This window comes from Enhydra lutris, unplaced genomic scaffold, assembly GCF_002288905.1.
Source record: "Enhydra lutris kenyoni isolate GAN:26980312 unplaced genomic scaffold, ASM228890v2 scaffoldscaffold20, whole genome shotgun sequence".
Taxonomy (NCBI): Eukaryota; Metazoa; Chordata; class Mammalia; order Carnivora; family Mustelidae; genus Enhydra; species Enhydra lutris.
The window spans coordinates 17,254,723-17,316,680 of NW_019154104.1; the positions used below are offsets into that span (position 1 = coordinate 17,254,723).

Consider the following 61,958-nt stretch of genomic DNA (forward strand, 5'->3'; position numbering starts at 1 on the left):
CCAGCTGAGAATGTTAATCAGAATTAAAAGCCAGTCAGTACTATTAAAGCATCAAACACCAAGACTTAGAGGAGGGGGAATATGGGGGGGCGGGGGTGGGACTCCTTCTATATATATAATTCAGTCCTCTGTAACTGACTTACTAAAAGAAAGCAGGGGAAAGGTAGCACCAATTTGATCAGCTTGTCAAATGTCAAAATTATTGGTCTTTTCTTTTAACTACCCCCCCCCACCAAACACAGTCAAGTTTTGTGCCTTTCCCAAGTGTGATTAATCTCTGGCAGAGGCCAGAAACAGAAGTAGGTTTCTTGGCTGCCCGTTCTGATAAACAATCTGTTCCTGGGAAGAGTAGGTGAAGGGGGCGTAAATTGAGGGGTAATCTTGGGGCGTGGTGGCCCGCGGGTGGGGGAAGGTGGGAGTGAGGGAGGCGTGGAGGAGAGGAGGGGATGTGGAGGCCAGTTTAGCGAACTCTTGCAGGGAGGCCCGCCCTCCGGGAAAACGCAAGTGCCCTTCCTTTGGAGCGCGTGGTTTTGGGGTGGGTCAGGTTTCCTGCCCTTAAGAATGCGAGCAGACAGTGAATCCATTCTTGCTGCCAGTTCACAACGTCCAGGAAATGTCGGAGGGACACCGAGGCCTTGGGGAGCAGGAGGAGAGGGGAGGGCGGCCGTGGGGTGGGGGTGAGGTGGGGTTACAGACCATGGGCTCCTGTGCGGCTTGCCGCCGGGGAAACTGAGGCAGCCACGGGGCGGGGTGGGGGGGAGGCTGGGTGGGGCCCGTGGTGTATTGCAAAGCTGAACAGGGAAAGCCAGAAGATGTTCAAAACAAAAGGACGGACCATTTCCCTGCGTCGGAGGTCGCTGGGACGGAAACTGTAGGCAAGAAGGCTGGCTGTGGATTTGGCAGTGGGCTTACTGTGTGGGCGCGCAGGCAGAAAGCAGCAATATGAAAGAGTGGGGAGGAGGAGCGGCTCCAGTCGAAGAGAAATCAGTGCCGAGAAGGCTGTGCGTGGCTGGGAAATGTCACTAAGGAGAGTGCAGAGGGACCCAATACAAGGTGAATAATGGGCTGCCTTTTGGAAAGACGTGTAAAAATATTGATAAAGGCGAGAAACCCGCTTCTTTTCAGCTTGAATAGCAAATCTACCTCTCACCTCCTGCCTGTCCTCCCCACCCCAACACATAGGCGCAGGCACACACACACACACACACACACACACACACACACACACACACCCTCTTGTCCACCCTGAATCTAAGAAGCCTGGGCCCGGCTAGCTTTCCTTTGGATTTAATTGCACAAAAATGCTGAACAAAACCCTGTAATTACACCCTTAGTCCCTGCCACTCAGGCCCAGCACACTTCCTGCCTAGTTTTGTTTTTTAAAGAAGAGGTCATTGCCTCTTTTCTTTCCAAATTGACCAAAACAAAAAAGTAAAAACCCCAAATAAATCCAACCGCTCCAAGCTTCAGCACACCAGGGATTTGGGATGGGAAATCCGTGTCCCTCTAGGAAAGAGGAGCGAAGACAGCCTGACCTTCTGCTTTCTCACTTTGGCTCTTAGGTAGAGAGGAGCAGTTTGTGTTTATGCATTTGCCGGCGCAGAAGATCAGAAGTGCCAGGCTGGTCACCCCAGAAGGAGACCTCTCAGGGGCAGGGTGAGGAGGGCGGGCAGGCCTCGATTTCCAGCCATTTTACTGAGATGGGCTTAGAGATGGAAAAGAGATTGGGGACAATGGCTCATCTTTCTGTAGCCCTAGGCCTTAACACGCAGAATTTCACGGTAAGCCCCTGAAGCAGGGAGAACACATTTTAACATCCACACTCACACTCAGTGGGTGAGGAAACTGAGGCCCAGAGAGAAGAAATAGATTGGCTAAGTCAGTCATGTGGCTGGGAGGAGCAGTGAAGAAGCACTGTCACCATCTCTGAGAACTTTTTTTTTTTTAAGATTTTATTTATTTATTTGACAGACAGAGATCACAAGTAGGCAGAGAGGCAGGCAGAGAGAGGAGGAAACAGGCTTTCTGCCAAGCAGAGAGCCCTATGTGGGGCTTGATCCCAGGACCCTGGGATCATGACCTGAGCCAAAGTCAGAGGCTTTAACCCACTAAGCCACCCAGGTGCCCCTCTCTGAGAAGTCTTATGCCCTTACCTCAGGAAACCAGGACATCTTGGAGGAAATGGAGGCTTCTAGATTTGGGGCTGAAGCCAGTCAGACTTGGTTCATCATGAGATCCCCGGGACTGATAGAGAAAGCGCTCTAAACGAATAGTTGAGAAACGGAACCAATGGCAAATGGCAGGACACAGTCAAGGAGCTGGGGAATGGGAACCCACCAGGCCATCTGGTGGCCCAGTTTCAGCTTTGAAACAAAAGAAAGTAATGAGAATAGTTTCACACCCAGTAGGGACATATCAGGCTGGGATCCTCTGGGTCTGGCTGGAGAGGGAAAGTCAAGTGTGAAAGCACGGTGGTCCTCTAGATGGGTCAGGGTTCGGGGTAGCCCTTGTTCCCTCACTTTCTGTCTCTTGTATGTCTAGGCCAGGCTTGGTTGTTAAAGGGTGTAGACCTCTCCTGGGCTAGAAGTGGTTTTTTGTTTGTTTGTTTTGTTTTTTAAGATTTACGGGGGTGGGGGCTAGGAAGAGAGAGGGAATCTTGAGCAGAATCCTCACCGAGTGCAGAGCCCCCTCCCCCAGGGGCTTGATCCCACATGATCCCGAGCTCATGACCCCAGGATCATGACCCAAGGGGAACTCAAGAGTAGGACGCTTAACTGACTGAGCCATTCCGGCGCCCCTGGGCTACAAGTGTTTTGAGGGCAACAGCCAGAGTTATCCAAGGGCCTCTAGCCCAAAGATAGGACAGGAAAGATTGGGTGCGTGTGCACAGCCCGTGTTGCCTGAATTAGGTGAGAACAAAGGGTGGTTTCTCATAGGAGATGGCTTGTGGGTCTGGACGGAGGTTCTTTCCACCATAAAATGCCCCCTCTCCACATTCCTCCTTCCCAAACTTCAGCCCGGGGTCCTCCTCGGGGGTGGATGTTTTAAATGCAACTGTTCTTGTAAAGGTAGGTAGGGTAATTCAGTGAGTTTCCTAATACTTCGCTGTATTCTAGAGCTTCAGATTTTCCTCCATCACCCCTACCTAAGGCCAGGGTATTGAAAACCCAGAGAGAGAGAGAGACAGAAGGAAAAGTCTCAGGGGATACCAGAGAAGCATGGTTATAACATTTTGCTCAAAGCTGATGAGTGACTCATTTTACCTCCGGAATAACTGGCGTTAATTTGTGCATAATTTTGCATCTGTTGGGACAGCAGTGACATTCTTCACCTGCAAAGTCCTGTGGGGAGAGGCATTTTACTTTCTTCCCGCTTCTTAGAGGCATCTGGGAACTCTCCCCATGCCCGCCCCCCAAACAGCTAGCAACTGGTGGGAGAGAGTAAGGAATGCTGGGTTTAAAGCCAAGAGAACCTGGTTTCCAGCAACTCTGAACTAGCTCTGGACATGCTTTCCTCACCTATATGGGACGGTGATGAAAGTCACACCTACCTCACAGGACTGGTGTGGGGATCGGTGAGATAATGTCTGGGAATGCACTTCAGGGCCCTAGACAAATGTCGGTCATTTTATTGTTCATAATCTCCTGCATTTTATTAAGCACATTATAATACTGTATTTTCCACTCAGACCAATGAGGCAGACAAAGGAGTCCGTGCAATTACTCCCATTTTACAGACTAAGAAACCAAAGTAAGAAACCAAAGTTCAAGTGATTTGCTCGAGGTCAGATAGCTATTTAGGGTCACCCAAGTCCAAGTTGAACAATATAATGTGAATATGTGCAATGTAAGCGCCTTCTTTTCCTCCCTCTCCCGAATTAGGGTTTGACTGCCCAGCTCAGGCAAGTCAACGTATTTGCAGATAGTGGCCATCCACCCCAACCCGTGACAGCAGTGATGGCTGCCTGTCAGTAGCGGACTTGACCTTGACCGTGGGACCCAGAGGCCTCAGGGAGGGCTTCCAGCTCTGAGGCCCCGCCTTCTGGCGGCCCCCAGCAGGAAAGCCAGGGCGGCGACGGGTTTCCAAAGCCGGGCGGTGGAAATCCCCAGCCCTGGTGCGGGGAGGGTGGAAACCCACTGGCTCTCCGGCTCCCTGGGGAGGCCCACGAGCACACGTGGCAGGGTGGAGGGTCCAGGGTCTGCGCACCTGTGACCTTGACAACTCCCCTCCCTACTTCCCGCTCCAAGCCCTCCTTCTCCGCTACTCCCCTTCTTGGGGTTCGGGTGTTTGTTTTGACTCAACCTGGTCAGTGAATAGCACCCTTGTCTAGCGCTCCCCCTCTTTTCCCCTCTAGGCCAGGTCCCTAGGAGGCTCATTCCAGGGCTTCTTTATTTTTGGACCTAAAAAAACCACACCAGCTTTTGCTGAGGACAGCGTTAGGCTCCCCCAGTGCCCTGGCACACTGGCAAAGAGGAAGCAGGGAGGAGGCAGGAACCAGACGCGACTGCCTCTGCCTTTCTTCCCTTCCCTGCTCCCCGCCCCTTCAGGAAGAAAGCAGTCAGAGATCTGATCGCTCACTGTGGCCGCCGTGCCAGCACCAACCACTACGTCCTCCTTTTCCTTCCACCCAGTTTTGCTCAGAGCGCCCGGTGGCCCGCGAGCCGCAGTCTGTGCAGGTCCTGGCGGGCGGCGCAGTCTCCCCTCCCCAGGGGTTCTCAGCGAATCACGCTGTGCCTGAGCTTTCACGCTCTAGTGGCTCTTGCGTAACCCTACGCCCTGGCCTAAGTTAATACTTTTTTTTTTTTCTTTAAATACCAGAATTAATACTTTAGGAAAAGGCCAATACTTCCACCACAGAGCCCGTCCAGGAGTAAATGTGTAAATTACCTTGCGGATCGCAGATCGATTCTCCCACCCCTAGAGCTCCGGGGTCGGGTGGGGGGGGGGTGGTTCCTGGCTCGCGGGGATGGGGGCCCTTGGAGAGGCCGGAGGAGGGCCCAGCCCAGACGTTTGTTTTCACCGGGTCCTGCTTAACCGCCGGGCTCAGCGTTACCAAAAAAGGCCTTTCTCCTGCCAGAGCACTTGGCCCTGCCGCTTTGCAAGCGGGGGTGACGCGAGGTTCAGCCTGGGCCTCTTCGAAGGCCGAGCCAGTTGGCTGCGGGGATGCCAGGCCGAAGAGTCCCCAGCCCGACCCATCTCTGCCAAAAACCTGCTTGGGGATCAGAAGGGAGACTGCACGGAGCTAAGAAGTGCGTGGACACGCCGCGTGTGGCTTTCTCATCCTTAAGGTTGGGCTGTGGCCTCTGGAAAGGCCAAGTGGAGAGCTGACCTTTTGGTCCAGTTTGGGGGTGGGGGTCGGGTTCTCTGAGGGTGCCAGCTCAGATGGCAAGCTGAGGGGAGACACAAACTTAGGAAGGACATTTAGGGAGGACTGCAGGCGTTTCCCCTGGAGCCTGGTTGAACCTCTGGTTTTGCTTGTCTCCCAGACCCCACTGCAAAGAAGAGTCTCTCCACCAGATGCCTTTGGCTGAGTAGGCTGAGCACTCGCCACTTCCTTCCTTCCCATACTGTGGACACAGCACTGTCACATGGGATTCGCCTCCAGGGGAAAATCCACCTCCAAAACATTGGTTCTTGCCTCTCATGGTCCTTGACATCCCCAAACACGGGCCATCTCAGACAAGCAGTGAGGACAAAACTGATCACCATAAACGATGGTGATTCTTGGACGGGGGTAGGGAATCAAGAGAGCTATGCTTTTTAAATTAAAGTATTATGAGACTGTAATGGAAGTTTGTTTAAATGCATGTTTATTTCTAACTCACTGTGTCTGAAGACACCCGGCATGTATGTGTGTATATATATATCCCTCCTTTAGTAACAGCGAAGACAGAGACAGACAGGGAGATGGAGACATATGTGCGCGCATACCAAACATAACACTGTGACATAGACTCCCAACGTGCTTTCTCTAGCAGCCTGGCTAGAGGGTTGGGAATAGGCTGCTGTTCCTCAGTATTTTTGGTTTAATAAAGGGATAGAATGAATAAATATTAATGTAAAGATATGGGTGAAGCAGCCTAGCCGAACCTAATGAGCCTGGAGCCATGGGCTGGTAGGGATGTCACTACATTTTCCAGCCCTGTGTTTTGACTCACTCTAGGGTGGCTGGGGTGTGGGGAGGGCTGAAGTTTGGAAGGGTGAGGCAATGCTGCAGAGCAGCTCTTTACAGAACGATCACTGCTGGGAGCTAGTCAGCCAGAGAAAGCTCATTATTGTTGGGGGGTGCATAGTGAGCTCACTTTTTTTGCAGGAACAGAAATCCGGCTGCTCTGAGATGAAAGAGGGGCTCCCCAGGGCTCTTCCTTCTCCCTTTCTCCCTATCCTTAAAACTCCCCTTCCCCTGCACCTAGGACCCCAGAATGAGTGGGAGAACCTTGTGCTGAGGAGTTGCTGGATGCTCCGGAGAACAGGCTCTGAAGGTCAAGGGTCAAAATAAAAAAGACTTCTTGTTTCTTCAACTGAACTTTATTACAATGAGTAGTTAACAGTAGTGATGAGAATAATGATCCTTATATTTTATACAATTTACAAAGGGCTGTCACATGTTAACTATCAATAGTACCCACGTTAATAGCAATACTAATAATAACCAACACTTACTGCTGGATTCCTGGGGGGCTGACACAGTGCTCCAAACACGCCCGCCCGCTGTATTTGTTTTAGTCCGTGGTAGTGGAGGATCCAAAACTTCTGCATGTGTAAGAACTCACTGGCACAACCTGTTTGGAAAGGGAAGGATAAGGGTTGGTTCTGAACGTGTATTTGCATAGCACTTTACATGAGAGGGTATGTAACAGAAGAATGGGGGGACTGATGGAAATTTCGAGCACTACAAACCACCTTTGAGAACCTGAGCTAGTCACAGCTACTTCTCAAACCAGATTTACTGGATTCAGATCCCAGCTCCATCTCTAATGGCCGTGTGACCTTGGGCAAGTTATTTAACCTCTTAGAGTTCACGACAGAATCTACCTTGTAGATAATATTGAGAGTTTAATCATGATGCAAGAAAATTACCTAGCAGTGTCTGGCTCACAGCAACCTCAGTGAGTTACCTCCTATTATGACAAGAAACAAAATGAAATCTCAAACCATTCTAGTAAGTTGGGAGCTATGATCCCATTTCACGGATGGAAAAGAGAGAGAGTCCGTGAAAGAAAGTAACTACATCAACGTCACAAAGCCAGTAAGTGATAGAGAAGAAATTCCAACCTGGTCCGCCAAACTCCAGAACCTGAAATGCCATTCTATTGCTTCTCCTCCTCCAGCCTTGCCCAGGATTCTCTCAATTTTCAGGGTGGTTGGGGAAGCAGACCCAGTACATAGAAGAATCAGTTGAACTGCCGTCACTACAGCTATGACCAACATATCTGTTCCACAATAAGCAATAATGATGAGCAGTGGTTCCCTAACGTTAGAGAAAGTATGGCCTTGCTCAGCCTTCTGGGGCACTGTGGAATGAAATCACAGCACGTGAGAATTTTTGAAAGCTGCCATCGTGCTTTACAAAGAGATAGCAATGTCATTAAATGCTGCCCCACCTTCTTTTATCAAACCCGGAAAAACCAGTCACCTGTTCGGCCTCTCCAGGACCTTCCTCCTCCCTACCCCCAACTGCAGCTGTGCGCAGCCCGTAGACTGTTTTCCTTAAAGGCCTCTGGGTGCTCATAGCTTCTTTAGACATTCAGCCAAAAATTTTAGAGTGCGACTGGGGGGAGGAGTAGCTCACCCTGAATTCATTTAGCTCTGTCGTTGAAACTCAGGTTCCTACACCAGAGCACAAAAACAAATCGAAAAGGCAGTTTCTGGGCAATGGGAAATAGCTCATTTTGCAGGTGCTTTGGCATCAGTGGTAGCAATGAATGCAACATCCATATCGGGGGTGGGTGGGGGAGGTTTGATTACAGATGAAATGAGTAACACCCTATACGAAATTCGCAACGAAAATCTTGAAAGTGGACATTTAAATGCACTGCTCGGGGTGGAGTGGGGAGCGGGATCGGAAATGACGCTTGTGGTTTTTAAATGCGTTTTTACTTGGGAAAGCCGGGCGGGGAAAGGAAAGGTCATCGTCTGTTTAATTTCCACCCTCCCCTCCCCCCGCCCGGGCCAGGACGTCCAGCATTAGCTCGCCAGGCTTCAGCTGTTGTACACACTCGGCGAGGGGGGAGGGGAAGGCGGAGGCGCGGAGGCGGGGCCTACTGGGAGGAATCTGGGCGTCCTGCCGCGCATGCGCCTCTCCCGAGCAACAAGTGGGCTCCACAGACAGAGGAAGTGTAAAGGGGAGGGAGGGGGGAGAACTGGTGCAGAGCATGGCGGTGACGTCAGCGCTCCGCCCGGGCGGCATCCCGCGCGGCCAAGCCGGGGACAGCGCGAGCCGCAGCGCGAGCTGGAGCGCCGAGACGCGCCTCCGGAACGTAGAGTAACAATCACAACCCCACATTCCGGGCGAGTGCGAGCGGGAAGGGATGCGACCCGGGCCGAGGCGCCGCGCGAGCGCCCTGCAGCCAACGTGAGCGCCGCCAGCCGCGGCGGCCCGGGCGCCGGCCAGGCCTGGGGGCGGCGGGAGCCTGCGTGCGTGCGCTCCTCTCCTCTGCTCTCGTGCGTCCTGGAAGCAGTGGCCGCGGCGGCTCCCTCCGGCCGTGCAAACCCAGCCGCCGCCAGCGGAACGGCCGACGCTGCGGAGGGGAGAAGCTCCTCTCGGCTGCCACCCCCTCCCAACCCCCCGGCCCTCCGGGGAAGCGGCGACTTCAGCAAGATTGGACCCGGGCACCGGGTGGCACTGAACCCTCTAGCCTTCGCCCCAGGGAGCCTGGCGGGGAGAGGACGCAGCTCGTAGGGGGGCCCCAGGGGAGAGGAAGAGACAGCCCCTTTCGAGCTTCCAAGCACCAGCCACTCCGGGGAGGGGGCCAAGAGCCAACGGCGGCCAGCACCCGGCACCCTCGCCCCCTCCCCTCGGGCCCGGAGCTTCCAGCCCGGGTCCGCGGCACCAGGAAGAAGGCGCCTGAGCTCCCCTCCCGACGACACAGCCGCAGTAGGAGGTGGGGGCGAGGAGCGGGCTGAACTCGTCCGCCGCCCCGGCAGTGGAGCCCCCGCGGAGAGGCGCTGCGCCGGCAGTGGAGACTCGCGCTCCCTCCAGCCCCTGGGGCAGAACTTTCTCGCCCCCCCTTCCTCCACCGCAGCCGGACTCCCTCCCCAGCCTGCCAGTCCTCCCGGAGGAGAAGGCGCCGCGGAGACAGCCTGGGCGGGGGCCTACCTTCCCCAGGGCCGGCATCATGTCGGCGGCGCAGGTGTCCTCGTCCCGGAGACAGTCTTGCTACCTGTGCGACCTGCCCCGCATGCCCTGGGCCATGATCTGGGACTTCTCGGAACCCGTATGCCGCGGTTGCGTCAACTACGAGGGCGCCGATCGCATCGAGTTCGTGATCGAGACCGCGCGCCAGCTGAAGCGGGCGCACGGCTGTTTTCAGGACGGCCGCTCCCCCGGGCCGCCGCCGCCCGTCGGGGTCAAGACGGTGGCCCTGTCGGCTAAGGAGGCGGCGGCTGCAGCAGCGGCGGCAGCCGCCGCCGCACAGCAGCAGCAGCAGCAACAGCAGCAGCAGCAGCAACAGCAGCAGCAGCAACAACAGCAGCAGCAACAACAGCAGCAACAGCAGCTCAACCACGTCGATGGTTCCAGCAAGCCTGCTGTGCTGGCGGCCCCGTCCGGCCTGGAGCGCTATGGCCTGAGCGCTGCCGCCGCCGCCGCCGCCGCCGCGGCCGCCGCGGTGGAGCAGCGCAGCCGCTTCGAGTACCCGCCACCGCCGGTGAGCTTGGGAAGCAGCAGCCACGCCGCGCGGCTGCCCAACGGCCTGGGGGGCCCCAATGGCTTCCCCAAGCCGACACCGGAGGAGGGACCCCCGGAGCTGAACCGGCAGAGCCCCAACTCCTCTTCAGCCGCGGCGTCGGTGGCATCTCGGCGCGGGACGCATGGTGGGCTAGTGACGGGGCTGCCCAACCCGGGGGGTGGTGGAGGCCCCCAGCTCACGGTGCCCCCCAACCTGCTGCCGCAGACTCTACTTAACGGCCCGGCCAGTGCCGCCGTGCTGCCCCCACCGCCGCCCCACGGCCTGGGCAGTCGTGGGCCCCCGACGCCCGCGCCCCCAGGGGCGCCCGGGGGCCCCGCTTGTCTTGGGGGCGCTCCGGGCGTATCAGCTGCGTCGTCCTCGGCGTCGTCTTCGACCTCGTCGTCGGTGGCGGAGGTGGCTGTGGGTGCTGGTGGCAAAAGGCCCGGCTCGGTCTCGAGCACAGACCAGGAGCGCGAGCTGAAGGAGAAGCAGCGGAACGCCGAGGCCCTGGCCGAGCTGAGCGAGAGCCTGCGCAACCGCGCGGAGGAGTGGGCCAACAAGCCCAAGATGGTCCGCGACACGCTGCTCACGCTGGCTGGCTGCACGCCCTACGAGGTGCGCTTCAAGAAGGACCACTCGCTGCTGGGCCGCGTCTTTGCCTTCGACGCTGTCTCCAAGCCCGGCATGGACTACGAGTTGAAGCTGTTCATTGAGTACCCCACGGGCTCAGGCAACGTGTACTCCAGCGCATCTGGTGTGGCCAAGCAGATGTACCAGGACTGTATGAAGGACTTCGGCCGGGGTCTCTCCTCCGGCTTCAAGTATCTGGAGTACGAGAAGAAGCACGGCTCTGGGGACTGGCGCCTGCTTGGAGACCTGCTGCCTGAGGCCGTGCGCTTCTTCAAGGAGGGCGTGCCCGGCGCCGACATGCTGCCCCAGCCCTACCTGGACGCCAGCTGCCCCATGCTGCCCACGGCGCTGGTGAGTCTAAGCCGCGCCCCCAGCGCGCCCCCGGGCACTGGGACCCTGCCGCCTGCCACCCCTTCGGGCAGAGGCACAGCCGCCAGTCTTCGCAAGAGGAAGGCGTCCCCCGAGCCCCCGGACTCCGCCGAGGGCGCCCTAAAACTGGGCGAGGAGCAGCAGAGGCAGCAGTGGATGGCGAACCAGAGCGAGGCCCTAAAGCTCACCATGTCGGCCGGGGGCTTTGCGGCTCCGGGGCATGCCGCGGGGGGTCCGCCCCCACCGCCTCCGCCCCTGGGACCCCACTCCAACCGGACCACCCCGCCCGAGTCAGCCCCTCAGAACGGGCCGTCCCCCATGGCCGCCCTCATGTCGGTGGCAGACACTCTGGGCACGGCGCACTCGCCCAAGGACGGCAGTTCCGTGCACTCCACCACTGCGTCCGCGAGGCGCAACAGCAGCAGCCCGGTGTCACCGGCCTCCGTGCCCGGGCAGCGCCGCTTGGCATCGCGGAACGGGGACCTGAATTTACAGGTGGCGCCCCCGCCGCCTAGCACCCACCCGGGCATGGACCAAGTGCACCCCCAAAACATTCCGGATTCCCCTATGGCCAACAGCGGGCCCCTCTGCTGTACCATTTGCCACGAACGTTTGGAGGACACGCATTTCGTTCAGTGCCCATCCGTCCCCAGCCACAAATTCTGTTTCCCTTGCTCTAGAGAGAGTATCAAGGCCCAGGGGGCCACCGGCGAGGTGTACTGCCCCAGCGGAGAGAAATGCCCTCTGGTTGGGTCGAATGTACCTTGGGCCTTCATGCAGGGCGAAATCGCGACGATCTTAGCTGGAGATGTTAAAGTGAAAAAGGAGAGAGACCCTTGAACCACAAGACCGCCACCTCCTCTGCCCCTGACCAGCTTCTCTCCGATCCAGAGGGCCCCTCCCCCACCCCCAGCGACCCTCCCTCCCCTCACCCCCAAGATGTAGAATTGTGAATATAACAAACTGCAAAAAGTTAGTCTTATGTATAGACATTATTTTCGTCGTATGTTTCTATATTTTGAAACAAAAGGTATGTAACTTCTTCATTTGAAGGATAAGCTGGTTTGTGTTAAGCAGTATAATATTGGTTGGGTCATTTGCATCATTTCGTTAGCATTTATTTGGTGGCAGAGTGTTTGCCTAGGTACAGAATTAATAGCCCTTAGCAACGACTGCTGCTGGTGTGTATTTTTGTAAATGTTATGCACTCTCTGAAAGGAAAAAAAAACACAAAAGAAAATGACTTTTTTTTTTTTTTTTTTGCCAAGGCCAGTGTTGCTGCCTAAAAAAAAAAAAGATGCTATAAAATGGTGAAAGCTTCTTTCTAAACAGCCCCAAGAGTTGAAGTCTTCACTTTATTTTGTTCCATTTTGTTCTGTTTTGTTTTTTGTTTTTCTGTTTTGTTTGCAAAATGGTAAAGGGGGGGTGTTGGGGGGGCGGGGTGTTTTCTGTTGCAAGTTTGTGAGGGAAAATGTTTTGGTTTGTTTCTACTGACCTGAATGTGTTGGATCTTCATGTGTTGTTTTGTTTTTGCTTTATTGATGCACGGATGCTTTTGAACAGTAGAGCGAAATGCTAGACATGGGGAATCTGCTCTGTTTGTCCTTTATACATTTCTGTAGTTAACAGAACACTGTAATGTGCCTTGGAGCTTAGTAACTTGTAATAAATTCAATTGATATTAATTCTGCCCCGAGTCAGCAAGTGTGTTTTTCTAGAGCTAAGGCCACATAGTTCCAACATAGGGGACACCCTCCCTACCGACATAGAACACAAATGCTGGTGCCTCCACAAACCTTCTTCCTAGGAGGTGGCATCTGGGGGAGGCCCCATGCTGGGGGACTGCCCCTACCCACCCCCCCAGTACCAGACTATTTACATTCACCTCTTGTGGGGGGGGTGGGTGGGACAGTTGCTGACTAAGCAATTTCTGTTTACTCTTCTGCATCTCTATTTTCCCAGTGAGCACCCCAGCTGCAAATGGCATTGTCGGGAACTTGCCCTGTGGCCTCAAGTGTGTGCTGATCCCCAGTGCAGCTGTGACTTGTGCAAGTGGGGGAAAAAAAAAATAGGATGCTTCGTCTCTTAGATGTGGCAGAAATCACACTTAACACATATAAAGCAAAAATGCCACAGAGCTGGGAGCTGTCAGTGGAGGCAGGCGGGGTGTGGGCACCAGGGAAACAAATGCATGTACTGAGCCAGGAGAGTTGCCAGCAGCTTCCAGCTGATGCATTGGAAAAGCAGTGCCACCTCATTCATCACTCGTTTTTCTACCCTCCCTCCTTCATGATAAGTATTTCTAAAGGCAGAACGCTTCACTGGTTGGAAGATCATTGTGGGGAATGGGGCAAGAGAGAAAAAAGCCAAGTCCAGTTCCTGAGGCAAAGGTCACTTATGACACCAAGTAAAACCATTCCCACTGGTGAAAAAATTCAAGTATTCATCTAATCAATCTTTCTGGCGGTGTTTGTACAGAAGGTACAGAGGTACAGAAGGGTAGGGGACCAGGACAGGAATGTCCTTTAGAGCTCTGAGCTCCCTTGGCTGAGACCAGACTGGAATTCTCCCAGAGCTAGGGCAAGGCAAACAAACCTGGTATGGACCTTGTACTTTGTGGGAGGTGAATGGAACAGTAGAAAACAGGAGGGAGGTAGCAAAACAAAACACGTCTGAAATTCATTCCTGGTCACACCTGGACTCCCAGGAGGGGGGCATGCTGGGCCAGGTCAGCCCCCATCAAGGTGAGGAATAAGCGAGTAAGGGGAGAGACTTGGTGCCTCACCCTACTCCAATCAAAGAGGGTGCAGGAGCAGGAGGGTAGGGAGGTGGGTATGGGTGCAGGCATGTTTGGGGAAAAGCAAATCACTGGTTAGCCGAGAACACCGGTGTGGAGGTTGGGTAGGTGTTGGGACTCGCTGTTAATAACACCCTTTTAGTTTCTGTTCCTGATTAGCCACCACCATCACTGAAATAGTGGAAACCATGATTGTGTGTGTGTGTGTGTGTGTGTGTGTGTGTGTGTGTGTGTGTGTTAGGGAGTGGATAACTGGCAATTGATGGATCTGCAGCCTCTTAATCCTGGTACATGGGAGGTGGCTGTCTCACCTCTTTAAGAATCTCCCCACATATAAATAGATATGCGTGTCAGCTTCCTGCAAATGTGTCCGTGCATTTTCATCTGCCGCCAAGTGTTGTCTTGGTGCTTATGAGTCATGAAACCTATTTTCATCCTCAGGGGTAATTAACTGGGGGGTGATAATGCATAGCAGACTGTAGGAAGAGTTAATTCTAAAACCCATCCTTGCCTGGCTACCAATCACGCATTTCACTTAAAGGTCTGAGTTGGCTTTTCTCATAAGCTCATTAATAAAAACCAAGCATGTTTCGCCTGGAAGATCCTGTAAGGTGCCCCCAACCCCCACTCCCAGCACACACACTCTTCAAATGGGTAAAGCTCAGCAGCCTGAGAATACGGCGAGTGTCACGGTGTAATTTAACCACCATTGAATGAAGGAGCCGTGGGTGCCGCCACAGCACTGAACTGCGCATGTGCACTTCGATGTGTGGATTACCTGGCGGGATGCGGACCCTGCGAGTCCAGTTCAGTGGCTGCAAGTGGGAGTCGGTCGTTACCTCTCTCTGTGGGCACCGCCACTGCTGGGGGCCTGCCACTGTGTCTTCATTGCTGGGGTGTTATGCTCAGGAACTTTCAGGATTACAAGACCCTTGCTTTAGTGCACTTAGGTAGGGAAGAGCCTGTCATTAGGAGCTGAGAACAGCGTAGTTGCTCCCCCTTCTTGTTGCTGGGTGCATTATTATCAGGAGCGGCAGTAGCTGTAATAATGAGGCATCCAGCAAAGGCGGCCAGTTTGGTTTCACGAAGGAAGGCTGCCTTGATGAGGCCTGGGGGAGAGGCAGGAGGGAGTGGGAGGGAGAGTGAGGGTTGGGTGGAACTCAGGCTGGAAGTGAATTATAATGGCACAGTTAATTAAAGTTTACCCTAGCCAGGGGCCATTTCTTAAATGGCGGCTCTCCCTTCTCTTTTTTTGGAACCATGTGACCTTTCTCTTTGACCCATTCAGCCGGGAGTCTGGCCGTCTTAACCGGTCTTGCTCTAATCCCGCAGCTAGGTTCCCCCTTCCCCAAAGCTTTCCACATTGCATGCCTAGGAAACGTTTTCTTCTCTGGCACGTGAGGATTCTTAGGGATTCAGATATTCAGTCAGAGATCCTGAGTGAGCCTAGGCTCCTTTATCACCCCTGGTTGGAGCTCCCCAGTTCCCCCACTTCCCATCCATCTCCCTCCCTTCCCCTACAGAGCCAAGGTGGCCAACATTTAACAATCCATATTGTATTTACTTATATGTATTATTTATAAGACTAATCCAAGCTGGATATTTCTTTTAACGGGCATGGAGGTCAGGCAAGGAGAGTTTTGGGGGAAGGGGCTGATGGGGGTCATTTTTTGACGTTGACCTCTAAAGACTGCACTATAGGAGAGGGCCACTGTGTCCTGCATCGACATATGAACCCACTCAGCTCATGTGGGCATGCATGCCTACGTTATCGAATGGAAGATTCGCGGGTGCACTTTCACGTGCATCCAGCCCAGACTGTTAATGTAATGACTACTGAAATTCACTTTTGTTTTCTCTCATACTTTATCAAATCAAGGAAACGAGAACTGGGAATGACCTTACTACGGTCATCTAGTGAAGTGCTTTCTAAACCGTTTTGAGTTCAGAGACACCACAGAAAAATCTGATAAAGATACGGATCCTTTCCCAGAAAGTACAGGTACCCTCGTTTACATGGATTTGAAAATATTTTTTCCTTTTAGTATCAATTTTATGTATTTATTTTTAAATAGGTAAAACATTTCTTTGCTACGAAATTCAGAAGGTATAAAGGGGGGATACAGCCCTATAAGGGCTTTTTGGTGTCATTGGCCCCTTTGCCCCCCAGTTCCCTTCTGGAATGCCACCAGTACTACTCGATTTTTTAAAGGAGTCTATGCACATCTAAAGTTCAGCCACAGAACCTGAGATTAGAACTTAGGTTTAGTCCATCCACCTTGTAAAGATAAGGCTGCCAAGGCATAGAGAGGGGGAATAAATTCCTGTGGTCACCTGGTAGCAGAACCTGGACTAGGTCCCTGTTAAGGACCAGCTCTAACGGATATTTTCTTTAAAAAAATAAAATAAGTAAATAATAAAATAAGGACACCTGGCTTAACTAGAACAGTGTATGAGAAAAGGTGACAATGAGGTAGAAGGAGTATGAGTGCCTGGGCGGGGAGGGCTCAGTGTTTGCACTAACTCTCGAGGGACTAGGAACAAGCATTTGTCCCTTGGTCTCTTGTAGCCATTCCACTTGGGGATGGGATGTTCAGAGAAGTTTCTAGGTTTCTGACTGTAAATGTGAGGGGAATCAGAACCAATGGAGTCTTAACCTTCAAGCTGTGGATCTTCATGCTACCTCCCCCTTTACTGATAAGAAACTTCTGATGCTTTAAACAGATAAGCAACCATCTGGGCACAGACGTAAATAGGGAGAGAGAAAGATCAACCAGGACTCCCCCTGCCTTCTCTTGAGCTAATTTGGGACTTCTCTCCTCTCTCCCCATCACCCTCCTCTACCTGGCCCTCTCTCCCTGCTGACAAAGAGGGAACTGAAGGAGACAAGAGCTCCCTCCCTCCCCGCCTTGGCATCATGTGCTGGGTAGATGCCCACGAGGCCATCCAAGCCTTAGGCCAGCCTTGGAGGAGGGCTTGATGACTCCCATTTTACAGATGTGTCAGCTGAGCTCAGAGAGGTTAAATACACAAGGGCAGCCCTGTTATGTGATTCAAGTCCAGGGCACCCTGGAGCCTGGACTCTATCCCGGGATTCCAAGGTTGTTCCATGCAAAAGGTCTCGACTTCTGATCCTGAGGGCCCAAGAAGTCCAGGCTCCGAGCTTACATCTCAACCGTCAGCCCTCTTTCATCTTCCAGAGCCTCTGTGTGAACCTGGCCAGTGCCAGTGAGCAAGGTTGCACACAGGAGGGGCAATTGGGAACCTCCTAGGAGAGGGGGCTCTGTGCTGAGCTCAGGGAATTTCTCTCTCTCCCTCTGACCCTCCCCCTGCTTGGACTCTCTCTAAATAAATAAATTCATTAAATCTTTAAAAAAAAAAAATGAGCCCACCTCTGTCTCAGCTTTGACTGAACAGAGAGGTAGGCAGGAAGCAAAGAAAGGTTCTCATTTCTAAGGCACCTTGCTCCTCTGGAGAGCATCAGCCTCACAAGCCACCATCTTCTCCGGCATTCTTGCTTGTTTTAGGGGAACAGAAGTGGCAATGATCTCTTGAGCCTGGCCTGGTTGTCCTGTCTCATTGGGGCCACAGATGTGCATCCACCCTGTATAAGAGACCGTGTGTAGTGTATATGCAGTCTGTGTTTAGTCTTGGGGTTTGATCCAGGAAAACTTACCTCTCTGTGAGCGCCACAATGTGGGCCCCCAATTTGATGGGTCCCCTGTCCAGGTTAGACTCCAGAGAAGTACCCCAGCCTCCCAGCAGGTGTCCAACAGGAGTGAGCAGCCTCTGCTCACTCCAGGCCATGGCTCTGTAGTAGTCAATTCTTCTGCACATCTGAGCATGTCCCATCCTTGCTTGGAAACCTTCCTTGGCCCCTTGTTGCCCTACAGGATAAAGCCCAACTCCTTGGCTCCACCATTTCCCTCTGCCAGGGGTAGGGTATTTTAATTATTAAAAAGACACTACGGGGGCGCCTGGGTGGCTCAGTGAGTTAAGCATCTGCCTTCAGATCAGGTCACTGTCCTGCAGTCTTGGGATGGAGCCCCAGGTCAGGCTCCCTGCTCGGCGGGGAATCTGCTTCTCCCTCTGCCTCTGCCCGCTCCCGCCTTGTGCTTGCTCTCTCTCTCTAGGGCTCTCCCTCTCAGATAAATAAAATGAAATCTTAAAAAAAAAAAAAAAGATATTCCATATACAGGATTAAAACAAAAAGAAAATCAAACAGCATGAAAAGATCCTCAGTGAAAAGTTGGTCATTCTCCTTCCACTTTCAGGTCTTCAGTCCCCCTCTCCCGAGGGAAGAACTTCTGGTAGTTATTTCTGGTACAGTTTTAGTATTAGAAGCACAAAGAAGCTTAGGTTTATAATATATATCTCCTGGGGATAGATCCTGGGACAAGCCAAAGATAAGAAGGAAGGTCCAAGACAAGCAACTGACTTGGGTCAGAGCCCCAGTCTGGGTCTGGAGTGTCTCCTGACCCCCTAGCTAGGGATTAGCTGTAATTCCTCATAGACTCCTGGACAAAGGGCACGCACGCAACGTGTGTCCTTGGCCCACACATGGTGCACCTGCTTTGCTGTGGTGTGTTGGGCTCCTTGAGTGAGCTCCTGTGTGGTTCAGAGGGTTCTTTGGAGGGAATGGGGGTGGGGAGAAGTGCGGCAGTGGCTGCAGAGGCCAGGTATCCCCAGCAACCTAGCATCCAGAGCCTTTCTCCTCAATAGCTGTGTCCCTTCCTCTCCCCGCACCCACGACGGACAGCTCGGTGAAGCCGGCAGAACTGCTTCCCCAGGTGACAGACCAGAAACCTGTGACTAACAGAACGAGCAAGGGAGGAACATTATTGAGTGTAACCTTTGGAGCTGACAGTGGGTCAGGCATTGTCATATCCTATTTCTCTTTCATTACGGCTGCTTGTTGCTCTCACTCTCCCGTGACAGGAAAATACCCCCAGGAGGTGCTGTTATTGCCCCCATTTCCCAGACAAGATAACCAAAGCAGGGAGCCGTAAATACCTCGCCCCTGCCCGACCTCACTGCTGCAGGTGATTCACAAGCTCCCCTCGCCCGGGCTCCCTGACTTCCCTCCGCAGGAGCGCAGACCCTTCCAGGGACACCTGGGTTTTGTTGCGAGGAGTGAGGAGCGGGCGTCTGAAATCCCCCGGGTTAGTGGCTCAGCAGCCGCAGCGCCGGGGGTCCGGCCGCCTGGGAGAACAGGTATTTGGGTCGCCGGGGGGCGCCGGGGCGACGCTGGCCGCCAGCACCCCGGGAGAGGCAGCTGTGGAATGCCGGCCACGTGAACGCGGAGGAATGAACTCTGCGCCCCTGGGTCTTGGCCCAGACGGTCACGTGACCACCTCCTACACCACCCCCACCACCCCTACCACCCTCACCCCTCCCGCCGCAGCCCCCGCCCCTCCTCGTCTGCTCGAAGCTGTAGGCCCGCAGTGCTCTGTCTGGCTAGAGCCGGGCAACCGGTTCCTGACTCATGGAGTTGCCAGCATGGCCAATTAGCTGGGGGGCCAGGGAGCCCTCCGGAATTAGGATCGCCTTAGGGGAGGGGGAGAGAGAGGCGGCTGGGAGCTTCTCCGGTAGGGCGGAGGGAGAAAACTGGGGACCCCAGAGAAAGAGCTGCTGCGGGGTGCCCCCCCCCTTACCTGGGGTTAAGCTGCCTGGCCCTGCCGGCTGCCCAGAGGCAGCTTCTCAGGCTCCAGCCTGGTCCTGCCCCAGAAGGGTCTTCGTGCCATTTGGGTGAGTGGGACAACTCAACTGGGGCTGGGGCAGGCAGGCAGTCGGTCATCAGCCTCAGGCACACCCCATGCCTTGTAACTGACTCCTACCTGGACTCAGCCTTGCCCCTCCCCTGCAGAGGCAGAAGGGGTCAGCAGGTACCTGCCAGCCACAGCCGCTGCCTCCAGAGCCCTGGGGAAAGGGAGGGCCTCTGACAGCCTGCACCAACTTTTCTTAATCCCACATTGTTCAGGTCAAGCCCTTCTCCCTGGCAAGCAGCTGAGTCAGAGCCTGCATCCTCCTTACCCAACTTCATCCTCTGTCCCACCTGCCAGTGGCTTCCTCCCAGGGCTCGCTCTCCTCCCCACTGAGGCCAAGCGCCTGCGGCAGGGTTCTTGTTCCCTCAGGACTGTAGAGGCGACTGGAGATGCCTAGAGCCCAGGCTGTCGCTTGTCCGAAAGGTTGCAGCCTCTCCTTTTGGCCCCCCCAGCCCCTCTGCTAAAACACATAAGCAAGTCGGCAAGGCTGTCAGTGAGTGTGGGCATTGTTGCCACCATTATTCTTGCTTGGTTCAGGTGCCGCCTCCCCTCCATGCCTCCACCCCCTCTGCTGGCAGGGGGGAAGGGATGGATAAGTGCTCTGACCACGAGGCCACAGGAGCACAGATGGGGTCTGTCCCATCTGGGGCACTGGCAAAGAGCCCTTCCAGAAGGTTGGAGAGAAAGGGGAGAAAGGGGCTAGGAGGCAGGAGATCATGGTTCCACCAGAAAAGGGCAAGGAGTTGGTTTGGTTTCACTGGTATGTGGGGAGAGGTGAGGTGGGACCAGCAAGCAAGGCCTCCTGAGCTAAGCTGAGGAGCTTGAAATTAATCTTAAAGGGCCTTTGAAAAACGTGAGCAGAGGGACGCCGTCTGGTGTGCCGTTTGAAAAGATCTTTCTGGCAGTAGCATGAGGACTAGATTAGCTCAGAAAGAGAACCAAGGCTGGGAAACCAGGTAGACGGCCATTGCAGGGGCGCCTGGGTGGCTCATTCGTTAAGCTTCTGCCTTTGCAGCAGCCTGGGCTTCCTGCTCAGCGGGGAGTCTGCTTCTCAGTCTCCCTCTACCCCTGCTTGTGTTCCCTCTCTCACTGTCTCTCTCTCTGTCAAATAAATAAATGAAATCTTAAAAAAAAAAAAAAAAAAGGCAATTGCAGGATTCAGGCAGGAGGTGATGAAGCCAAAGTAAGGAGGGACCGTGGCATTGGGGGAGGGGGCACAGAGGTCTTAGGTGGAGAGAAGGCAGGCTCTGGTGCTAAGATGCGCTCTGGTGCATGAGGGACAGGCAGAGGGAGGAAGGAGGCAGGTGTCGCCCTCAGCTCGGGTGCCCTGGGAATGCAGCACGAGAGCAGGTTTAGGGGAAGAAGTCTGGTCCCTTTTGGACACTGGCCTGAGGTGCCATGGGCCAGCTGGGGGGAGAAGCCAGGTAAGTAGGTGGATGTGCCTGCCTGAACCCTGCAGACGGGTGTGGGCAGGAGCCGAGAGGGGTTGTCTTCCTTGTGAGTGGTGGCAGAGGCATGCGTTTGGATGAGGTCCCAGGTGGGCAGAATGACAAGGCTGTGAATACTATGGACACTCACCTTCCAGGGCTGGGGGAGGAGGTGAGTAGCCGGAGAGGTGGGGAGGACAGTCACAGGAAGTCGCATCCTGCCTGCCAAAGAAGATGCTGCCGGATGGTGTCACGGATAGGGCTGGGAGTTGGCTGAGAAGGGGGAAGATAAGGCAGCAGGGAGGTCCCTGGAGACCCTGGCCCTCGCAGTATGTGCAGGATGGAGATGGAGGGCAGTGCAGGGGCAGCAGAAGACCCAGCTTGTTCCAGAGTCTTGGCTCTGAAGGGAAACAGAGAACTTGGCAGCCAGGAGGCAGGTGGGAGGAGTTTCTCTGATGCTCGAGGAGTCAGAGCATGTCCACAGGGGAGGGCTAGTGGAGAAGGAGAGGTTGAGTATACCAGAAGGGGGATGTAATTAATGAGTGATAGCCCCCATGGGAGGAGACATCCAGGAGAGGCAGTATGGGACTTGGAAAAGTCAAACTGGGAGTCTCCGTGCACATAGCGCTTACTACGGGCCAGGCGCCGTTCTAAGTGCTTTACATCCCCTAACCTGCTTAGTCCGCATGATAACCCTACAAAGCGGGTGTTGTTATTGCCCACATTTTACAGAAGAAGGATCCAGACATAGAAAGGTTAAGTAGCTTGTCCAAGATTACAAACCTACCATGCGATGCGGCTGGTGCGCCGGGACTTGAACCCAGGCACAGTACCTCCGGAGGTGTGGCGAGGTCAAGGGCATGCACTCTGGAGCCAGACAGCCTGGATTTGTATCCCAGCTTCTCCACTTACTTACTTCAGCTCTCTGTCCCTCAGTTTCCCCTCCAGGAAAATGAGCATGAGAATTCTACCAAAATCACAGCGCTGTTGGGTGGATTTAAGGTATAAATGCCCATAAAACACTCAGAGCAAGGCTTGGGGCATAGAAAGCACAGGGGGAGGGACTCGCCTGGGATGGAACTGGGTGTCTGCTAATTAGGTTGCCTGTCCTGGTTCTCAGGCCTGGGGTGCTTGGCTCTAATGAATATCGGGGGGCCTACTTCTGGACGTGGCAGAAGCTGAGAGCAGCATGGCCAGGCCAGAGTGAGTGGGGGTGGCAGCTTGCGGCTTTGGCCCTCCAGAGGCCCAGAGCTAGGCTGAGACCTGTAGTATTGAGTAAAGCCTGCTGGACGACTGGGTTTGTGGCCTCCCTCTGCCACCAGCCAGCTGTGTGCTCTGAAGCCGGTAATGAACATCTCAGGCTGTTTCCTCACTGGAGGATGGGGATGGAGTGACCACATCACAGGGCGATACGAGGGTTCAATCGGCTGCTGTATGGAGAGTACTGGTTCAGAGTTCGCGCTTAGCAAGTGTTTGCTGTCACGCGTGTGGTTGGGGTAGAAAGGTATTTGGCACGTGAGTAACATGAAGTCTGTGAGAGAAGAGGCCCCAAGGCCCCTCCCTGCCATCCTGGGAACCACCTTCCAAGGAGTGGGTGGCCAGCTCCCCTTCCACCATCTTTGGCCACTTTTGGCCAAGAGCTTTGCCATTTCCAGAGTGAGCGGAGGGAGAACAAATCCCACCTCTGGTCCAGCGGTTGGAATTTCAAGCTGCCAGATCTAGTTCTGGGGCCATGTGGGACCCCACTCCTTGCTCCCTCTACCATTCCACACCCTAGTTTCCCAAGACCTTGTCCACTCTCACACAGGCCTCGCTCTGCCTGAAGGTGGGGCTAGCCCAGCTTTCGCTTCTCTCCAGAGAGCCTCCCCCTCTAGGGGACAGAGAGCTGGGCTGCAGTCCTGTGCTGCCTCCTTTTCAACCCCCTCTTGTCCCCACCCCTTTCCTGATCCTTGATTTACCCTGAGCTGGATTAAGACCTTTAAGCAGCGCTGAGAGCTGAGAGGTTGGGATGTAACCCCCCTCCCTTGCCCACAACCCATCTACGTACAAACTCAAAATAAAAACCTCTCTAAACCTTAAAATCAGTGTGCGGAAGTCCAACAGACTTCTGATATTTTTTTCCCCCCGGATGACTACTTCCTTGCTATTTTTGAAATACTAGGAGCCAGCCCTTTAAAAAACCAAAGCAAACCAGAGCGCTGTTGATGCCCTTTTACTGCCTGTGCCCTAAGCACATGCTTAATCTGTCTGTTGGGCCACCTGGCCTCGCCTGCCCCCTCCCCTGTGCCAGAGCTGGACAGAGGACTGGGGCATTGGGTCACTCTGCCCAGAGACTTCCCCCACCCCAACCCCGCCCCAGGGAGAGGGAAGCCCTGGGCCAATCAGTTGCTGCAGGGGAGGTGACGTCAGGAAAGCCCAGAAGGTTCCACTTCCACCCCCGCCACGGGTGCACCCTCTCCTCCCCACTAGAGAAGCCAGGGCCAGCCCGGGCCCCCGGCCAGTCCTCCAGCTGGCCAAGGACGGCTGGGCTGCGTTAGTCCCCAGGCCTGCTGCCCCGCGCTCCACACCTGTCAGGCAGGTCTTCTGGTCCCAAGCCACTTGCCTCCCTGTTGGGGTGGGAGCCAGCAAGTGCCGGGACTACTGCAGACCGGCTCTTCCAGATCCTGCTTGTAAACTCCGGTGAAAAATGAACCTCACGTGTCTGATAAGGAGGGTGCAGTGGTGGGAGGTGGAGAAGGCAGGCAGAAAGCTATGCACCGGCAGGAAGATCAGGCCTCCTTAAGCACAATCAGGGAACACCCCAGAGAGAGAGGCTGATTGAGCATCCTAGAAAATTCTAAGTGGGCGGGACCTTTTAGAGCGGTTCATTCTGCAGAGAGAAAACAGGCCTAGAATGAGAAGGGCAGGGAGTTTCCACAAGGTGACCAAAGACAAATGGCAGTTGTCTCAATCCTCCCTTGTCCCTGAGTGAGGCAGGAGGAGGATAGTCCTCTATCTCCTGTCTGCTCCTTCCCTGAGCACTCCCTGACAAAGTCAGGAGGCGCCCCGTATCCCCTGCCTGCTCCCCCGACCGCTTTCTTGCTCAGCTGTCCCCCAGCCAGCCAGTGCCCTGCACCCATCCAGCTTGTCGCCCCCTCATCTCACCAAGGGAAGAGACATTCATCGAGGGTCCAGCCCGTATGAAGCCATATAGTCTTCTTGATAATAAACCGAAGCCAGAGGTTAGAAGGTTTCTGCAGTAAGTTTCACATTCCAGGGGAGAGAAGGAAAGGAATGAGTGGATTTGGAGCACTTTACAAGGGCAGGGCCTTCCTCTACTGGATTCTGAGCCTTGGAACAGCACTTTGTGACTCTGTCCCCGAGACCAGCCCCAGAGCCAGAGTGTCAAGGCACGGGCTCAAGTCTCAAGGTCTCCTTGAGGCCACACTGGGCGCCGGAGCCTGTCTCCCCACCTGTGTGTGCCCTTTGCATCTGCAGCACTGCACCCTTACAGCCCCACTCAAGGCCATGGCCTGCACTGAGCAGGCTGCACAATCTCACTTCCTCCACACGGCGCCCACGACCGAGCTATGATTATCCCGCCTTTTCACAGAGGGAGAAACTGAGGCACAGGGACTCCCCACTAGGAAGATGTGGACCTGGAATTTGAACCCAGGGCGGCAGACGCTGAGCCCCGCCCCACACTTTCAGCCCCTCAGTCCCCTGTCCTGCTGTTGTAGGCTGGGGGTTTCAAGCCAGCCGTTCAGAGTCTCCCCGGGGAGGGCAGGGGCTGTGGGTCCTCATTCCGAAGCTGGTGTTGACAGATGGCCACTCTGGCGAAAGGCTTGGCAAGGAGGAATTGCAGATAGGGGCTAAGGGTGCAGCTCCACATGTGTGTCTTTTGCTCTCTTGCCCTTTTTTGGGGTTCTAGCTTTGTTCTCCTTGCTCCGGGGGACCGTCCGATTGTATGTTTCCTTCCTCCCTCAGGGCTCCCCCAAGAAAAGGCCATAAAGGACAGAGATGGGGTGTTTGGGAAGAATTCATTCAGCCTTGGGGATTAGACAGAAGGGGGTTCAAAGTTCTTCTGTACTAGTGATCTTGGCGAAGTCACTCAGAGCTTCGAACTTCTGTTCTGTGAGGCAGAAAGAATTGCGCTTCCTTCCAAGCTTGATGAAGGGAATCGAATGAGATAGCAAATGATTGTGAACTAAGCATGAAGTCCTCTCTACTTGTGGATCCTGATATGTGGGTGTTATTATCATCCTAAAGGAAGAAATCAGGGTGGGGTTAGGGAAGGTTGTTGGGGGAGAGACAGGCTGTTGATAAAGTGTATTGTGTGTCCCAGAGCCCTGAGACACCGGGGACAGGAAAGAAAGATGCAGATGGGCTTTGCCTTACCTGGGAGCTGTCCTCTGGGCCCTTGGGGGTAGCAAGAAACTCACTCTGCCTGGGGGCAAAGTGGCAGCTTTGCAGGGGGAGGAAGGGAGCGGCATTTGCTCACACCGCCCCAGGCTGAATGCACCAACAATGGACCCTTCCAGAGTGCAGGGCCCCAGGGCCTATTGCCAGACAGAAGCAGTGACATTCCCTTCCCTACTGATACCACCCAGAGAGTCCCCCCATAGAGGGGCTCTCTGACCTGTCTGGAAAGCTGACTGGCTGCACCTGTCAGGGGCTTTTGTTTCCAATGAGCCTGGTAGCTGTGGGGCCATTGGGGGGATATAAGAAAAGCGCCTACAGGGAGCCAGGGGTCTGTGGCAAGAGGAGGAGGACGCACTCTTCCTGGATTATGTAACCATTTACCCCAGCCCCCTGCAGAGACGCACAAACGATAACTGATAACTCCAAAGAAATACCGATCTGGTTGAGGCAGGTCATTGAAACCAGGAACAGTCCCTGCCAAACAGGAATGTCCTGCCTCCCTCCGCGGAGCAGATGCTTGGGTTATTTGGGAGGAGTGAGAGGTGTAATCACATTCTCAGAGTCAGAAAGCATGGCCTGTCCTTGCTTTACTGGGTCTTCTGGTCAGTTACCATTTATTCGGCTTTTGGAATGTGGTCATAAATAAGCCAAAATCCTCGCTGATAGGCTCAGCCTAGTGGGGAAGAATTCCAGAAACACAGATTGATAGTGCAGGAGCCCCTGTTTTAGGTTGGGCACTTTGGCTTGGGTTTTGACAAGTGAGTAGGAGTTCAATGAGCAGCAAGGGGGAAATTCCAGGTCTTAGTTGTTCAACACTAAATTTAAAAAGACACCCTTGTGCAGAATACCTGAATGCTGGGAGGTGCTCCGGGTTTGCAGGAAAGCATGACTCAGGAATGAAGCCATTCTGGGTCTGTTGGGGAATCTCTCCGATACTGTAATTTTGGCCTCTGCCCCCCTGGTCAGGCCTCTAGCTCTTCTCTGGGTTCAGCTGGAAGAAAATTTGCCCAAACCAAATTTTTCTCTCTGAGGAAGCCATCCTATGCCTCCATGGCTGGAGCACAGAGGTCAAGGGAGGCCGTCTTTGTGGTGCTGAAGACAGTGAATATACAGATGGAAGGCGATTGGCCCTGCCCTGACTGCCCTTGCCAGCTACCTTCATCCTTTTTAACCTGCTCTTGCCTGGTTGCAAAACAGCCCAGCTGAAGCCCGACCTGCCTTTCCAGTTCTCTCGCTGGGCTCACTGGTTCAGAACCCAGGCTCCTCCATGGCTATCTTCCTTCATTCCCAAGGTCCTGAGCTTGCACAAACAGCCTGATGGATTCTGCAGCCCCCCAACGACCCTCTGATAAGTCCTCGTGAACCGCAAAAGTCATGGTCCCAGACCGGCTGTGTGCCCGTATGCCCACAGGCTGTCACCCACTTGGACATGGCGGAACCTGGGTTCATCCGTTCCAGGACCAGACGAACCAACTGCAGGGCCTGCCCGTGGAGCAGGCGCACCTGGTCTTTCCATGACCACAGCTCCCCATGACTTAAACAGCAGGGAATGCAAAGCCATGTGCAGATTTGGTCTCAGCCGAATTTGGATAGAGTAGGTCGGGGAGAGTGATGGACTGGTTGGGGAAGAGTGTTGTCATTGCGCACAGGGGGTTCTAGAAGGCCCTGCAGGTGAGTTGACATCAAAGAAGAGGCTTGATAGAGACGCGAGGCAGGAGTCTTCCATGCCACTAGACGATGTCATCATAATCCCATTGTACTGCACTCAGCGCTTTAATCTGTCTGTCTCTGGCACCCTGCTGCTAGGCAGTGACTCTTTGAAAGAAGGAATGACACTCGTGTTGGGTCGTCCGTTCTGAATACGGTCTATATGCTGTTGGCCTGTTTCTCCCCCTCTAGAAGGTCTTTTGTAACACAGAATGCCAGTCCAGGAATGTTGCTTGGGACAGACAGGAGCGTTTGTGGACCGAGCACCCGGCAGACAGAATGCATGAGCCGCGGCCTGGAGCTGGGTGGGTGGCCCAGGCCGAGGGCAGAGCACATCCCAGGAAGAGGCAAGAGTGCTCTCTAATTTCAGTCCCTGCTGTTGATTTGGTGGCTTTGTGTTGGTCTTCTACGGAAAAATAATTGCAAACATCTGTATCATGTCAGCTGCTGTCTTAAGCACTTTGCGTACATTAATGCATTTACGCTTCGTAAAACCCCTAGGTGACAGGTGCTATGATCACACCCGTTGTCCAGGCCAAGATTCTGAAGTGATTCAGCTACAGCCAACATGGCTAATACTTGGCAGAGCCAGGACGTAAACCCAAGAGCCTTTGTTTGTATCCTTATCCTGAAATTTATACTCCATATCCTTACCCCCCTGGACTGGTCCCCTTGATCCTTCACTCGGGGGTTTGTGCCCTCAGAGTCTCTGGGATAAGCCAAAGGGTTTTTGAGATTCAACTTCTGGAAAGGTCAACAATAAGCAAAGATTTCAGAAAAAAAAATTAACTTTAATTATGAGTCATTTAAGACATTTTTGTACAGCTATATGTTATTGTGAATAACGCAAAAAGCCAGGTGAATTTTTAAGATTAAAAAGGAGGCTTCCAAGAAATGGCGCCCTATTGGTGGGTTGCAAGGTTTCTATCCCCAGGACCCCTCCCCAGACCCCCAGCCTAGGGTGAACTGTTATAATCTGTGACTTGTCCTCATCCCAGCTTGGGTGTGTGTACACGCACGCACCGATCTATGCATGTGTGCACACACACACACATAGAGTCCCCAGTCCCTGTGACTGTCTGGACAGAAGTGACTCATGGACCCCGTCAGACCAGGATGCAGTAGAAAGTGTGGCTTTCTGATTATTCTTCCTTAGGCCTGGGCTAGGGGTATGTGTTGGAGGGTGCTGGGCAGGGAGGGGTGGGGCCTTGGCTCTCCCCCAGAGCCTGAGCAGGGCTCTGAGAGCTTCGGTTTGTGCCTGTGCGACACTGTCCTACCAGACTCATCCTACTTAACACCACCAAGGCAGCAAGGCAGGAGGCAGGAGGAGGGAGGAGGAGGCCCTTCTCATCCTCAGCACCAGAAAACACCCCCACCCAGGCCCAGCGTCCGATTTGCAGAGCACAACCTTAGATGTCCCCTCCTGCGGGGTGAGAAGCGTGTTCGGTGGCGTGTGCTTTCTGCGTGTCTGAGTGTGTCAAGCCCAGGAACCAGTGTCCTCACGGCCACGTGCCACAGAAGGGCTCTCCCAAGGGAGGCCATGCCCACGGGAGTTTTAAAGGCAGAGCAAGATGAACGTAAGCGGACGCCTCCATCCACTATCGACCAGGTGCTGACATGCCTCGCAGAGGACAGACCTGGTAACGAATGTGCCAGCGTCTTCACTGACACACAAAAAGCAAATACGCAAGCTAAGGGAGTTAGTCACACAGGGAGACAGCAGCGGCAGTGGAAGGAAAAGGGCAAGGATGTGTGTGGGGTGTGTCTGGGGGCTACGAAGGGCTCAGGCAGCGCGAGCCGAGAGGGAGCCAGAGAACAGGATTGTCTGTGCATCTGGGAGGAAGTGTATGTGTGAGAGAGAGAGAACGTGAGAGAATGTGTCTGAGAGCGAGTGGAAGTGGAGGGGCGGGTGAGGGGAAAGGAGTGTGACTGACAGAAGGAGGGAGGGAGCGAGACAGGGGTGCGGGCGGCGGGCCTCTCTCATCCCTCCTTCAGCCATGAGGGCTTCTGGAAAAAGCCCTGCAGTTTGGAGGGAGGGACATGCAGGAGAGGTGAGATTTCATTACCTTTCCCTTTGTGTGATATTTTCGCGTTAGGAATGTAAGACGGGGGCTATAAATAATCCAGTCACAGCTGCGACGTCCTCGAGATTTGTGGAGCATGCCAAAGCCAGCCGGCTCCGGGCTGGGGGGCTTCGCTCTCCAGAGCCAGGATGAAAGGCGGACTCTCCCTCACTTAGACCCACCCCCACCCCCAACGCCAAACCCCTGCCCTGGAGCCTGGCAGGTCCCCCATCCTCCCAGTCCCTCTCTCCCAACCCACAAGAGCCCAGGAGAGAGAGAGGCTCACAAGTGCTTAGACTCCCCCCTTGTCCTGGGCAGCCTGGAGCTGAGTTCTTTATTTTTATTTTTTTTTTAAGATTTTATTTATTTATTTGACAGATCACAAGTAGGCAGAGAGGCAGGCAGAGAGGGAGGAAGCAGGCTCCCTGCTGATCAGAGAGCCTGATGCGGGGCTCGATCCAGGACCGCGGGATCATGACCTGAGCCGAAGGCAGAGGCTTAACCTACTGAGCCACCCAGGCACCCCTGGAGCTGAGTTCTGAGGGGGCGGCTAGGGAAGGTCAGCAAAATCAGGTAGCAGGGGGCGGGGTGGGCAGAGGTGCAGACCTGCCCTGGGGTAGGGGGGAGCCCCCTTCGCTCAGCTGCCTCAGACCAGGGGGGTCGACAGGTGGTCCAGACATAGCTGGGCTCAAGTCTGATGAGGTCCCTGAAGCCTAGGCCAGAGGTCCTCCATTCTTGTTTTCTCTGGGCAGGGACTTGTTCTGTGAGATGTCAGCAAACCCCACCAAGCTGGGCTTGGTCTAAGACTCCTGCAGGAGCTGACGCTTGCCCCCACGTCCCAGGAGAGGGCGAACACCCTGTTGGCCTGGGCAGGGGTCACATTCTCCAAGAATTCCAGAGCTGTGAGCCAGGACAGTGACACCCCAGGGAAGAGATAGACAGTGTATTCGGAGTAGTGAGAGGGCAAGAAGGAGGCATCCTGGTCTCCCCAGGTCACCTTCCAGGAGCTGTCTCCAACCTCGTCGTGAGGGCAGATAGGAGAGGTGCAGGAAGACATTTGGGAGCCCGGCCATAGGCTTGTCCTCAGAACCCATGGGACTGGAGGAAGAGGAGGTTCAGGGGTCTGGGGTGGGGGAGGGGCGGAGCGGGTTCCAGGCAGCCCTGTGACATGCCCTAACCACAGTTGCCCACAGGAGTGCTTGTCTGGCTGTGTCCCCTGCTAAGCCCGGGCTTCCTGGGGGCAAGAAACATGGACACCGCTGCCCTCGCTGCAGTGGGGCCAGGCTTGGTGCATCCGTTCTGCAGAACAGGGGGACCCCGGTGCCAACAGGTGCGCAGACTGGAGCCCTGGGAGGGAATGTGTGTTGGCGGTTGGGGAGAGCGGGGCCAGCTTGGTTCCCTCTCCTGTTAGTCCTCAGGCTGTGTCTGGGGCGGAAGGTCTCTCCACCACACACACCCCACACTTTCCCTGGAAACTCTGGGGTGGCATGGTCCTGTCACCACAGGCACCAGCCTATCACGTCCGCAGTTTTCGCTTTGCCTTTCTTCTAATTCTCTGAGCAAATATTGAACATCCAGAGAGACATCCGAGTCCTGGGCTTGGGGTGGAGGGGGGATGGTTAACAGTGGCTGGTTGCTTCTTGGGGCAGCTTGACCCCAGGGCTCTGACAGAAGGAGGCTGGGCGGGGGTGGTTGGCTCAGGGGACAGGGCGGGGCCCTTCCCTCAGGGGGTTCCTTCAGGGAGGTGCCTCTGTTGTACTACTGTGGACTTCCAAAGCAGCCCCCGTTGTGTCTTCTCTTGGGGCCATGGGGGGGTCTCTTCTCTCTCAGCCTCCAAAAGCAAACACGTCTGGGAGTGGGGCGCACATCGTAGAATTAGATCCCCTGGGGTGTCCCAGAGGCACCTCAGCTGAAAACACAAATGATCTCAAAGCAGGCGTGCCTGATTACGGGACCAGCAGAGCCAGGACATTCAGAAGGGGAAGCTGGAGGTTCTGAGGCTGTGTCCTCGCCGGAGGCATCCCTGCCGCGCCTGTTAAGGCTCACCACTGAGTGTGTCATCACACTGTCCTGCCTGGTTGTCTGATTGCTAGCAGCAGGAATGGACTCTGACGTTCTTCCCCTCCCCCCAACCCTCAGAGAGAGAGCATGTGAGCGGGGTGGGGGAGGGAGGGGTGGAGGACTGAGGAAGAGAGGGAGAGAAAGAGAAGCTTAAGCAGACTTCCCGCAGAGGGCAGGGCCCCCACGCCAGGCTCATTCTCATGACCCTGAAATCATGACCTGAGCAGAAACGAACAGTCAGATGCCTGACGGGGGCCTGCAGGCGCCCCTGGACTCTGACATTCTTAAGCAGAAATCTGGGGCTGTTCACGGCATCTGCAGGAAGGCTGGACTCCCAGCTGGGAAGATGGGCAGGATCCAAGGGATGCCAGTCAGTCAACATCATTGCCAAAGTCACACCGTTGGGCGGTCTGCCTAGGATGCCTTTGCTGTTACTGGCCCTCTACCATCAATGGTATGATGGCAGGTTATCTGATGTGTCAACTTGAGTGGACCACGGGATGCCAATATTTGGTCAAACATTAATTTGAAGGTGTTTCTGTGAGGGCATCTTGGGGGAAGATTAACATTTGAATACTTAGGCTGAGTAAAGCAGGTTGCCCTCCCCAGTGTGGTGGGCTTGAAGAGAACAGGAAGGAGGAAGAAGGGAGAATTTTCTGTCCGCCTGACTGTTGAGCAGGGAAATTGGTCTTCTCCTGCTATTGGACTTCAGCATACCCCACTGGCTTTCATGGTCCTCCAGGTCTTTGGATTCAGACTGAAACTGCCACTATTGGCCCATAAACTCTCCTCAGGAAGGGAAATTCCCACCCTATTCCCCTAAACAGGAAAGGAACATTCTGGATGGCCTTCCCAGTGTGTTCCTCCAGACCTCCATCCTTCTATCTCCTCCTGCCCCAACACACACACACACACACACACACACACACACACACACACTTTGACTTCCAGGAGGCTGACCTGTGTGGGCTACATCAGCCAAACTTCAGGCCTCTGGCTTCCAGGGTCTCCCACTGGAGGAGACTGGGAAGGGAGATGGTGAGAGATGGGGGTATTTCCTCCCTTATTTCCTTCCTTTGCAGCTCTGGCTCTCTTCAGATTCTAGTCATCTCCCTCTCTGCCCACCAGGGTCTTCACTACTCCTTCTGGTCTCAGCACTGTCTGCTCTTGGCAAATGGTCCCCTTCTGAAAGATTCCTCAAATGCCCTGTCCGAGGGTAATGGCCCTCTCCTGCTGTCATCTTACATGGTACAGGAAGTTTGGAGACTATGAGGCAACAGAGTCCCAGCAAACACCCACAATGGGGTGGTGTGGAGACCTGGGGAGACGGTGGCAAAAGCCTGGACTTTGGACACAGACCTACTAGGGTCTGAATTTTCAGTCCTACTCGTAGTACCAGTATGAACTCGGTCAAGTTCCTTAACCATGCTGACCCCTCTTTGTTCTTCATCTGGGAAATAAAAGTTAATATTTATCTCATAGATTTCGTGTGAGAACTGAATGGGATAAATTTTTAAGCACTTAAGCACCAGGAGATCAGTGATGGCAAAAAAGGTCCCCCTTACATGCCAGCTCCAGCTGATGGGTGAGGACTCCTGGAGCACTGTGTAGGAATTTAGACATCTCATCCTGGCCTGGAGGGGATGCGTACACTCGTGATTGATTAGTGATGTCTGTCATGGCACAGCCTGGAAAGTGGCCGTGGGCTGTGCTCGCCTTCTTTGTCATCAACACTCACTAAATGATGGCTATCAGGTTTTATATTTCTTTGCTCCTTGGGAAGGGAAGTTGGATTCTGCTGGGGTCACAAAGGCCAGGATCCTGTTTGACCGCCAGCATGGTCCAGGTCCTGAGTCATTGGACCCCCTCTCCTGGCACAGCCCAGACTTCTCAACAAGGCAGATGCTCTGGCCAGCCTTCTCCTTAAATCAGCAAACTGTTCACCCCTGTCTGGGTTGTTGAAAGTCTTCTTTCTCTGGGGTATTTTTCCTGTTCTTTTCATCTCCTAATTCCCCACCTAGTGCTCTCTACCAACAGATAACACATACACCCCTGTGTCCACCACCCTCTCCCCCTAGAAATTTATAGGGAATTATATACATTTAACTTGAATCTCTCCACCCTATGTCACCCCACTTTCCAAATCTCCCCTCCCCCATTACCTCCCACCCCAACCCAGGGGGCCTGGCATTCCTCAGCAACACACACCAGACTAGGCTGAAGACAGAGGAAGTAGAAGAGAATCGTGGCCCCAGGTACCCTACGATATGAGCTGGAGACTTAGTGGTCAGCAGGTGGTTCTTGGACTAGCAAAAAAGATAGAGGGAGCAAGGACTCTTTTCCAGAAATAATCTACTATCTAGTTTCATTGAGACATAGGAGCAACTTTTGTTTATTTATTCAAGAAGTATTTGCTCAGCACCTACTATGTGCCAGCCGGCAGAGCATCAATCAGACATTGTCTTTGCCCCAGTGGGGAAGCAGCCAAGCGTAACCCTGTGGGTGCTGGGCTGTGCGGTAAGTGTTGGTATGGATGGGAGCACAAGGAGGGTCCTCTACCTGCCAGGACATGGTGGGACAATCAGGAGGACTTTCCTGAGGAGGTGGCTTCTAAACTGAGTCTGGAAGATAAGGAAGCCGTTCCAGGTGGTCGTGGGAACAGCATAAGCAAAGATTTGAAGGTGCTTGCTCGAAGAACTGCTGGTGGCTGGCAGGCCACGGTGACTGGGTCTCAGAGCTGGAAGCCGGAAGTGCTTGACAGGAGTTGGTTGGGGGGAGGGTGGGGGAGTCCTCTGGGGCCTTGAAAAAGGTCTTTCTGAGGAGTCCAGATTTTCCCAAAGCAGCCCCCACTCCACCCACCTCACCCCCACCCGTCTGTCCCTCTGTCCTCTGCCTATCATGACTCATGAGGCCCTGAAAGGAAACCTCCTGGGAGCTACAAGGCTTCTCAGGCCTTAGAGGGCAGAGAAGCCCGATGCAGGACTTGATCCCAGGACCCTGGGATCGCTACCTGAGCCGAAGGCAGCCCCCCCCCCCCCCACCCCCCCCCCCAAGGCCCCGTGAGTCACTAGGAGTACAGTGAGAGCTGCTTAATGTCAGGGCTGGAGGTGGGGGCAGCTGGGCCTCAGCTGCTGCAGGAGGAGGAACTGCAAAGTAAGGATGGGGGGGAGCCCCCAACCTGACAAAAGAAGGCTTCAAGGCAGTCTTGCTAATAACTGGCTGACCCAGTCATCAGGTGCAATTGAGGGCGTTAGAGCAGGCGTTAGAGCATTTTCTTTCTCCAGTGACTAAGTAGGCTTGCACTACCGCCTCCTCTCATAAAACCCCTCACTCCTTTTTCCCAGCCCCTTCCCCTGCTCAGACCTGCTTCCCTTTGGAAAATGGGAAACGGCGTGGATGTTGAGATGTGTGTCTGGATGGAAGCATGTCATGGACGTGTAAGGAGGTGTGTAGATGGGGCATGGACGTGTAAAGAGGTGTGTAAACGGGGCTGTGTGTCCTCGCCTGTGCACGAGAATGTCTCTGCTGGGGCCATGAGTGGCAACGTGTGTGCGTGAGCCTGATCTGCGTCTGTGTGCGTGGGGAACCGTGAATACACACGCACGCACACGTGTCGGGGACAGGCCGTAGGTGTCTGTGAGTGTGGGAGACCCGAGGTGTGTGTGGGATTGCCGTGAGTGTGCACGGGGTTCTACGTAACTGGCCCCGGTGACTGTTGGCAGGGGAGCTGCCGTTAGGCTGGGGTGTTTATATTAACCAGAGCAGTAACATGCCGAGCTTGTCTCCCTGCTTCCCCTCCTGCTTCTTTGTAATCCATCCTCCAAGGAGCAGCCAGAGCAAGCTTTAAAAATGCAAATCAGACCGTGTCATTTCTAGGCTGAAAACCCTCCGGTGGCTTCCCACTGCGTCTGGAGTCAGTCCAAACTTCTGGCGATGGCCCACCTCTGCTCCCATCTTTGAAACTTTGTGGCCTCCTCTTCTCTCCTTCCTCTGACTCCTTCTGTCTCAGCCACACAGGGAAGGGGCTTTGCGCTTGACCTTCCCTCTGGACCCATGTGCTGCAGGATGGTGTTCTGGCTCCAGGTTTCAGGCCCAAATGGTGCCATTATCTGTGGTGCCTTCTCTGACTTCCCAGTTTAAATCGGTGCCTCCAGGGGTTCCTGGCTGGCTCAGCTGGGAAAGCACAGGACTCTCGATCTTGGTGTTATGGAGCGGGAGCCCACATTGGATGCAGGGGTTACTTAAAAGAATAAATAAGCTTAAAAAAATATCGGTGCCTCCGGTTTCTCTGGTCCATCACTCTGACTTCTTTCCTCCTCAGCACCAGTCAGTTGGGTCTGAAGCGGAGCCGAGAGTTGGGTCTGCATGGGGGGTTGGTGGGAGCAGTCCCCATGAAGGACTGGGCGGGGCCATCAGACCACGTGCGGATGACAAGGTCTCTGCCAGCCCCCTGGGGCAGCCAAGGCAACAACTGCCCATTGGAGTGGTCCTGAAGCAGGTGTAAAAGACATCTGGCTTGGTCAAGGGCTGAAACCATCGGCTCAAAAGCCGAGAGCAGGGCGCCTGGGTGGCTCAGCCGGTTAGGTGGCTGCCTTCGGCTCAGGTAGCGATCCCAGGGTCCTGGGATCAAGTCCTGCATCGGGCTCTCTGCTCAGCGGGGAGTCTACTTCTCCCTCTCCCTCTGCCTGCTGCTCTGTCTGCTTGTGCTCACCATCTCTCTCTCAAATAAATAAATAAATAAATAATCTTTAAAAAAAAACAAAAACAAAAACGCTGAGTGCCTCAAGTGCATGAGAAGGCAACACAGACTGGGAGAAAATGTTTGCAAAAGACAGATCTGAGAAAGAATTGTTACCCAAAATACGCAAAGAACTCTTAAAACTCAGCAATAAGAAAACAAACAGCCCAATTTTAAAAATGGGCCAAACACCTGACGGACACCTCACCGAAGAAGAGTTCCAGGTGGCTAGTAAGCCTGCGAAACCATGCTTCGCATCCTATGTCACGAGGGAATTACAAAATAAAACAACAGTGAGATACTCCTACACACGATTAGAAAGGCCACATTCTGGAACACGCATGACCCCAAATGCTGGTGCCTGCCTGGCTCAGTCCATAGAGCATGGGGCTCTCGATCTTGGGGTCATGAGTTCAAGCCCCACATTGGGTGTAGAGCTTACATTAAAAAAAGAAGTTAAAAGAAAAAAGAACTCTTGCTCAATGGTGATGGGAATGCAACACGGTACGGCTACTTTGGAAGACAGTTGGGCGGTTTCTTACAAAGGCAAACATCCTCTCCTATACAATCCAACCCCCAAAGGAGCTGAAATTTACATCCACACAGAAACCTGTACTCAGATGTTCATAGCAGCTTTACCATAATTGCGCAAACTTGAAGGCAACCAAGATGTCCTTCTGTAGGCAAAAGGACAAACAAACTGTGGTCCAAACAGACAATGGAATATTTTTTTTTAAAGATTTTATTTATTTATTTGACAGAGAGAGATCACAAGTAGGCAGAGAGGCAGGCAGAGAGAGAGGAGGAAGCAGGCTCCCCGATGAGCAGAGAGCCCAATGCAGGGCTCGATCCCAGGACCCTGTGATCATGACCTGAGCTGAAGGCAGAGGCTTAACCCTCTGAGCCACCCAGGCGCCCCAATGGAATATTTTTTTAAAGAGATTTTATTTAGGGGCGCCTGGGTGGCTCAGATGGTTGAGCGTCTGCCTTCGGCAGGTCGTGATCCCAGAGTCCTGGAATGGAGCTTCCCACATCAGGTTTCCTGCTCAGTGGGGAGTCTGCTTCTCCCTCTCTCTCTGCCCCTCCCCCTGCGCATGCCCTCTCTACCTCTGTCTCTCTCAAATGAATAAAATTTTTTAAAAAATATTTATTATTTGACACAGAGAGAGAGAGCACAAGCAAGGGGCATAGCAGACAGAGGCAGAGGGAGAAGGAGAAGCAGGCTCCCTGCTGAATAGGGAGGCTCACGTGGGGCTTGATCCCAGGCCCCTGGGATCATGACCTGAGCCGAAGGCAGACGTTTAATTGACTGAGCCACCCAGGGGCCCCCAGACAATGGAATATTATTCAGCACTAAAAAGCAATGAGCTATCAAGCCATGAAAAGACACGGGGAAAACTTAAATGCACGTTTACTAAGTGAAAGAAGCTATTTGGAAAAGGCTAAATATGTTCGAACTATATGGCATTCTGGAAAAGGCAAAACTATCAAGACAGTAGAAAGATCGGTGATTGCCAGGGGTTAGGTGGGAGGAGGGCCACACAGCTGAAGCACAGAAGTTTCCTGGGGCAGCCAAACTATGGTGTATGGTACTGTATTGGTTGATAAGTACTGGTACATATTTATCGGAATCCATAGAAGGTACAACACTAAGTGTGAACCCTAATGTAAACTTTATACTTGGGCGATAATGATGTGTCAACATAGGTTCATTGCCTGTAAGGAGCATACTGCTCTGGTGGGGATGGGGATGGTGGGGGAGGCTGTGAGGGGGCAGGGGTGTTCGAGAACGGTGTACTTTCTGCTTCATTTTGCTGTGAACTTAAAAATGCTCTAGGGGCGCCCGGGTGGCTCAGTGGGTTAAGCCTCTGCCTTCGGCTCAGGTCATGATCCCAGGGTCCTGGGATGGAGCCCCGCATAGGGCTCTCTGCTCAGCGGGGAGCCTGCTTCCTCCTCTCTCTCTGCCTACTTGTGATCTCTGTCTGTCAAATAAATAAATAAGATCTTTTTAAAAATGCTCTAAAAAGCAAAGTCTATTTAAAAAGAAAGGAAAGAAGGAAGGGAGAGAGGCAGGGAGGGAAAAGAAAAGGGAAAAAAGCAAAGAACAGGTCAGAACAGAACAGAAATCCTCAGATCTCCTCTCTGGTCTCCCTTTTCCTCTTCCGCCATCTGCATCCTTTCCTTCTGCTGTGCAAGTGTTTTCTGACCTCCTCACGGGGGCTATGTTTGCTAGGCCTGTCTGTCTGACTGTCCTTTTCTTTTATGGCTTGCCTGGATTCTTTGTTCAAGATTTTCCAGCTCAGGGGGCTGGGCTGGCTGGGAGTTTCTTCAGCTCTGCAGTTCCTGTCATCCTTCCGGGCACCCCCGACAGCTTCCTTCCAGCCCACCGACCTCTCACCCTCAATGACAGGCCATCGGCTGCTCTGTAGGGTCCGTCCTGGTATAAATGTGCACCCTGACAGACCCCCAGCCTGAGGAGCAGGAATTCCAAGAGAGGAGAGAAGAAAATCCTGCATAACTCATTAGTACTGCCTCTTGGTGTCCAACAGAAGCTAGAGTAAGACATCTTCTCTCTCTGTCCTTCTGGGACCGGCTTGGGGGGGATCCCACAGACTGGGCGCCCACTTCCATTTCCCAGGCCTTGGTCAAGACTTCTAGAGGCACCAAACCCCATGGCTCTCACCACCATGAGCAGTGCAGAATAGTATCAGCACTGGGCCACCAAGTTAAGTGTGAGGAAACGCTCTGACATTTTGAGTTTTCCCACGATGATTACTTGGTAGTTTCATGTTTCTGAAATATGCAATATAAAACTCTTTTTTTTTTTTTTTTAAACCACTGAGCCTCAGTTTCCTCCTTGGGGATCTAAGTGCTTTATATTTGTTTGTTTGTTTTAAAGATTTTATTTATTTATTTGACAGACAGAGATCATAAGTAGGCAGAGAGGCAGGCAGAGAGAGAAGAGGAAGCAGGCTCCCCGCTGAGCAGAGAGCCTGATGCGGGGCTGGATCCCAGGACCCTGAGAAGGCAGAGGCTTAACCCACTGAGCCACCCAGGTGCCCCTAGAATATGAAATTCTTAAGTGTTTTTCTCCTTCTTTGCTCGTTCCCTAAGTGTGGGTTTTGGGGGCCATGTTGCTCTCCCTTGTAATCAACCCGCTCATTTTCCTGCCCCCGGCAGGCCTGCCCTGTGCGGAGACCGAGGGGGGCCAGGGCTCAGGCTGACCTTGAGGACCTCAGGCAGGGTTCCTTCTGTGACAACAGGCCTGGTGGGCAGCGTTGGGTGGGTCACATGATCAGGTTCTTCCCTCTATTGTCTCTACACACCAGCTTTGGGCTGACAGGGGTGAGGGGCAGCGAGACAAGTAGGGAGCAGAGGGGTCAGGGTCCCTGGTGTTGGGAAGAAACTTTCCCCTTGGCTAGGGTAGCCCAGCTTAGAAAATCAAATCTGAATCAAATCAACAGATAACTGCTGAAACCCATATCACAGGAAAAAGTTAGTTGTGCTGGAGAAGGAGGTCAGGACTGGGAGGCCACGGTGGAGTCTTACCAGGCCTGGGGGAGGTGGCCTTAGGCTCTTCTGGTGGTGGCCTAGAGGGTGGAACAGAATGGTCAAGTGCAGCCTACAGACATTCATGCCATAACTGTGTATTGAGCCCCACTATGCCCTGGGCACCCCGGTAAATGCTTCAAATATAAGGTCTCATCCCCACCGGCATCCCTGAGTGTCGGCACGATGGGCCCATTTTGCAGATGAGCTCAGAGAGGGAAAGGGACTTAACCAAGGTGACATAGGAAGCATGGGTGGGGTCTTCCAGCCCCCGGAAAGGCCAGCTCCAGGAGTGCAGAGCCTGTCTGGCTTCTGGAAGCTGACCCCAGGTCACAGCGCCTGGTGTAGTGACCAGTGGACAGCAGGCCAGCAATCAAAAGCCGGCAAAAGAATGAATAAATCAAGGTTGGATTAACTCCCTGCGGCCCCAGATCTGTGTTCTTGCCTGGGTTCCACCTAGTCTGGGGACTGGGGAGCTGAAAGCAAAAGCCTGGGGTCTTCCTGGTGGCTGCCGCTAGAGCAAGGCTGGTGGGAGTGGGGCGGGTGAGGGGCACTGTGGCTGAGGCCTCTGGGCTTCATCCTCTCTGAGAACCTGTGCTTTCACCCTGGCCCTGCAAGCCACCGCTGGTGGCCATGTGCAGTCCCAGAGGACTGTGGAAGGGATTTACCGCAGAATAAACACCCAGCGATTCAGAAGAGCCTTCCCTGCTGGCCTCCAACTCCGCAAACCTGGCTATTGCCATGGCAACCGGCCTGGCTAAAGCAGAGCTTGCGGAAGGCATCCCAGTGAACCCCTTCCTGGCCCACCGGAGCCCTTGGTCACTCCCAGCTCCCCCAACCACGTGGCCTGGATGCCAGCAACACCGATGCCCAGGCTGAGAAAAATGGCCTGGGGGCTGTGGGAGGATGAGCAGAAGTGCAGCCCTTAGGGGTCAGATGGCCTCAGTGAAATCTTTGGCTCAGCTGTGTAAACTTGAATAGTCAGGGTAAACCTTTCAAGTCTCAGTTTGCTGCCCTGCAAACTGGACGTAATAAGGTGTGCCCTCGCTGCGCTTCCGGCAAGACGGATGAGGAATCGCACAGGAACAACTCGTAGGACGCTCTGCACAGAGCACGCTGTCCTTCCTGCTGGTCACAGGAAGAGTTGCCCAGCACACATCCCCAGTCTGCGCTCCTGTTACCGCAGGGCCCCAGGGCACGTCAGGGGGAGGGCGCTCTGAGTTACAGACGCACAGAGCGGTGATTCATCTGGAAAAAAAGGAAGCCCACAGCCACTCACACTGTACCAAGCCTGGAGGTTGCCCCGGGAGATTCCCATCAAACAGCCCATTCATTCCACCTTGAACTCAAACCTCTCTGGGCGCCCCCTGGGCTCTGGGACTCCCAGACTAGAAATCCAGACAGACAGAAGGAAGCTGGTGGAGGAGGGGGAGGGCCTGTGTGCATAGAAAGCAGATCTGACTGGGTCCGAGGGGTGAAGTGGGGCTGGGCCTGGCAGCCTGTGTACGGGGCCGCCTGCTGTCAGCTACAGTTGAGCAAAAAGTCTCCTCAGGGAAGTGACAGCAGAGAGCCCGGCGGTATTAATGACCACCATTTATGGAGGGTTAGCCAGGGGCCAGAGTGATAAAACCAAATAAGGCCACAGTGCCCAGCTCCCCCTGCTCAAAGTGCTTGGGTAACTTCTCCACCTCAGGACCCAAAATGGCCTTCAAACCCCAACCCATCTCTGGGCTCCTCTGCCCCCAGTGCTCAGGCTTTCCTGGTTTGGGTTTTCAAATGAATCGTGCCTTTTCCGCTTCTGGGCTTTACACACTCGACTTCTCTACTTGGATGCTCTTTGACTGTCTTTCCCCAATTCGTTTACTGGATTTGATCGGTTGTACGAGCATTTTCAAAAAGCCAACGTTTGGCTCTGAAAAAGTTTCAGACTACCTAAGGGTTGCAGAAAAAGAGCACAAATCTTCCCATATTCCCTGCACTCAGTTCCCCCAAATGTTAGCATTTTACCGTGTTTGCTGGATACAGAGATTCCTCCCCTCCCCCCTCCCCAGGGCAACTTTGCTCCTAACTTCCTTTCAGAGACTTCTTGTGGGTCACTGGAAATTGGCCATGGAGGTAGAGTATATGCACCATGGAAATTGGTAGTTGGGCTTTACATACTTTTTCCCCCTGAACTGTTTAAGAGTAGGTGACCACCATGCCCCTTTAGCCTAAAGAGTTCAGCATGTATTTCTTTCCTTTTTTTTTTTTTTAAGATTTATTTATTTATTTTGAGAGAGAGAGAGAGAAAGAGTGCAGGGCGGGGTGGGGGCAGAGGGAAAGAGTGCCAGGCAAACTCCACACTGAGCGCAGATTCCCATGCTGGGCTCGATCCCACAACCCTGAGATCGCCACCTGAGCCAAAACCAAGAGTCAGACGCTCAACCGACTGAGCCATCCAGGGGCTCCCAGCCTGTATTTCTTTTTTTTTTTTCTTTTAAGATTTTATTTATTTATTTATTTGACAGAGAGAGATCACAAGTAGGCAGAGAAGCAGGCAGAGATAGAGGGGGAAGCAGGCTCTCTGCTGAGCAGAGAGCCCAATGTGGGGCTTGATTCCAGGATCCTGAGATCATGACCTGAGCCGAAGGCAGAGGCTTAACCCACTGAGCCACCCAGGCACCCCCAGCCTGTATTTCTTAAAAAGAAGGACATTCTCATATAATGAATAATCATAGTACAATTATCAAAATCAGGAAATTTGTATGGCTACACTTCTATTATCTGATCTACATACCTTACTCAAACATTCCCAGCTGTACTATAATGTCTTTAGAGCAAAAGGAGAAGGATTTTCTGCTCTGTGCACTGTCTTACTCTGTGGAAGTGTCCTGTTTCTGATCATCTGCTACTGGTAGCAGCCATTCATGATTTTTTAAAAAAAATTGATTGATTAATTGACTGACAACAAGCGAACACAAGCAGGGACAGCAGCAGAGGAAGAGAGAGAAGCAAGCTCCCCACTGAACAGGGATCCCGACGTGGGGCTTGATCCCAGAACCCTGGGATCATGACCTGAGCTTTAGGCTGATGCTTAACCAACTGAGCCGCCCAGGTGCCCCTCCATTCATGATTCTTGTCTGAAATATCATGGTAACTGGCAAATGATGCTTTCCTAATTCCATCATTTTTTCTACATTTGTTTCTTAGCATTCTTTGTAAGGAAGAGTGTTCTTCCCCACCTGCCCATTCATTTATTCATTTATTTCTTTATCAGATGGACTCATAGATTGTTATTTTATTCTTTGGCTTATCTTCTATAACTCTTAGTACTTATTTCAGTGCTCACAGGATGCCAAATTTGTCCAGTAGAAATCCTTGTACACTGGCTTCCATTCCTATCGACATGTCCTCATTATTTTTTTTTAGCACATCATCACATTCTAGCACAACAAGATGTTCCACAGTCATCTTGTACTTTCCCTGAGCCAGCCCTGGAACTGGCTGCTTCCCCACAGTGGCCTGTTTTTGTTTGTTGGTTTCCCCCCCACCCCCTACCCAGTGGAGAATGGTATTTAGAAACCAAGATCTGGGAACTGGGGTGCTCTGAACTTCTAGGGAAGATGCCTGTTTTAAATCTCTGACAGCAGGTTCCATTCTGTAGACTCCCTCCGTCTGGCATTTGGCTCTTTTCCTTCTGCTGCTGCTTCTATTTCGGCAGAAGCTCAGCCCCGCGGGGAGCGGTGCACAGCCAGGACCCCATCCTCACCCTTCCTGCCCTTCTTAGTGCTGGCTCTGCACGGCCCACTTGTGCTGTCTCTCTCCGTTCCGTGAAACCTGCACCTGGGAACCTATCTGGTATCAACCCAGGGGTCTTAGATCAGGAAGCTTGCTGCAGAGCACCGTACATTTCTCTTGGATTTTACCCCGCACTGATCTCTGATGTTACCCTTTGGTTTTACATTGGCTGGGAGATTAGAAACTCCTCTGGGATTGAAGGAAAGTCTAAAAGAACTTTTTCAGTAAGCACAAAAGAACATTTCTAGGGGTAAGAATGTTCTATGTCATGGTTAATTGGCACAAATTTTCTTTCTCCTTGTTATCCAAAATAAAAGTATATCATCAATCAATAGTGTGTTAGATCCAGTGAAATAGAACACAACTCATTATCCTTCAAATATGATATGGGGACATATCCCTGCGTGTCTTGTATTCTTAGCTATATCCTCAAGGCCTGGCCCACCACAGACGCTCAGTACAGATTTGTTGAAATAAATCACTGAATTAATTTAATCTTCTCAACAAGCCTGTAAGGCAGAGATGACTCTTCCAACTTTGTCAGTGGGGACTCTGTGGCTCCAAGAACCCAGGTTTGTTCCATGTTGTTCCACCGGTAAGCGGCGGGATGGGGATTCAAACCTGGATTTGTCGGATTCTGATGTGTGAGCCAAGTGTCTCAACAGAGGAAAGCCAAGAACTCAACAGTTCTCTTTAGTGGAGAACTGAATTGAATTTTTATTTCCCTGATGAGTTTGGTTCCCCAAAGGAGTGTCTAAACTCTTAGAAATTAGGGCAGCACAAATATGATCCAGGAGAGGACACAGAACAGGGGCTGGTGATGAGAAACCTGCCTCCCAGGGTCCTTTTTGGGGGGGTGCTGCCCTCAGTTCATCCTTTGCCATAGGGTGGGCCTGGACTGCTCTCCCTCCTTATGAGAGGGCCAACCAGAGGTATGGGTCAGCGGTAAGCAAACTCGCGGGGCCCCACACCCCAGTTCTGCCTGACTAGCCCTGCCCACCCCCACACCCCCAAGGTGCCTCCTATGCCAGAAGGCACACTTCTCTTAAGGGCCTCCTGCAGCTGGGCAGAACAGAGGTTATACCTTTGGTTTTGAAGATAGGGAAGCTGAGTCTCAGAAGATGTAAATACTCACCAGTGGGTAAGGCCCCCGATTTCTCCATCTGTAAAGGGTAGGATCTGACTTGGTACATCACAGATTTCTTCAGCTCTCCACAGAGCTGTTTGCTGACCTATGGCCACCTCCCGCACTTCCCCTCCCCACCATGACCTTAGGGCTTTCCTGCCCTCTTCCCAGGGGGCAAGGCGGCTCTACCGTTTCCCTGTGAACTGGCTCTGTTGGGACACAGTCCTCATTCACATTTCAAAGGCCTTGATTTCCTAACCCAGACGAGACTGACCCTCCACCAGCTCCCTGAGAGAGAGTATGCGCCAGGTGGTGGGTTAAGAAGAAAGCACCTTTGCGATTTGAGAAGCACTGAAAGGTATTTCCACGTCTGAACAGATCTGGTCCTGGAAACACCACAGATTATACTAGTGGCTATGCTTACTTACACTCACGGACCTCAGGGGCCATGTACTCCGTTCTCTCAGCAGCTTCGCAAGGTGCTAGGTGGGGATAATTCTCTCCCCGTTTCATGGGTGAGGAGGTGGAGGCCCCGGGAGGTTAAGTGACATGCCCAGTTCAAGATCTGGAATTTGAACTCCTTGAGGCTCATAACCACTGCACTCCACTACCTGAAATTCCATTCTTGGCTATCTGGCCATTTCTGGAACGCAGACATCCTGGGGGAAAGCCTGGGAACACCAGCACCTCAGTGTGAAGGCGGACAGGCCCAGCAGCTGCAGACCCCCAGATGCTTCCCGGGAGGTGGGGGCTGGGGGGGCAGGCCTGGCACCTGCTGAGTCTGATTCTTGGGTAAAAGGTGGGGACAAGTGGAGGAGGTGGGTCTGTTTCAAAAGGGCCATTTGCCTTCTGGAGACTCCTACCCTGGTAATGGTGCCTGGGAAGTCCCTGGGCTGGGGACAGGAACATGACCGCCCTCCGACAGGCAGGGACAGCCCTGCTGGGGCGGTGAGTGAGGTGGGGTGTCTGGCAATGAGGCAATGCCCATGGCTGCCTGGCAACGGGCCCGGCTTGTCGTCTCGGGTGTATCTGGGATCTGTGATTCGGAGGCTATCCCTCTCTGGTAAGCCAAGACCCGGAAGATTTGGCAGGAAAAGAAAAAGTAATGCCTTTCACCTGTCCCCACTCCAACGTTCACTCCTGGGGAGAAGGTGCAGTAGCGGGGGGAGGTGCGTGTCCGTCATGGGGCAGAATCCAGGGTCCAGCCCCTGGCAGGGAGGGGCAGTCCTGGGCCACCAGCCGTCAGAAGCACCTCCGGCCAGCCCCCTCCCCTCCTCACCCCCTGGGCCAGCCCCGAGTTCCCCAGGAGGCCAGACACACCTAGGCCCACAACCAGATCCTCACAAAGGAGAACAGCTGCAGGTAACTTCCAAACACCCCCCAGTGTTCAGACAGGGCTGGGGTTCCAGGTGCAACGGAATGTCAAGGGTGGCACCTCCACCTGCTCTTCCTGGGGGACCAAGTCTACAGGAGGGACAGTGTGCTCATTCAAGGTGGCCTTCAAATAAGCTCCCCAGGGCCCGGCCCGCTGTGCACCCTGCTTAGCATGAACCCGTACAGCTACAGTGAGCCGAAGGACACACTCACCTGTACTGCTCTCTCAGGGGCTGGACCGCCGGGCCCTGTGAGCACACCCAAGCCACATTTGCACCTGCATTTGTACACACACACACACACACACACACGCACACACACACACACACCTGGCTGAGACCCTAAGCCCGGCCAGCTTTCCAAAGCAGGCATCCCCAGCCACAGAAAGAGCGTCCCGTCATTATCACAAGGTCATCTCCTATTGGGTAGAGACACCAGGGAGAGAAATTGTTGGCACTGCTCAGACAGAGAGTGATGCTTTCCGTTCTTCCTCACTTCCTCTCCACACTTGGCCCTTACCCCACTCTGAAGGCCACTCAGGGGACAGAGGCTGGCTCTTCGAAGAAAGGGTTAACCTATCTGGGGCTGAGTCTCCCATCCCAGGATACCAGAGCCAAGCCTCCCTCCCACTTGCAGAGACTTACACACAGCTCCCCTCCAGGGGCAAGGAGAGCTGGGCGCTCAAGACAGAAGCTCACAGTGGTCGCAGCACAGTCCTGGCTTTTTCTCTGAGATCCCCGCTGGTGATGCGGTTGCATCCTAAGGAACTACTAGGAGTGGGCAGGGGAGGAGACAAGTGGGAAGGTGGGAGCCAGGGTGGGGTGTCTGGATTGGACACAACGGCTGTGGGAGGCCAGGCCTCAGCTCAGGCTTCAGGCAGACCTAGGCTCTTGGCATTGGCTTAAGGGGGACATTTGAACCCAGGCCTCCCGTCATATCTGACCCAAAGGGACACCGCCTCGGGCCTCCCTCTTCTCCAGACATTGCTCTAGAACAAAGAGATCTTGTTCCCAACATATATGAGGTCAGAAACCACTTTGAGGAATTTGTAGCAGTTATGGGGCCCATCCCAGGAAGATAGTCCTACGGTCATTAGGTGCTACAGCCCAGGCCCTTTTGCGGACACGTCCTGGGATTCTTCATACAAACCTTGCCCCCAATGCTGACGTGTCTGCCAGTGGTCCGGGAGCCGGCCTGCAACAAATGCAGGCTTCCAGGCCCAGCCTCCACCCTCCGGAAGCAGGATTGCTGGGGGATGGGTCTGGAGGCCTGTCCCAGACACGCATATTGGCCACATTTGGGGAGCTGGTTGAAGGTAGTTGTGGGAGGGGTCCTAAAGAGAAGGTAGTTGGGGGAGGGGTTCTAGAGAGAAGGTAGTTGGGGGAGGGGTCCTAGAGAGAAAGACAGAGGCCTGGACCCCATGTTCAGACATAAGGGTTTGGAACGTTGGGATGGGGATCAGGAATCTGCATTTTAATCAAGCAGCCCAGGGGCTGCTTGGGTGGCTGGGTGGCTCGGTCTGTTGAGGGGCTGGCTCTTGATTTCGGCTCAGGTCATGGTCTCGGTTCTCTCTCTCCCTCTGGCCCTCCTGCCCCCCAACCCCCCCCACCTGTCTCTAAAATAAATCTTTTTAAAAAATCAAGCAGCCTAATGATTTTGAGTCAGAGAGACTTTGGGGAGGGGAAGGGGAGCTGTGACTCAGTCCAATGTGTGCATAAGGCTGGGTGTGGGGGGGGTGCGGCACAGGAAGGCCTGTTCATTTATTTCTATAATGTGCCAGAAAACCATTCTAGGTGCATGTGGGTGGCTCAGTCGGTTAAGCATCTGACTTCCGCTCAGGTCATGATCTCAGGATCCCGGGATCCAATAGCATCCGGCTTTGTGCTTGGCCGGGAGTCTGCTTGTCCCTCACCTTCTGTCCCTCCCTGCTCATGCTCTCTCTAGTCCTTCTCTCAAATAAATAATAAAATCTTTATTAAAAAAAAAAAAAAAAGACAGAAGACTGGTGTAGCGACTTATATGCCAGGTCAGGTAACTGGTTCTCCCTCAGGCTCCAGGCCTTGGTTTCTCAGACTGCGAAATTCGGGGCCTTTGCAACTCCAGTAGTCTGTGCCCATGTCACGCAGCCCTGGCCACATGCGGGAGCAGCAGGCAGCCGGCTCCCCTTCCTGATACCCTGCCCCTTCCCAGGGAGGCCCTGGGGCCCAGAGCTGCCAGCTCCAGTGCCACCCCCCACAGCAGGGCCCCCGCAGGCCTTGAGGCTGCCGCTGGCAGAGCCACTCACCAGCCCTGAGTTGTTCCCAGCCCTGAGGCAGCAGGGCCCCTCTGGGCACGACATGGTTGCTAGTGGCAGCAGTGAGGTGTGCGTTAGGCCTGGATGGGCCGTGGCTGGAGGCTGAGGTCTGGAGGTCAGGGTGTGTGGGAATGTCAGACCCCTGAGGCTGGGACAGGCCGACCCTGTGCTCCTGCCACCTATGGGGAAGCGTTTCCAGGCCCAAGTGGGGGTGGGGCCCCACACAGGTGTGGGACTCCAAGTGGTGGGGCTTTGGGTCCTCTCCACCAAGGCTCTGGAACAAGATCCCTGGGAGCTCAGCAACCAGGTGGGGTCTTCCCTTGGCTGTCCCCCTTCTCTCTGGACAGTCAAACAGCTTTCACGGTGCCGGCAGCCCCTGCATGCTCCCAGCATACGTCTCTCCCCACCCAGCCCTTCTCTCTCCCTCTCTTCCATCCTCCAGCCTTCTGGTTTGGAAGGGCAGCTATGGGCAGCCAACAGCTCCCCTCCCCCCCACCTTACATCCTGAATCCAAAACCCCAAGGAAAGGGCGCCTGGGTGGCTCATTCGGTTAGGCATCTGCCTTCGGCTCAGGTCATGATCCCAGAGTCCTGGGCTTGAGCCCCACATTGGGCTCCCTGCTCAGCGGGAAGCCTGCTTCTCCCTCTCCCACTCCCCCTGCTTGTGTTCCCTCTCTCGCTCTCTGTCTCTGTCAAATAAATAAATAAAATCTTAAAACAAACAAACAAACAAACAACAACAAAAAAAAACCCAAGGAAGTGGAGTCAGGGGGAAGATGGAGAGGGAACCCTCCTGCTTTCCCAAAGTTCTCCTCAGCTCCACTATTTTGACCCTGTTCTGTTCAACAAATGCACAGTCTGAGAAAACTGTGCCAGTCCTGACACAGGAAAAGGGCTGGTGTTTAAAGTTCTATCAGCCATTTCATTGGATGTTTGGTGTTTTTTGAGCATCTACTATGTGCCTGGCACTGGGGACAGAGCAGTGACCAACCGACATAGTCTTTGCTTTCTTGGAGGTACCGACTACAGAAAATAGGAGGCCCTCTCTCGGGGCCTCTGTGTCTTTGTCCCTCGGTTGGTCCCTGGTCCTGTCCTGAGAGCCTGGGGCAGAACAGAGCAGAATTCAGGGGCTGCCCACTGCACATGTTTTTCCTAGAGAGCCCCTGCCTGCTGGGCCTGTGCTCAGAGCCCCTAAGCCTTTCCCCGGGGCGGCTGTCCCTCCCCCTACCCTTCCATCTTGTCTTCCTTCCTCGATCCCCTAGCTTTTGGCACTGGCCACAGCTCTCAATCCTGGCTGGTCATTGGCAGGCCTGGAAGAACTTTCATGAAGCCTACACCCCATCCCAGGACAGTCAGATTCTGCAGGTATAGACTAGGGATGGTCCTGGCCTCTAGATATTTTAAAAGCTCTCCAGATCTTTCTGAGGCAAGTTGTGATTCTAGCTCCAAGACCTATAGGGAAGGCCTACGGGCATTCTCCCTGCTATGACTTGGAGCTCTAATACACTGATAGGTGTGCCTGGGGCCTTTAGAAGAACATGGAGGGCCTCAAAGCCAGGTCAAAGGAGATAGGACTGAGCCCAGCTGGTACAGATATGCACGCTCAGTTGTGGAGCTGATAGTCCCACAAGGAGGTCAGTGAGAGGGAGGGATCCTCTGCCTTCTTTCCAGGCCACTCCCAGAGCCCTCTGTCCCCTCAAGGCTGCAGAAGGCTCCAGGGTCAGAGCCCGGTTCTCTGAGGTCAAGGAGAAGATGGAGGAGAGAAGGAATGAGACAGCCCTAGCTTCTTTCTCTCCTTTCCCTCTTAAATCCTGCTCATCTTTAAAGGCACAGTTCAAATTTTATCCCTTCCAGGAAGCCTTCCCTGATTGCCCAGATCAAAATCAATGAATCAGTTCCCCATAGGACTTTCACAAGGTCTTCCTCTGGATGCACTTTGTATACCTGACTCATCGAACTTAGATTTGGAAATGACTTGGAAGTCAGCCAGCTCTGTCTGTTTCAGGCAGGCCCACACTTAACATATCATAAATGTGGGCATCTCGCCCTGAGGCCAGAACCCCAAATACCGGAGGCCACCTGCAGATACAGGGGTGCACTTATTTCAGTCACACCGTTCCTGTAAGGGAGTAGGCAGGGCCTGGAGTTCCTGGAGGCCTGGGAACGTGGCTCCCCTGGGCTCCTCAGTGTCAGGGCTCTGGGGCTTTGCCCTGGGGAAGTCAGGGGACAATCTGCCCTGTCCCTCCCTCAGAGGGACTGGACGCTTCTACCAAAAAATCTGAGCACAATTCTGGGCAAACAGCCCTCTTTGTGGGGCCAGATCAGGACTCAGCTGGGGAAGGATTGTGGGGTCCCTTTCCCCCACATGTAATACAAGAAAAACCACATCAAAAAATAAGTACAAAAAAGCCCAATAAAGATTCTGATTTTCCCCATGATGACCTTTCCATTTTTTAAATATCACACTTTTTGGTGGGTGTCTTGCTTTGCTGGTGATCTCTGCAGCACAGCGTCCTTTGCATATTGGGAAATCAAACAGTTTTGCACATCGTGTGTGTGTAAGTTTCCACGCCTGGATTACATATGCATACAGCAGGTACACACACACACACACACACACACACATACACACCCCTCATATCCCATAAACTAGTGGTTCTCAGCTATGGTTGCCCATTAGAACACCTGGGGAATAACAAAATCCCAGTGCTCAGGCCACCTTCCAGTTACAATGAAAAAAAAAAAAAAAAGAACTTTCTAGGGGTAGGATCCAGACGTCAGTAGCTTGCAGATCCCCCCCCCCCCGTAACTCCAGTGTGCCGTCACACCTGAGAACCAGGGGTGTAGACGGCTGCTTGTCTGATGCAATCCCTTCAGTGAGCACTAACAGAATGAGTCTGCAGACTCTCAAACTCTTAAAGGACCCCACCTGGACAGACGAAGGTGGCAAAGGCTTGGTCTGGATGCAGGATCCCCAGCTGCAGGTGAGACTGATGGTCAAAACCATCTACAAGTCCTACACGATTCTTAGAAAAAGCTTTGACAGCAAGCACTATGGGTGTCAGGAAGGAGAGGAAGAAATACACTCTTTAGGGAGAATCTGGGCCCCATGTCTCATTGCTCTGAGCATCCATAGGGCCACAGCTGTTTCTTTCTCTCTCTCTCTCTCTTTCTCGCTTTTTTTCTGTTGCTCCTCTTTTTATGATGGGCATCAACTAAGGGGACTCCTACCCACCTCCCTCAGGAGACAGCAGCGGGAACGAGCTGCTAGGGAGCCAAGATGAGGGAGGGATTAGTGAGTGTGGCTTGGAGGGGCCTCTGGGGTCTGCAGCCTGGTCAGGAGTCTGAGGTCCAAAGATAGTGAATGATGGAAGGAACAGACAAGACTGTGTGTGGAAAGGAGGGACAGATAAGGGAGTAGGGACAGTTGGCAAGCTGCTGCTTGGGCTAGGAAAAGTTCATGTTTTGTTACTGATTTTTAAGAGTCATTACAAAGCTGAAATATTCGTATAAAAATATGGATACTATTGAAATAGACAGATAAATGAAAAGTCCTCGGGTGCCTGGGTGACTCTGTTGGTTGGAAAACTCCCTGCCGCTCAGGTCATGATCCAGGAGTCCCGGGACCGAGTCCCGCATCGGGCTCCCAGCTCCACAGGTAGTCTGCTTCTCCCTCTGACCTTCTCCCCTCACATGCGCTCTCTCACCGTCCTTCTCTCAAATAAATAAATAAAATCTTTAAAAAAAAAATGAAAAGTCCTCGCTCTCCTCCCATTTCCTCTCTAATATTCTGCTTCCCACTATTATCATTTTGGTATTTATCATTTCAGACCATATTCTACATATACATGTTTCCACACACATTGTTTTTATTGCGTTAAAAAAAAAAAAACGGATTATACTCTCCATACTGCTTTGCAGCTCGTCTTTTAAACCATCTACCACGGGCACCCTCTGTGCCTGTTCCTAAGTCAGAGCCGCTCACTCCTTTGGACAGCTGCACAGGATTTCATGGCCCTTAACTATTACAGGAATGCCACCTGCGACAGCGCACTTGTTCAAGTATTTCTGTAGGACACCGTCCTAAAAGTGGAATGGTTAGATCGGAAAGGATGCGCATTCCTAAATGGGTCAGACTGTATACAACTGTCCCTTGCAAAGCATCGCCGTCCCACCAGCGCACCTTCTTCCTCCTAATCGCCTGGGCACGAGGCCTTACCAACGCTTCAGACTGCATTTCCCCAGGTGGGTGGGGCACGCGACCAGAACTTCAGCAGGAGGGTTTTGGGGCGGGGGGGGGGGGCACAGCCTCCAGGTTTCTGTTTTCCAGCTGAGATAAAGGAGGAGAGGCAGGAAGGGGAGTGATTTCCGGCAGCAACGTGCAAAAGGAGAGAAGGAAGACACGCACCACGTCTGTCATTCTTTTGGTGGCGGGTGGCGCGGGAAGGGCGGCGGTGACAAGAGCGCACCAGGGATTTTCCTGTGCCCCCGAAGTGCCCCGGGGCTCACAGCCCCAGCTGGGAGCGGGCAGGGCGGGGTTAGTGCCACTGGTGAGGCTCTAACTGGTCCCGCGGACCCTCTCTCTGTCCCACAGCTCAGGCTCAGTCGCCCCTCCCTACCTAGCCGCCGGGTTGCTGAGCAGGTGCCGGAACCCCTTTAGGCCTCTACATCCCCACCTGTTAATTTAGGGTGTTGAAGCTGATGTTCCTCAGCTGCTAGGGTAAGGATGAAACGACCCGATGGTTGTCAAGTTTAGAACAGCGCCTCTAAGAAATGTCAGCGGCGTGGAGTGACCTTTCAGCTGGTCAATCATTCCCGGCTGCCCGCGCACGCGCACCTGCTCGGGCTCCTCTCCCTGGGGTAACCGCTGTGGGCCGTTCGGTGCATCTCCTTCCAGACTTTCTGGAACATGTAGACACACAACTTGTGTGTGCATGTGGGTGTCTGTGACAGTTAAAAATACTCCCGTGTGCCTACTCTACCATTTAGGAGTTTTTTTTTCTTTTCTTTAAAAAAGAATTTTTTTAAGCAACTTTATTTTTTGAACAGGCATTACATGCACATGGTATAAAATTTAAAAAGGAAAAAAGGGTGTACAGTGAAAAATAAGCATCCTTCTCGGTTTCCTAGTGAGGCAGGTCCCCAGTGTTATCAATTTCTTGAGTATCCTTCAAGAGATATTTCAAGCACTTGTATAAACATGTAAGTTTATGCATTATTTTTCCTCACACAAATGGTAGCACACTTTACATAATCTTCTGCACTTCTTTTTTTTTTTTTTTCATTTAATGATCTATCTTGGGTATATCTTTTCATATCACCACACACACAGTTATTTTTTGAAAAAAATTTTGGCTGCCTTGCGCTTCATGGTTAGAAGTACCATTACTTCTGAAATCCTTTTTTTTAAAGGAAATTTAGATTTTCTAATAGGTTGCTTATAAATGAAGCTATAACAAATATCCTTCTCTTTATAAAGAGTCTTCTTTGTGAAGTGAATGGAAACCTAGCTAGATTGACTTAAACGGAAGAGGAAAATGGAGTTTGAAGGTTCTGTCATTGCCGAAGACCAAATACCATGCTGACTACAGTTAAGGATTGATACAGTCACTCGGTGTCCTCACAGATCTCGTTCTCTGTCTGTTTTCTGTCTTTTGATGGGTGGCCTTTCTCTTGAGGCTCCACTCAGTGGTTGTTCCCCTGGCCCCTTCACCAGCTCTAGGGTCTTCCCTCACGGCACAAAAAGGCTGCCGTGGTTCTAGGCCTCTGGCCTCGCAGCACCACTCCATCCAAGGCAAGTTTGAATGTGTCCTCTGTAGACTTTACATGGAAGGAAGGCAATGACTTGTCCCAGGAAACTCAGTAAACCACAGTATCTTCTTCACTGTCCTGGTCACTTGCCCTTTTCATTTTAATGTTATCATGTACTTAATAGTACAGAGTCAGCATGGCTTCTTTGACTGACACTGTGGTGTTTGCATTAAAAACAAAACAACCTGGGGCTCTTGACTGGGTCAGTCAGGAGAGCATGTGACTCTTGATCTCAGAGTTGTAAGTTCGAGCCTCATATTGGGTGTAGAGATTAGTTAAAAAAAAAACAAAATATCTGAAAAAAAGAAAAATATAGCTTTTCCTCCCTAGCCACTTGAAGCTTGAAGCCGTCATCACGAACGACACCGTAACTATCCGGACCAGGAAGTTCATGACCAACCGACTACTTCTGCGGAAACAAACGCTCATTGCGGTTCTTCACCCTGGAAAGGGAGCAGTACCTAAGACAGGAATTTGGGAAAAACCAGCCAAAATATGCAAGACCATACCAGATGTCATTTTAGTGTCTGGATTCAGAACCCATTTTGGTGGTGGCAAGACAACTGGCTTTGGCACGATTTATGATTCCTCGGATTATGCATACAAAAATGAGCCCAAACATAGACTTGCAAGACACGGCCTGCATGTGAAGAAAAACACCTCAGGGAAACAGCAAAAGGAACGCAAGGACAGGGTGATGGCAGTCAGGGGGACGGCAAAAGCTCCTGCTGGCGCTGGCGACAAGTGAGCTGGAGATCGGTGGCCAGAAGGAGTCAAGATTCTGCCCGGACTTTATCTGTGGTGATTGTGTAGATTTTTCATGAGAGGATTAATAAACTAAGAACAATAAACAAATAAATAAAATAAAAATAAAACAACCTATAAACAATGTTGGAACGAAAATCTGCGCTAGTTGGGATACGGTTCAGTTGCTTTAATAAAGACCTACAGTAACAGGTGCTTAGTGAAACCAGCTAGAAGTGATCTCTCCGTTGTTCATAGGTGTGTAAGCAGTTCAAGGACGACAGGGTTGGTCTACTTTGTCAGGGAGGGAGATCCCTTTTGTCTTATGTCTTTGTCTACGTTGTTGAAGATGACTCAGCACCATATTCTTTGGGTCCATTGGATGGTGGGGGTGGGAGGGGTGGGACAGAAGACCCCATACCTCTCAGTGCACACCCCAGAAGTTGCACATCGCTTTTGCTCATACCCTCTGGCCAGAACTTGGCCACGTGGCCACACCTGGCTGTGCGAGAGCCTGGGAAATAGAATCTCTACACCGGGTAGGTATGAACCCCATGAAAAGTTGGGGGTTCTATTGTTAAAAGAAGGAGGGAAACATCTAGTATGGGGTAATTAGCCATCTCTGGTACAGCATCCTCAAACACTGATCTGTAAAGAGCTCTATATTTTTGTAGAATGGAATTCTTCTGGATACCCTCTAGAATGCTGCTAGGAACCACCCACTGGGAGCCCCTGGACTCCTGCTTTCCCACATATGTTACCCCTCTGCTGCAGCCAGCACAGTCCCAGCCGTGTGCTTGCCTGGACCCTGCTGGCCACATCTGCCGCGTGCGCCTGGGGCTCTGCCTGTTCAGCCACCAGTCACTAGCTCTACGGTCTGGGCCATCCTCAGATTTTATCTGCAAAATTAGGATTTTTAAAAAATTAAGACATTGAAAAAAAGTAAATTGAGGTATTGAACTCTCATCTAGGTCCTACAGAACGTCAGCTTCTCTTCTGGTTGTAGAGTTAGTTCCATGAAGGGGGGTAGTGTGGCAGTGGGAGAGGCAGCTTCGATGAAACGTGGCACCTAGGAAGAGGGAGGTGATGGTCCCACCCTGCGTGCTGGCAGGACCCACGCAGGTGGGCAGGGTTCGGATCTGGACATGTCTCTAAGGGCCCACAGACTGGAGCCTGGTCAGGGGAGAGCCACCGAAGCAGAAATGAGTGCGTGAAGGGAGGAAGAAGAATGGAAAGAAATGGAAGCATTTAATCTGGGGAGAGGGGAGAGAGGGGGAGAAGGAGGCAAGATGCACCTCCCGGCCAGGCTCTGGAATGGGAGTGTTGTGGGAAATGCTGGTCATGATATGTGTTGCCTCCAGGAGGAGCCACAGAGCAGCGAGGAGAATGTATAGGGCTGTAGGCAGGGGCACAAAATAAGAAATAATCTCTCTCTGTTTTACATTTTCATTGGAAAAATCGTACGTGTACTGTTTAACCTCCACTCGCTACTTTACCAGTCCCTCCACCTGCCTCCCCCCACAGTAACCGTCAGTTTGTTCTCTGTAGTTAAGAGTCTGTTTCTTGTTCATCTCTTTTTTCTCCTTTGCTCGTTTGTTTCTTAAACTCCGCGTATGAGTGAAATCCTATGGTATTTGTCTTTCTCTGACTTATTTCACTGGGCATTGTACTCTCTAGCTCTGTCCATGTCGTTGCAAATGGCAAGGTTTTATTCTTTTTTATGGCCGCGTAATATTCCATTAGATAGATGACGGATGGCACTTTTTCTTTAACCATTTGTCGGTTCATGGACACTATGGCTGCTTCCCTGACTTGGCTCTTGTAAGTAATGCTGATAAAATGATGGTGTCTGTATCCCTTTGAATTAGTGTTTTTGTATTCTTTGGGTAATTACCCAATAGTGTGATTTCTGGATGTTAGGGTTGTGCTACTTTTAGCTTTTTGAAGAACCCCCACGCGGTTTTCCACAGCGGCTGCCCAGTGTGCATTCCCAGCAACAGTGTAGGGGGTCTCCCTTTTCCCACATCCTGGCCAACACCTGTTGTGTCTTGCGTTGTTGATTTTAGCCATTCTGACAGACATCGGGTGATGTCTTATTATACTTTTGTTTTGTGTGTCCCTGAGGATGAGTGATGTTGAGCATCTTTTCATGCGTCCATGGGCCATAAGAAATGATCTCTTAAGGAGTGTAAAGACATTTAAATAATACTTGACTGAAAGGGGAAGAGGCTATTTGGGGCCTAGATGCCCACTGTGAGTTGGCCTGGCTTAAGGCTGCTCTTCTCTTTGCCTGTTACTCCCCAGCCTCAAAACCAGACTAGTCTTTGTCACTCTCCCTCAGCCACCACTGAAACTGTCCCACTGCGGCTATTGAATGTCCTCCCTCTGCTCTGTCTCTTGGAAGCTCTCCTGGCCTCGCCATTCTGGCCTCTCAGTGGCACGCCACAACGTCGATCACATCCTTCTCGAAGCATCCGGTTCCCTCTCCTGTGGCTTCTTCTCTGGTCCTTCTCTGCCAGTGGCTTCTCTACTGCAGCCTTCCTGCCTTCTTACTGCACAGCTCACCTCACCGTCTATTAGCTCCGCGTGTAGGTGGCCACTAGTCTCAGACTTGCCCCAGGCCCCTGGTCAGGGGCCCAGAGCTCTGTGAGCAGTGGCCTGCTGTCCCATGGACACCTGGAATTCAACCTGTCCCAGAAGGACTTGTCTTGTCCACCCTGTACCTCCAACCTCATCCTCCTGCAGGGAACAGAGAACCACCATTCGTGCAGACACCACGGACTGACCTCTGTGTGTCCAGTCTCGCCCTTCAACTCCATTCTATGCGTTATGCTCCTGTGGCTCAAGGCCCTTCAGGGGCTCCCCATAACCGCAGAACAGAGTCCAAATGGCTAAGCAGGCTGATAAGGTCCTTTTTGAGCTGGTTCCTTCTACCGTGGCAAGCCCAGCTTTTGTGCCACCCCCGCCCCCTTCCCTGTGGGCTCCAGCCAGCCTGCTCCGAGAGAGCATCGCTCACAGGCCTGAGAAGGCTCTTCCCTTCTTCCTGCCTCTGGCGAAGAGCCAACTCCAGGTCAGCCTTCAGCCTTCGGTACTGCTTTCTGTCCTCCAGGGAACCCTGCGCGCTGCCCAGGCGGCCTTAGCTGTCTCTCACCATGCACCTGTCTAGCACATGTATCTAGCTGCACAGGCTTCGTCCACTGTTTTTAATTGCTTGAGTGCATCTCTGTATCACCGAGGCTTCTAGAGCCGTGTGTGCAGGAACTTTGTTCATGTTGTTTTCGCTGCACACTTGAAGCCTGGAAGAGAAGGCGTTGCATAAATATTTGTTGACTACCATTGAGTCAAGACCTGACTAATTGGGCGTTGCCCAGGGCTTCAGCAATGGCCCTCACCTTGAGGACAGGCCAGGGCTCTGAGCTCCGGGGTAAGGAGCTGACAGAGAAGTGAGAGTGGCTGGAAAGTGAAAGTGAAGCTGACTGGGGAGGAGAGAGCCCCAGAGGGCCCAGAGGAGGGGCTGGGCCAAGAGTTCATTCAACCCAGTAAAGCAAAAGAGTCAGGCTAGGCTGGCATAGGGCTGGGATGGGAGGGGACACTGTGGGCAGGGAGGTGAGCAGACTGAAAAGAGAGAAAATGTGTTTTGTAATTAGTCATTGCCCCTCGGGGTGAGCCTGGGAGTTTTCACCGGAGGTGGGTAGACCAGATTTGCAAAATGACACACAGGGGCTAACCACCAGCTCAGAGACACCGTGGGGCTTCCGGGTTTCCGCGCAGAGCAGAAGTTGAGCTTTCTAGTTTTTTCTCTGTCCCTCCTCACTGCATTCAAGATTCTACCAAATAGTGGAAATGGGAGGGGAAGGCCTGGAGGAAAGACTTACCCAGGGGCCAGACCTGCCTTTCCTGACTTCCCAGGTTGACCTCTGCCTCTCTGCCTGTTCTCACAACAGAGACTGGGGACACGGTGGCCCTTGCCACTTGGAAGGATCAGCCAGTGACCCTACGTCTGAAGATGTTGACTAACTTGCCCTGTGGGGGTTCTTGGGAAACATGTAAACATTCCAGGGCTGGGGATTCTGGGTAAAAGCCACCATCTCTGCCTTCCCACTAAAGAAAGTGGCAAAGCGATTAGAGTACATTTGGGTATAAGGGGAATGCCTCATTCTGTGCCCAGGAAAGTGGAGGGCCGTTGTTCCCCCCAGATAATCCTGAGGATACTGGATTTAAATGTTAGGACAAGAACCTCTGTTTCTCTCTCTCTCATACACACACACACACAAAGGGCACATTTTGGTCTTTGCTCCTTTGGTCTTTTAGGGCAGTGGCTTCCAAAAGTTTGTGTGTGTGTGTGTGTGTGTGTGTGTGTGTGTGCGCACGCGCGCGCATTTTAGAGGAGGGGAGGGGCAGAGGGAGAGAGAAACTTCTTTTTAGATTTATTTATTTATTTGAGAGAGAGAGAGACAGAGGGAGGGGCAGAGGGAGAGAGAATCCTAAGCAAACTCAGGGCTCAATCTCACAACCCTGAGATCATAACCTGAGCCGAAATCAGGAGTCAGACACTTAACCTACTGAGCCACCAAGGCGCCCTAAGAGCAGTGGCTTTCAAATGTTTAAAACCATGACCTATGAGTAAGAAATGCGTTTCTTATCTCAACCCATTCCTCTGATGAGTGTTTACATACCTATCCTGAACTAAAGGTTTTATGCAACTAGACGTTCCTTTTCATATATGTAACCCGTGCTTACGTTTTCCCATTCTATTCTATCTCTTTTTTAGAAAATTCTGAGTACAGTCTACTAAACTGATTTCACGACCCACTAGTGGGTCTCAGCCCACAATCAAAGAGCACTGCTTTAGGGGGAAGAGTCAGTTCTTCTCTGGACTTGGTCTTCAGCTTCTGACCGCTGGAATTTGGCCCCAGTTTTCCTGATGAGTTTCTTCCCTCCATGTTCTCCTTACACATACACCCTGCACCAGACCTATAGTCCCCAAGTCACCACCATCATCGGGTTACCGGATCTGTTCCAATCAGCCTTCCTCGGATGCCCCCAGACCCTGCTCCTGGCAGACTGAGATCAGCTTAAGCTCCCAGGAGGGCCGCCGTGTTCCTATCTGTGGGCTTCCAGCTGCAAGGATAAAATACTTAAACCATAAGGGGTTAATTGAATCACACACCAGGGAGCCCAGAGGTAGGGGGCTCCAGAGTTGGATAATTAAGTGATCACGTGGCCTTCCGTTTATTTCCCCGTTGCCATCCACCAACCTTTGGAAATGCCTTTCTCTACCTCGGTCTCCGTGCAACAAGAGTGCTATGTTAAGGGGCTTTTGTGGGTAGCAGGAGACGGGAAGGGTGGGGCCGGGGTTGCAGCTGGCTCGGTGAATGAGTGAGTCACTGGGTGGCTGGGCCCCTCCAGCCCCATGTAAGGACAGACTGCTGCCGCCCACTGCCCGCCTGGACTGTGTCTGGACAGAAATGGGCATGTCTGCTTCACAAGGGGCCCCACCTCATGCTTGGATAACCCTGTGAATCAGGAAGGCCAGAGATGCTTATCGCCGCCTTTCTCTCCACGAGTCACAGGCCCCCAAAGCGGAAATGACTCTTGCCTTCCCCTATAGATCCAGATCGGCACTGAGCAGAGAACCCAACATTCTGTCTCCATCTCAGGGCTGGATCCCTTGGAGCAGGAATAAAAGAAGGGGTCTGGTGCTCCCTTACACTTTGCACTTTTTCCAAGTCCTCTCTCCAGGGTCCAGACCCCTTGTGCTGGCTCTTTCTGCCACCTGCCCCTTGTCTGCTGGTTTTCCCAGGGAGAGCTGGAGGCGGGGCAGGGGCGTGGTCCCGGAGGAGTCCCCACTGATGTCTAGGGCTTTGGTAGCATCTGAATCATAGACTTAGCCATGAGCCAGGGCTAGTAGCACCTGGGACAGTGTGTGAGCTGGGCAGGAACCTGAGAACCACCTCCACTGTAGAGATGGGGACCCCCAGGCCCAGAGAGGGATAGTGATCTGCCCAAGGCCACACAGCTAGTTAGCAGCGGAAGCATGAACTGGGGTCTCCTGCCCTCCAGGCCCCCACTTTCCCTGCTCCCACCTGCCTGGATCCCTGGTTTGCTTTCTAATCCAAGCCTGGGCAGCAACTTTGAAGTGCAAGGCTACCAGATCCACGCTCCCCTGCCAGCGAGGGGGGTGGGGCGGGGGTGGGGCGGGGGGGGGGGGGGGAAGGCCCCTGTGTGCTTTCCCAAGCTGGTTTTCGTCTCCTGCTCAAGACAGTGAAAGGACGGAATGCAATCCACACTGCAGGGCTTGAGACAAGCAATACTAACCCTTCTGAATAAAGTCCTACTTTCAACGAAGGGGAACAGGGGTTGGCAGGCTCTGGGAAGGATCTGCTCCAGGAGCTGGCGCTACGGAGGGTGTGGGGTCAATCTGTGTAGGAGCTCTGCCCGTGGGCAGGGAGGGCCCGCCTGGGTGTGTGCTGGTGCATATGTGCGTGTCCAGGAAGAAAGTGGGCGGTGTAGACATCCAGGGCTCACTGGACTGGGAGCTGGAGTGCCAGAGTTCTCTCCTCTGCATGTTAGCCCTGTGTCCTTGGAACTCGACCTCCCAAAGCTTCAGTTGTCCCAGCGGCAACAGGGGGATGCTGAAGAACTCCCTCCCAGGGTTCATAAGAAGCTCCAAACAAGTCGACAGACTCCCAGGGACACAGCATGAGGCTGTTTTGGGCTTGGGGCTGTAGGAAGTGTCCTGTTCCTCTTGGGCACTGGCAAGAGCTGGGGGTATCTAGCAGTACTTGCTCTGGGGCAGGATAGGGCAGGACTCAGCCGCTCCGAGCCCCCCTCCTGTGACTTCCTCCCTGGCTTCCTCCACCGCCCAAGGCAGTGCTAAATCCGGTCACCACTTGTCTCTCCTTGCAGTGGCTGTCATGCCGGCTGTTAAGCCCAGCTCCCAATCCAGGTCACTGGCTCCCACACCCCCGCCCTCCCCAGCAGCCTCGGAGATCAGTGCTTTTGTTCTTAAGTGCTGCTCATTAGATCCTGGCCGTGTGCCTGACACTGGGCCTACTGCTTTAAGAAGAAATCACAGGCCCCCTTTGCAGCCTGCGATATGCCAGACTCCATCATGAGGTGCTCTGAGGGAGACAGGATCACTTCTGTTTTATAAGTGAAGAAACTGAGGCTCAAAAGCTAAGTATCTCAATCAAGGTCACTCAGCTGGCAAGGGCAGAACCAAGGTTGAAACCTAGATCAGTCTGGTCGCCGAGCCTGTGCTTTGAATCCCCAAGGTCCTGTGATAAGAAGATAGGACACAAAGGTGCAGGCAGGAGCGGGGGGGGGGGGGGGGGGGGGGGGGGGGGGGGGCGGAGGGGGAGGGGCGGAATCAAGGTCACTCAGCTGGCGAGGGCAGAGGGGGGGGGGGGGGGGGGGCGGGGGAGGGAGGAAGGG

The 61,958-nt window shown here is 53.2% G+C and overlaps 3 protein-coding genes across 3 annotated transcripts; all 3 read left to right on the plus strand.

Moving 5' to 3' along the window:
• The first annotated feature begins 8,282 nt into the window (after positions 1-8,282).
• LOC111148706 lies at positions 8,283-8,991 on the plus strand. Its single transcript, XM_022505500.1, has one exon. The coding sequence runs from the start codon at positions 8,294-8,296 to the stop codon at positions 8,900-8,902; it is 609 nt and encodes a 202-aa protein (XP_022361208.1). The 5' UTR covers positions 8,283-8,293; the 3' UTR covers positions 8,903-8,991.
• Positions 8,326-12,579, plus strand: LOC111148705 (interferon regulatory factor 2 binding protein like). The gene has a single exon (XM_022505499.1). The coding sequence runs from the start codon at positions 9,339-9,341 to the stop codon at positions 11,727-11,729; it is 2,391 nt and encodes a 796-aa protein (XP_022361207.1). The 5' UTR covers positions 8,326-9,338; the 3' UTR covers positions 11,730-12,579.
• A 38,278-nt stretch (positions 12,580-50,857) lies between these two features.
• Positions 50,858-54,525, plus strand: LOC111148740 (40S ribosomal protein S24-like). Its single transcript, XM_022505531.1, has 3 exons — positions 50,858-50,950; positions 52,655-52,686; positions 54,108-54,525. The coding sequence occupies exons 1-3, from the start codon at positions 50,858-50,860 to the stop codon at positions 54,523-54,525; spliced, it is 543 nt and encodes a 180-aa protein (XP_022361239.1).
• Positions 54,526-61,958: the final 7,433 nt, after the last annotated feature.

Coding starts and splice junctions, on each gene's coding strand:
- LOC111148706 (XM_022505500.1), top strand. CDS start 8,294: ATGCGCCTCTCCCGAGCAACAAGTGGGCTCCACAGACAGAGGAAGTGT.
- LOC111148705 (XM_022505499.1), top strand. CDS start 9,339: ATGTCGGCGGCGCAGGTGTCCTCGTCCCGGAGACAGTCTTGCTACCTG.
- LOC111148740 (XM_022505531.1), top strand. CDS start 50,858: ATGAGTCTGCAGACTCTCAAACTCTTAAAGGACCCCACCTGGACAGAC. Junction 50,951..52,654: donor TGCAGGATCCCCAGCTGCAG/GTGAGACTGATG, acceptor CTGTTAATTTAG/GGTGTTGAAGCTGATGTTCC. Junction 52,687..54,107: donor GATGTTCCTCAGCTGCTAGG/GTAAGGATGAAA, acceptor TTTCCTCCCTAG/CCACTTGAAGCTTGAAGCCG.